Source organism: Ascaphus truei, chromosome 17 (assembly GCF_040206685.1).
Source record: "Ascaphus truei isolate aAscTru1 chromosome 17, aAscTru1.hap1, whole genome shotgun sequence".
Taxonomy (NCBI): Eukaryota; Metazoa; Chordata; class Amphibia; order Anura; family Ascaphidae; genus Ascaphus; species Ascaphus truei.
The window spans coordinates 4,925,571-4,997,659 of NC_134499.1; the positions used below are offsets into that span (position 1 = coordinate 4,925,571).

The following is a 72,089-nucleotide window of genomic DNA, read 5'->3' on the forward strand; positions in this document are numbered from 1 at the left end:
TGTTTGCCTTCCTCTGGATGAATAAGTAAGTATAGATATAGGATAAAGTATCTGTCGTCTAAATTTAGCATAAGTTGAACTTGATGGACGTTCGTCTTTTTTCAACCTCATCTACTATGTAACTATGTAACTATGTAACCGGCGCGGGTTAGAAAATCCGCCGCCCCATGGCACTTAGCTGTTGCGTCCGCCTCCTTGCTGCCGCCTCCCCCCCTCCTTCTGAACGCAGCGTCAAGTGACGCGGCGGACGTCACCAACGTGATGTCACGTGGCATGACGTTATAACGTTGTTGTATATGCCGCCCCAAAATTTTGCCTCACAGGCCTAATGGGAAATCCGCCACTGTATGTAACTATATACCTATGTAACTATGTACCTATGTACAGTACATGTGTAACTATGTACCTATATACTTGAGGTCACACTCTCAGTAGCACTCCCTTTTGACTCACATATATATGGTGTGGTGGGTTTGGGTTCCGCTCTTTAGGGGCTGTGTGTGTTTGTAAATACTGTATCAAGTCACAACGCTAAAATACGGGACAATTACGCGTCCCGACAGACCAACAAGTCAATGAAATAAGGGAGAATCCCAAATATATGGGATGTATGGAACCCTACACATTAACCATCCTTATATCACCTGTCATACCCATGACTTGCCTGCTCAGACGCGCACTCCTCTGTAACCGGAGCTTATTGGTGATCTGCGGACGGCTAAAAAGTCGCACAAATGGCGAACATTGGCAAATAAACCGGCGAGTGACAGGAGAAAAATATCCCCACCCCTGCTTTGTTATTATATCACACACCGCCGTACGCGGTGCGCTCCCCAAACCTGGACATCTGACACCGCCGTACGCGGTGCGCTCCCCAAACCTGGACATCTGACACCGCCGTACGCGGTGTGCTCCCCAAACCTGGACATCTGACACCGCCGTACGCGGTGTGCTCCCCAAACCTGGACATCTGACACCGCCGTACGCGGTGCGCGCCCCAAACCTGGACATCTGACACCGCCGTACGCGGTGCGCTCCCCAAACCTGGACATCTGACACCGCCGTACGCGGTGCGCTCCCCAAACCTGGACATCTGACACCGCCGTACGCGGTGCGCTCCCCAAACCTGGACATCTGACACCGCCGTACGCGGTGCGCGCCCCAAACCTGGACATCTGACACCGCCGTACGCGGTGCGCTCCCCAAACCTGGACATCTGACACCGCCGTACGCGGTGCGCTCCCCAAACCTGGACATCTGACACCGCCGTACGCGGTGCGCTCCCCAAACCTGGACATCTGACACCGCCGTACGCGGTGCGCGCCCCAAACCTGGACATCTGACACCGCCGTACGCGGTGCGCTCCCCAAACCTGGACATCTGACACCGCCGTACGCGGTGCGCTCCCCAAACCTGGACATCTGACACCGCCGTACGCGGTGCGCTCCCCAAACCTGGACATCTGACACCGCCGTACGCGGTGCGCTCCCCAAACCTGGACATCTGACACCGCCGTACGCGGTGCGCTCCCCAAACCTGGACATCTGACACCGCCGTACGCGGTGCGCTCCCCAAACCTGGACATCTGACACCGCCGTACGCGGTGCGCTCCCCAAACCTGGACATCTGACACCGCCGTACGCGGTGCGCTCCCCAAACCTGGACATCTGACACCGCCGTACGCGGTGCGCTCCCCAAACCTGGACATCTGACACCGCCGTACGCGGTGCGCTCCCCAAACCTGGACATCTGACACCGCCGTACGCGGTGCGCTCCCCAAACCTGGACATCTGACACCGCCGTACGCGGTGCGCTCCCCAAACCTGGACATCTGACACCGCCGTACGCGGTGCGCTCCCCAAACCTGGACATCTGACACCGCCGTACGCGGTGCGCTCCCCAAACCTGGACATCTGACACCGCCGTACGCGGTGCGCTCCCCAAACCTGGACATCTGACACCGCCGTACGCGGTGCGCTCCCCAAACCTGGACATCTGACACCGCCGTACGCGGTGCGCTCCCCAAACCTGGACATCTGACACCGCCGTACGCGGTGCGCTCCCCAAACCTGGACATCTGACACCGGCGTACGCGGTGCGCTCCCCAAACCTGGACATCTGACACCGCCGTACGCGGTGCGCTCCCCAAACCTGGACATCTGACACCGGCGTACGCGGTGCGCTCCCCAAACCTGGACATCTGACACCGCCGTACGTGGTGCGCTCCCCAAACCTGGACATCTGACACCGGCGTACGCGGTGCGCGCCCCAAACCTGGACATCTGACACCGCCGTACGCGGTGCGCTCCCCAAACCTGGACATCTGACACCGCCGTACGCGGTGCGCGCCCCAAACCTGGACATCTGACACCGCCGTACGCGGTGCACTCCCCAAACCTGGACATATGACACCGCCGTACGCGGTGCGCGCCCCAAACCTGGACATCTGACACCGCCGTACGCGGTGCACTCCCCAAACCTGGACATCTGACACCGCCGTACGCGGTGCGCGCCCCAAACCTGGACATCTGACACCGCCGTACGCGGTGCGCTCCCCAAACCTGGACATCTGACACCGCCGTACGCGGTGCGCTCCCCAAACCTGGACATCTGACACCGCCGTACGCGGTGCGCTCCCCAAACCTGGACATATGACACCGCCGTACGCGGTGCGCTCCCCAAACCTGGACATCTGACACCGCCGTACGCGGTGCGCGCCCCAAACCTGGACATCTGACACCGCCGTACGCGGTGCGCTCCCCAAACCTGGACATCTGACACCGCCGTACGCGGTGCACTCCCCAAACCTGGACATCTGACACCGCCGTACGCGGTGCGCTCCCCAAACCTGGACATCTGACACCGGCGTACGCGGTGCGCTCCCCAAACCTGGACATCTGACACCGCCGTACGCGGTGCGCTCCCCAAACCTGGACATATGACACCGCCGTACGCGGTGCGCGCCCCAAACCTGGACATCTGACACCGCCGTACGCGGTGCGCTCCCCAAACCTGGACATCTGACACCGCCGTACGCGGTGCGCTCCCCAAACCTGGACATCTGACACCGCCGTACGCGGTGCGCTCCCCAAACCTGGACATCTGACACCGGCGTACGCGGTGCGCTCCCCAAACCTGGACATCTGACACCGGCGTACGCGGTGCGCTCCCCAAACCTGGACATCTGACACCGCCGTACGCGGTGCGCTCCCCAAACCTGGACATCTGACACCGCCGTACGCGGTGCGCTCCCCAAACCTGGACATCTGACACCGGCGTACGCGGTGCGCTCCCCAAACCTGGACATCTGACACCGCCGTGCGCGGTGCGCTCCCCAAACCTGGACATCTGACACCGGCGTACGCGGTGCGCTCCCCAAACCTGGACATCTGACACCGCCGTACGCGGTGCGCTCCCCAAACCTGGACATCTGACACCGCCGTACGCGGTGCGCTCCCCAAACCTGGACATCTGACACCGCCGTACGCGGTGCGCTCCCCAAACCTGGACATCTGACACCGCCGTACGCGGTGCGCTCCCCAAACCTGGACATCTGACACCGCCGTATGCGGTGCGCTCCCCAAACCTGGACATCTGACACCGCCGTACGCGGTGCGCTCCCCAAACCTGGACATCTGACACCGCCGTACGCGGTGCGCTCCCCAAACCTGGACATCTGACACCGCCGTACGCGGTGCGCTCCCCAAACCTGGACATCTGACACCGCCGTACGCGGTGCGCTCCCCAAACCTGGACATCTGACACCGCCGTACGCGGTGCGCTCCCCAAACCTGGACATCTGACACCGCCGTACGCGGTGCGCTCCCCAAACCTGGACATCTGACACCGCCGTACGCGGTGCGCTCCCCAAACCTGGACATCTGACACCGCCGTACGCGGTGCGCGCCCCAAACCTGGACATCTGACACCGCCGTACGCGGTGCGCTCCCCAAACCTGGACATCTGACACCGCCGTACGCGGTGCGCTCCCCAAACCTGGACATCTGACACCGCCGTACGCGGTGCGCTCCCCAAACCTGTACATCTGACACCGCCGTACGCGGTGCGCTCCCCAAACCTGGACATCTGACACCGCCGTACGCGGTGCGCTCCCCAAACCTGGACATCTGACACCGCCGTACGCGGTGCGCTCCCCAAACCTGGACATCTGACACCGCCGTGCGCAGGATTGCGCGTGACATCTCTGCCCTGTGGAGCTCACTGTCTCATTTTGAGGCCCTAGGACACAAGAAGGTGACACTGGAATTGAAAACAGCTTCACCCACTTCAAAGACGGTAACCTTACCCCTAGACTGCTCCTGTATAACTTTCACTCGCTTTGGGTCCTTTTATCACATTTTTAAAAATAATAACATTGTAATGATAGTGCATACAGTGTACGCAGTGCTGTACATAACATTGTAATGATAGGGCATACAGTGTACGCAGTGCTGTACATAACATTGTAATGATAGGGCATACAGTGTACGCAGTGCTGTACATAACATTGTAATGATAGGGCATACAGTGTACGCAGTGCTGCACATAACATTGTAATGATAGTGCATACAGTGTACGCAGTGCTGTACATAACATTGTAATGATAGGGCATACAGTGTACGCAGTGCTGCACATAACATTGTAATGATAGGGCATACAGTGTACGCAGTGCTGTACATAACATTGTAATGATAGTGCATACAGTGTACGCAGTGCTGTACATAACATTGTAATGATAGGGCATACAGTGTACGCAGTGCTGTACATAACATTGTAATGATAGGGCATACAGTGTACGCAGTGCTGCACATAACATTGTAATGATAGTGCATACAGTGTACGCAGTGCTGTACATAACATTGTAATGATAGTGCATACAGTGTACGCAGTGCTGCACATAACATTGTAATGATAGTGCATACAGTGTACGCAGTGCTGTACATAACATTGTAATGATAGGGCATACAGTGTACGCAGTGCTGTACATAACATTGTAATGATAGGGCATACAATGTACGCAGTGCTGTAGATAACATTGTAATGATAGGGCATACAGTGTACGCAGTGCTGTACATAACATTGTAATGATAGGGCATACAGTGTACGCAGTGCTGTACATAACATTGTAATGATAGGGCATACAGTGTACGCAGTGCTGTACATAACATTGTAATGATAGGGCATACAGTGTACGCAGTGCTGTACATAACATTGTAATGATAGTGCATACAGTGTACGCAGTGCTGTACATAACATTGTAATGATAGGGCATACAGTGTACGCAGTGCTGTACATAACATTGTAATGATAGGGCATACAGTGTACGCAGTGCTGCACATAACATTGTAATGATAGTGCATACAGTGTACGCAGTGCTGTACATAACATTGTAATGATAGGGCATACAGTGTACGCAGTGCTGCACATAACATTGTAATGATAGGGCATACAGTGTACGCAGTGCTGTACATAACATTGTAATGATAGTGCATACAGTGTACGCAGTGCTGTACATAACATTGTAATGATAGGGCATACAGTGTACGCAGTGCTGTACATAACATTGTAATGATAGGGCATACAGTGTACGCAGTGCTGCACATAACATTGTAATGATAGTGCATACAGTGTACGCAGTGCTGTACATAACATTGTAATGATAGTGCATACAGTGTACGCAGTGCTGCACATAACATTGTAATGATAGTGCATACAGTGTACGCAGTGCTGTACATAACATTGTAATGATAGGGCATACAGTGTACGCAGTGCTGTACATAACATTGTAATGATAGGGCATACAATGTACGCAGTGCTGTAGATAACATTGTAATGATAGGGCATACAGTGTACGCAGTGCTGTACATAACATTGTAATGATAGGGCATACAGTGTACGCAGTGCTGTACATAACATTGTAATGATAGGGCATACAGTGTACGCAGTGCTGTACATAACATTGTAATGATAGGGCATACAGTGTACGCAGTGCTGTACATAACATTGTAATGATAGTGCATACAGTGTACGCAGTGCTGCACATAACATGGCAATGATAGGGCATACAGTGTATGCAGTGCTGTACATAACATTGTAATGATAGGGCATACAATGTACGCAGTGCTGTACATAACATTGTAATGATAGGGCATGCAGTGTATGCAGTGCTGTACATAACATTGTAATGATAGGGCATACAATGTACGCAGTGCTGTACATAACATTGTAATGATAGGGCATGCATTGTACGCAGTGCTGTACACAACATTGTAATGATAGGGCATACAATGTACGCAGTGCTGTACATAACATTGTAATGATAGGGCATACAGTGTACGCAGTGCTGTACATAACATTGTAATGATAGGGCATACAATGTACGCAGTGCTGTACATAACATTGTAATGATAGGGCATACAGTGTACGCAGTGCTGCACATAACATGGTAATGATAGGGCATGCAGTGTACGCAGTGTTGTACATAACATGGTAATGATAGGGCATGCAGTGTACGCAGTGCTGTACATAACATTGTAATGATAGGGCATACAGTGTACGCAGTGCTGTACATAACATTGTAATGATAGGGCATACAATGTACGCAGTGCTGTAGATAACATTGTAATGATAGGGCATACAGTGTACGCAGTGCTGTACATAACATTGTAATGATAGGGCATACAGTGTACGCAGTGCTGTACATAACATTGTAATGATAGGGCATACAGTGTACGCAGTGCTGTACATAACATTGTAATGATAGGGCATACAGTGTACGCAGTGCTGTACATAACATTGTAATGATAGTGCATACAGTGTACGCAGTGCTGCACATAACATGGCAATGATAGGGCATACAGTGTATGCAGTGCTGTACATAACATTGTAATGATAGGGCATACAATGTACGCAGTGCTGTACATAACATTGTAATGATAGGGCATGCAGTGTATGCAGTGCTGTACATAACATTGTAATGATAGGGCATACAGTGTACGCAGTGCTGTACATAACATTGTAATGATAGGGCATACAGTGTACGCAGTGCTGTACACAACATTGTAATGATAGGGCATACAATGTACGCAGTGCTGTACATAACATTGTAATGATAGGGCATGCATTGTACGCAGTGCTGTACACAACATTGTAATGATAGGGCATACAATGTACGCAGTGCTGTACATAACATTGTAATGATAGGGCATACAGTGTACGCAGTGCTGTACATAACATTGTAATGATAGGGCATACAATGTACGCAGTGCTGTACATAACATTGTAATGATAGGGCATACAGTGTACGCAGTGCTGCACATAACATGGCAATGATAGGGCATGCAGTGTACGCAGCAGTGTTGTACATAACATTGTAATGATAGGGCATGCAGTGTACGCAGTGCTGTACATAACATTGTAATGATAGGGCATACAGTGTACGCAGTGCTGTACATAACATTGTAATGATAGGGCATACAATGTATGCAGTGCTGTACATAATATTGTAATGATAGGGCATGCAGTGTACGCAGCAGTGCTGTACATAACATTGTAATGATAGGGCATGCAGTGTACGCAGTGCTGTACATAACATTGTAATGATAGTGCATACAGTGTACGCAGTGCTGTACATAACATTGTAATGATAGTGCATACAGTGTACGCAGTGCTGTACATAACATTGTAATGATAGGGCATACAGTGTACGTAGTGATGTACATAACATTGTAATGATCGGGCATACAATGTACGTAGTGATGTACATAACATTGTAATGATAGGGCATACAGTGTACGCAGTGATGTACATAACATTGTAATGATAGGGCATACAGTGTACGTAGTGATGTACATAACATTGTAATGATAGGGCATACAATGTACGCAGTGCTGTACATAACATTGTAATGATAGGGCATACAGTGTACGCAGTGCTGTACTTAACAATGTAATGATAGGGCATACAATGTACGCAGTGATGTACATAACATTGTAATGATAGGGCATACAGTGTACGCAGTGCTGTACATAACATTGTAATGATAGGGCATACAATGTACGCAGTGATGTACATAACATTGTAATGATAGGGCATACAATGTACGCAGTGCTGTACATAACATTGTAATGATAGGGCATACAGTGTACGCAGTGCTGTACTTAACAATGTAATGATAGGGCATACAATGTACGCAGTGATGTACATAACATTGTAATGATAGGGCATACAGTGTATGCAGTGCTGTACATAACATTGTAATGATAGGGCATACAGTGTACGCAGTGCTGTACATAACATTGTAATGATAGGGCATACAATGTACGCAGTGCTGTAGATAACATTGTAATGATAGGGCATACAATGTACGCAGTGCTGTAGATAACATTGTAATGATAGGGCATACAGTGTACGCAGTGCTGTACATAACATTGTAATGATAGGGCATACAGTGTATGCAGTGCTGTAGATAACATTGTAATGATAGTGCATACAGTGTACGCAGTGCTGTACATAACATTGTAATGATAGGGCATACAGTGTACGCAGTGATGTACATAACATTGTAATGATAGGGCATACAGTGTACGCAGTGCTGTACATAACATTGTAATGATAGGGCATACAATGTACGCAGTGCTGTACATAACATTGTAATGATAGGGCATACAGTGTACGCAGTGCTGTACATAACATTGTAATGATAGGGCATACAGTGTACGCAGTGCTGTACATAACATTGTAATGATAGTGCATACAGTGTACGCAGTGCTGTACATAACATTGTAATGATAGGGCATACAGTGTACGCAGTGCTGTAGATAACATTGTAATGATAGGGCATACAGTGTACGCAGTGCTGTAGATAACATTGTAATGATAGGGCATACAATGTACGCAGTGCTGTACATAACATTGTAATGATAGGGCATACAGTGTATGCAGTGCTGTACATAACATTGTAATGATAGGGCATACAGTGTACGCAGTGCTGTACATAACATTGTAATGATAGGGCATACAGTGTACGTAGTGCTGTAGATAACATTGTAATGATAGGGCATACAGTGTATGCAGTGCTGTACATAACTTTGTAATGATAGGGCATACAGTGTACGCAGTGCTGTAGATAACATTGTAATGATAGGGCATACAATGTACGTAGTGATGTACATAACATTGTAATGATAGGGCATACAATGTACGCAGTGCTGTACATAACATTGTAATGATAGGGCATACAATGTACGCAGTGCTGTAGATAACATTGTAATGATAGGGCATACAGTGTACGCAGTGCTGTACATAACATTGTAATGATAGGGCATACAGTGTACGCAGTGCTGTACATAACATTGTAATGATAGGGCATACAATGTACGCAGTGCTGTACATAACATTGTAATGATAGGGCATACAGTGTATGCAGTGCTGTACATAACATTGTAATGATAGGGCATACAGTGTACGCAGTGCTGTACATAACATTGTAATGATAGGGCATACAGTGTACGCAGTGCTGCACATAACATGGCAATGATAGGGCATGCAGTGTACGCAGCAGTGTTGTACATAACATTGTAATGATAGGGCATGCAGTGTACGCAGTGCTGTACATAACATTGTAATGATAGGGCATACAGTGTACGCAGTGCTGTACATAACATTGTAATGATAGGGCATACAGTGTACGCAGTGCTGTACATAACATTGTAATGATAGGGCATACAGTGTACGTAGTGCTTTACATAACATTGGACGGACACAATTAGTTTCTGAGAAGAAGAGCTTACACTCTTGTGTTGGTGCCTGAGGGAGTTACAATGCTTTTGTGTTAAGGAAGCAGGGAGCTGGCAAGGGGATTTGAACTGGAATCGCCCGCGGGAAAAGCTGTGACGCTACCAGTGAGCTACGGCTTTATTCCACTGACCAGGCCCTCCAGCCGCCTCTTCCACTTGTCAGACACACGACCTTTCTCAGTACAATGGCCCCCATTGATCCCCGCCATTAATGCCCAGTATGTCCCATGAACTCATACAGAGAGGGTGGCATTTTACGGAGAATGGCAGGGGGCAGAGAAGGGGGTGACATGCCGACTTTTCACAGGCTCGTCCATCTCTGTGATTAAAGGCGTTCCGCCTTCACGAAATAAACTCCCATCTAAAAAAAATGGGGCATAAAAGAGGCATATGGAATCCTTGACCCGAAGAGCTTACAATCTATTGTGTGATGGAGATATACGTGTGTGTTCGTCTCTGACACGAGGAGGTGGCTGTCACGGGAGGCCAGGAATTTACACTTTATACCGGGATCATTCATTGAGTAAAACCCAGAAGTAAAACAAATTGCGATTTATTCCTTAGAAACAGACGTACACACAGTGAATTACAATATGCAGAAGAAAACACACTTACTGGGGGTCTGGGCTACAAAACTAACGTTTCCTAGTGAAATAGCGCAGAAAATAGTCTTTCCAAAGTCCTTTAGATGACCGGGACTAAGCCCGGAAAGTCCTGGAACTGATCTCGGCGTGCAGCTCCTGCCGTCACCGCGCTTTCCTCTCTGGAGGTGCTGAAATCCCTTGACCGGGAGCGAGTACCAAACGTCCTGGCACTCTTTTCGGCTTGTAGTTCCAGCCGCGATCGCTATGTTCCCTTTCGAGAACATGGCCCCGAAATCTGGGACTTAGAAAATGTCTCGCTTTGAAATTTCTGAAGCCGGCTCGCGTCTATTTCTCGCAGAGCATCTTTTGGTCGGTTCAAATCTGCCGCTGCTGCCTTGGCGCTTAGAATCCCCTGAGCTGATTGGCTGCTAGGTTTCTTATAGGATTTCAGTCCCATTCACAGAATACCTCAACCAATCAGAGTGTGGGAATATTTCCTCCAGTTTATCAGCGATTTGCCGGTACTCTGAAGCTGGGCGGGCACGGATTTCAATTCTGCAAAGGTGCATGCGCCAACCTGGCACCTCTGCTACTTAATATATTGAACCCCCCGCTGGGCCAGGGCCAGGCTCCTCAGAGTCTGGGGATGGGCAAATGGTCGCCAAATAGCCTTTATTCATGCCAGGACGTGGGTACTCAAGCATAACTCCTTGGCATATCTGTGGCTTTCAAGTCCGGCACCCGGTCAGACTTAGTGGCACCAGCTTGGTAGCCAGCTGGTCTCTCGGAACCACGGACTTAGAAATCCCCATCTCATATACAGGGCATAAAACATATATACCCTTATACACCATATTAATAAAAATATCACACCATTCTTCTAAGTCCCTCGTCCCCTAGGATCTGCTGAAAAGACGCACACGTTCAGTTTCAGAGCTCCTGCACCTTCCTGTAAGAAGTTAGCTAAAAAGTTGCTTCAAATAACGCTTAGATTAAGTTTCAGAGATGCTTCTAAGGCCTCAGCCAGGCAGGGAGCGGACGCGCTGGTGCTCGTGCGCTGCGTCCTGCTCAGCCGGGTGATTCGTGGCCGGTTAGGCGCGTGCCTGGGGGCTCGGCCACGTCGTCACGGAGCTGGTTCGCCCTCATTGGGCGACTTGCTCATGTGACGCGCTTGCGAGCAGCAAAATCTAATTTGCTTCCTCTGAGCGCCGAGTGGGCGCAGGCGCTCGCTCACGCTGGCCACACACATTGCCGCAATGTGTTTCATCGCGGCCAGTGTGAGCGCGCCCGCCCAGCGTCACCCTGGCCGAGGCCTTATGCACCGAAGCTGGACTTAGAAATAATTTCACTCTCACAACCTCATGCATGGTTGGAGACACTCCGAACCCCTATACCGGTTCCGCGGTTCTGAGCATATACTGGTGGGGTCACTAAACTAGGGGCCCCTTAGTATACCGGGGATATCCGTATCCCTATGCCCCCTTTTACCTTTCTGGTCTGTGCTGAAGCAGGGCATCTTGGCGGTGAGCCGCGTAACTGCTTTCCAGGGAAGACTTTGTCCGGAGGTCTGTGTCCTTATGTACCCGGGAATCTGACTCGGTTCCCGGGTACATTTTTGGGGTGTCCAGCAACTCTGGTCCCCGGCTAGCAAGACACAATCCGGCAACACTTACCGGAAAGTCCACCCTGAAACTCATAGTCTGAGAATCTCCACTGGTTAGCACTCCTGGAAAGGCAAAAGACACATACATTCTTTATTGTTCCATATTTTCCATCTAATGCATGGCAGAACATATACAACAGTCAGGCCCAAGAGCTGACACTCTAGGGCCCCAAATCAAGGGTAACCAAGTGGGCTTGACCTTTATTAGTGAACCTGGTTACCCCGTCACCGTCACCGTGGCCATGTTCGATTTGTGATGCGGGAAGGATGCAGCGCGTGGAGATTCGGCTCGTAACGCCTCTCTGTCTTCTGCTTCTACACGAACAGCACAAACCTGCCTTCACCTTGCCAATCCGTGAGCTAAAACAAAGGACAGCAGGAGGAAGAGGGGCAGCTTTGTGATTCTCCTGGAAGCCTTGAAGTCTCTCTGCGATTCGGGGCCTGAAAATGAGGTCGCAAGCTCTGGGAGGCGGAGATTTATTATGCATCTAAGTTTCAATAATTACGGTCACAGATCATAAAATGTCACTTCAATGAAACTGGCCCCAAATTCAGGGTCTCAACTAATGACATCATCTCTACCTGACTACCCCTCCCATGTTTCCCACCACTTCAATTCCCCCCTTTTATCGCCTTTGCTGTTTGTCTTGGAGCCCACAAGATATGTATATTTAACACGTTCCCTTGAGCTGGAAACCCGCCCTTTGATGTGCCCGTGATGTGCCTTACCTCTGATGAAAGGTGGAAGCAAGAAATCCCTTAGATGTGAGATTTGCAGAAGATCAAACTCGCAACCGTTTGATCCCTCCCGACACTGGAGATCAACTTGGTGTAGGGAAATCCCCACACATTTCTAAGGAGGCAAATCCCTTCTTAGCCAACTGCGGCCCCCATAAAGGGTTTGTAATTAATAAGGGGAAATGTCTTAGATTTAGATAACAACTTTTCATCTCCAAAGAGTTAAGTTCTTCCCTAAATGTGTGATCTATAGCTATCTTTGATAATAATAATAATAATTGTTTTCATAAGTACAGCTGACAGTGTGCGCGGCGCCTGCACGTAGCATTTTGCAGGCGCGGTGACTGTTTCTGATCTAATTTTGGTGCCTACGGCTCAGCAAAATACAGTGACTTTCCCAAGGTCACAGCGGAAGGTCACACTGGGATTAGAGCTCCGGTGAGGTTACCAGCTTCAAAGGCAGCCAGTGGGATTGCCATGTGAGAGTTAAGCAGCCTGTCTATATATTGTGTATTCGACTACATAAATACCAATTCAATTCTGATATAGTGCAGGCAGTGCACTGCCAAATAAACCACAATACAGGGAATTATAATATATGCAACACATATAACAGCTGATAGGGAGAGAATCCCTGCCCGGATATCTTAGTATCTAACAAGTCATCTATCTATCTATCTATCTATCTATCTATCTATCTATCTATCTATCTATCTATCTATCTATCTATCTATCTATCTATCTATTATCTATCTATCTATTATCTATCTATCTATCTATTATCTATCTATCTATCTATCTATCTATTATCTATCTATCTATCTATCTATCTATCTATCTATCTATCTATCTATCTATCTATCTATCTATCTATTACCTATCTATCTATCATTTATCTATCTATCATTTATCTATCTATTATCTATCTATCTATTATCTATCTATCTATTATCTATCTATCTATTGTCTATCTATCTATTGTCTATCTATTATCTATCTATCTATCTATCTATCTATCTATCTATCTATCTATCTATCTATTATCTATCTATCTATCTATCTATTATCTATCTATCTATTATCTATCTATCTATTGTCTATCTATCTATTGTCTATCTATTATCTATCTACTGCAGGGCTGAGCAACTCCGGTCCTCCAGGGCCACCAACAGGTCAGGTTCTCAGGATATCCCAGCTTCCGCACAGGTGGCTCAGTCAATGGCTCAGTCAACAACTGCACTACCTGTGCTGAAGAAGGGATATCCTGAAAACCTGACCCGTTGGTGACCCTGGAGGACTGGAGTTGGCTGGCCCTGATCTACTCTATCTATCTATCTATCTATCTATCTATCTATCTATCTATCTATCTATCTATCTATCTATCTATCTATCTATCTATCTATCTATCGTATCTGCCTGTGTCTGTCTGTCTGCCTATCATCGATCTCATTAAAATATATATCTATTTACAAAACACTGTTCACAATCTAATGTTTCCGCTTAACGTGAACGATCCCAATTACTTTGAATTCATTTGAATTAATGGGAGACGGGAGTGCCTATGTTGCTTAAAGCCACAGTTCCATCTGGCGTCCTGCCTGAACATGCTCAATGCCCACACCGAATACAGGTTCCAGTTCAAATAACCTAATACATCGCAACCTTGCCCATCACATCTTCAGTGTTGCAACCAGCGTCCAATGGGATTCCCTCTCTATGAGAAATATCGCTCAGTGATCCACCAAGCGTCCAATGGGATTCCCTCTCTATGAGAAATATCGCTCAGTGATCCACCAAGCGTCCAATGGGATTCCCTCTCTATGAGAAATATCGCTCAGTGATCCACCAAGCGTCCAATGGGATTCCCTCTCTATGAGAAATATCGCTCAGTGATCCACCAAGCGTCCAATGGGATTCCCTCTCTATGAGAAATATCGCTCAGTGATCCACCAAGCGTCCAATGGGATTCCCTCTCTATGAGAAATATCGCTCAGTGATCCACCAAGCGTCCAATGGGATTCCCTCTCTATGAGAAATATTGCTGTGTTCCACCAAGCGTCCAATGGGATTCCCTCTCTATGAGAAATATCGCTCAGTGTTCCACCAAGCGTCCAATGGGATTCCCTCTCTATGAGAAATATTGCTCAGTGATCCACCAAGCGTCCAATGGGATTCCCTCTCTATGAGAAATATCGCTCAGTGTTCCACCAAGCGTCCAATGGGATTCCCTCTCTATGAGAAATATCGCTCAGTGTTCCACCAAGCGTCCAATGGGATTCCCTCTCTATGAGAAATATCGCTCAGTGATCCACCAAGCATCCAATGGGATTCCCTCTCTATGAGAAATATCGCTCAGTGATCCACCAAGCGTCCAATGGGATTCCCTCTCTATGAGAAATATCGCTCAGTGATCCACCAAGTGTCCAATGGGATTCCCTCTCTATGAGAAATATCGCTCAGTGATCCACCAAGCGTCCAATGGGATTCCCTCTCTATGAGAAATATCGCTCAGTGATCCACCAAGCGTCCAATGGGATTCCCTCTCTATGAGAAATATCGCTCAGTGATCCACCAAGCGTCCAATGGGATTCCCTCTCTATGAGAAATATCGCTCAGTGATCCACCAAGCGTCCAATGGGATTCCCTCTCTATGAGAAATATTGCTCAGTGATCCACCAAGCGTCCAATGGGATTCCCTCTCAATGAGAAATATTGCTGTGTTCCACCAAGCGTCCAATGGGATTCCCTCTCTATGAGAAATATCGCTCAGTGTTCCACCAAGCGTCCTATGGGATTCCCTCTCTATGAGAAATATTGCTCAGTGATCCACCAAGCGTCCAATGGGATTCCCTCTCTATGAGAAAAATTGCGGTGTTCCACCAAGCGTCCAATAGGAATTCCCTCTCTATGAGAAATATCGCTCAGTGTTCCACCAAGCGTCCAATGGGATTCCCTCTCTATGAGAAATAACGCTCAGTGTTCCACCAAGCGTCCAATGGGATTCCCTCTCTATGAGAAATATCGCTCAGTGATCCACCAAGCGTCCAATGGGATTCCCTCTCTATGAGAAATATCGCTCAGTGTTCCACCAAGCGTCCAATGGGATTCCCTCTCTATGAGAAATATTGCTCAGTGATCCACCAAGCGTCCAATGGGATTCCCTCTCTATGAGAAATATCGCTCAGTGTTCCACCAAGCGTCTAATGGGATTCCCTCTCTATAAGAAATATTGCTCAGTGTTCCACCAAGCGTCCAATGGGATTCCCTCTCTTTGAGAAATATCGCTCAGTGATCCACCAAGCATCCAATGGGATTCCCTCTCTATGAGAAATATCGCTCAGTGATCCACCAAGCATCCAATGGGATTCCCTCTCTATGAGAAATATCGCTCAGTGATCCACCAAGCGTCCAATGGGATTCCCTCTCTATGAGAAATATTGCTCAGTGATCCACCAAGCGTCCAATGGGATTCCCTCTCAATGAGAAATATTGCTGTGTTCCACCAAGCGTCCAATGGGATTCCCTCTCTATGAGAAATATTGCTCAGTGATCCACCAAGCGTCCAATGGGATTCCCTCTCAATGAGAAATATTGCTGTGTTCCACCAAGCATCCAATGGGATTCCCTCTCTATGAGAAATATCGCTCAGTGATCCACCAAGCGTCCAATGGGATTCCCTCTCTATGAGAAATATCGCTCAGTGATCCACCAAGCGTCCAATGGGATTCCCTCTCTATGAGAAATATCGCTCAGTGATCCACCAAGCGTCCAATGGGATTCCCTCTATGAGAAATATTGCTCAGTGTTCCACCAAGCGTCCAATTGGATTGTCAGAGCAAGAGTGAAACCACTTCTGAAAAAGCCGTGTAGACGGCGGTTTGGACATGCGGGAAGGGCTTACAGAATAGCGAAGCTTGCGGATCCCATCGGAACAGGTTCTTTAGAAGCGGTTTGACACACTTCGGAGCTATGAGAATAGGCCCCCAAGATTACTATAAAGTTTGAGTTCAAAATGTCCTCCTGCTGAACACACACTGTAAGACGAGAACGCCGCTGTCTGATTGCATCATCGATAACGCGCTGATCCTGCTGCTCCCGCTCCTGAATGATACGCTGTTTTACGAAGGAGTTTTCAGCCCTCCTAGCGTCCATCCCATTATCGGGATATATTTTATGTCAGCATTTTGGACCCTAATTCTTGCTCTGTCTCCCCCTCTTTATATCGCGCTTATCTTTTGCGCTACTGCGCTACACACCATGTTGTAACTGTGCACGTGATGAGGTCATCACGCCATCACCAACGCCAAAGAATATTTATTAGATTATCAAATAATTCTTAAGTGTAATAATCTCCTGTGACAGACCTATAATGGCTCAAATTGGCATGAAAATTGCGTGATTTTTCTGCAAAATATGGCGAAAAATAAAGGGTTCCCGTTATATCTGTGTATATGTGTCGGTTCACACACTGAAATAAACAGAACATGGCGTATAGTATATAGGGGACTGCATGCGCATTGGTAGAAAATAAAGGTATACTTCACCAAAAGCCGTAGGAACGCAGAAGAAGTCGCAACACCCCCAGGCAAGTGTTTAAAAAAACGTGCATTGGTCAAAGAACATAAGTCACGATTCCAACGCTTCGCTTCTGCGAAGGAAACTTCATCAGGGTTCTGCTATTCTAAACGATAGTAATAATATATATGTATTTAAGAATGAATGGAGCGTCCCTAGCACATCTCCATGGAGGAGGTCACGTGAGGGCGGTGCTGGCATTGAATTCTTTGCTTGTTGGTGACAGGAAAACCGATGTTTTCAGACAGACATACAGAGAATGAGAGAGACCGGCCTGTGTCAGACAACCATTAACCTCCCAACCCCAAGTCTCCACGCTGCTCTCCCCCATTGTATTTCGGAGAGGGCAGCGACAGGCGAAAAGAGGGACCACACGGGAAGCCGGTGACTCAGGACGGTTATTTATAACGCCCGGCACGGGTGTATGTGGAATTCTTCTATTGTGTGCCGGGAGAAAGGGCTGATGGTAGAAGAGGGGGGGCTCAGAGTGTCTCTGAGATATGGAGCTGGGGGTCATTGGCTGGGTCAGTACACCAGGGGTGGTCCTCTCTAGTTCTCAAGGGCCACCAACAGGCCAGGTCTTAAGGATATCCCTGCTTCAGCACAGGTGGCTCAGTCAGAATTTACTGCAACACCTGTGCTGAAGAAGGGATATCCCTAATACCTGGCCTGTTGGTGGCCCTTGAGGACTGGAGTTGGCCACTCCTGCAGTAGAACTGGGGTCTCAAAGTCAGTCCTCAAGGGCCACCAACAGGCCAAGTTTTAAGGAGATCCCTGCTTCAGGGCCACTGATTGAACCACCTGTGCTGAAGCAGGGATACCCATAAAACCTGGCTTGTTGGTGGCCCTTGAGGACTGAGCTTGAGACCCCTGCGAGTAGACTATGGACCTTTGTTATATAGAGTTATTACACTGTCCATCTATACCCCTTGACCTGTCTTGTTGCCCCTATCCCTTCAGTGATCTCACCTGTGTCACGCAGCCGACACAAGTAACCCGCTGCATTGTGACACAGGTAACCCGCTGCGCTGTGACACAGGTAACCCGCTGCGCTGTGACACACGTAACCCGCTGCGCTGTGACGCAGGTAACCCGCTGCACTGTGACACAGGTAACCCGCTGCATTGTGACGCAGGTAACCCGCTGCACTGTGACACAGGTTACCCGCTGCGCTGTGACACAGGTTACCCGCTGCGCTGTGACACAGGTAACCCGCTGCGCTGTGACACAGGTAACCCGCTGCATTGTGACGCAGGTAACCCGCTGCACTGTGACACAGGTTACCCGCTGCGCTGTGACACAGGTAACCCGCTGCGCTGTGACACAGGTAACCCGCTGCGCTGTGACACAGGTAACCCGCTGCGCTGTGACGCAGATAACCCGCTGCATTGTGACGCAGGTAACCCACTGCACACCCGCTGCACTGTGACACAGGTAACCCGCTGCACTGTGACGCAGGTAACCCGCTGCATTGTGACGCAGGTAACCCGCTGCATTGTGACGCAGGTAACCCGCTGCATTGTGACACAGGTAACCCGCTGCGCTGTGACGCAGGTAACCCGCTGCGCTGTGACACAGGTAACCCGCTGCACTGTGACACAGGTAACCCGCTGCACTGTGACGCAGGTAACCCGCTGCACACCCGCTGCGCTGTGACACAGGTAACCCGCTGCACTGTGACACATGTAACCTGCTGCATTGTGACGCAGGTAACCCGCTGCATTGTGACACAGGTAACCCGCTGCGCTGTGACACAGGTAACCCGCTGCACTGTGACGCAGGTAACCCGCTGCACTGTGACGCAGGTAACCCGCTGCACATGACGCAGGTAACCCGCTGCATTGTGACGCAGGTAACCCGCTGCATTGTGACACAGGTAACCCGCTGCACTGTGACGCAGGTAACCCGCTGCACTGTGACACAGGTAACCCGCTGCGCTGTGACGCAGGTAACCCGCTGCGCTGTGACACATGTAACCCGCTGCACTGTGACACAGGTAACCCGCTGCACTGTGACGCAGGTAACCCGCTGCACTGTGACGCAGGTGCCCGCTGCGCTGTAACGCAGGTAACCCGCTGCGCTGTGACACAGGTAACCCGCTGCACTGTGACACAGGTAACCCGCTGCACTGTGACGCAGGTAACCCGCTGCACTGTGACGCAGGTGCCCGCTGCACTGTGACACAGGTAACCCACTGCACTGTGACACAGGTAACCCGCTGCGCTGTGACACAGGTAACCCGCTGCGCTGTGACACAGGTAACCCGCTGCACAGTGACACAGATAACCCGCTGCACTGTGACACAGGTAACCCACTGCACAGTGACACAGGTAACCCGCTGCATTGTGACACAGGTAACCCGCTGCGCTGTGACGCAGGTAACCCGCTGCACACCCGCTGCACTGTGACACAGGTAACCCGCTGCACTGTGACACAGGTAACCCGCTGCACTGTGACACAGGTAACCCGCTGCATTGTGACACAGGTAACCCGCTGCACTGTGACACAGGTAACCCGCTGCATTGTGACACAGGTAACCCGCTGCGCTGTGACACAGGTAACCCGCTGCACTGTGACACAGGTAACCCGCTGCGCTGTGACACAGGTAACCCGCTGCACTGTGACGCAGGTAACCCGCTGCACTGTGACACAGGTAACCCGCTGCGCTGTGACACAGGTAACCCGCTGCACTGTGACACAGGTAACCCGCTGCGCTGTGACACAGGTAACCCGCTGCGCTGTGACACAGGTAACCCGCTGCGCTGTGACACAGGTAACCCGCTGCACTGTGACACAGGTAACCCGCTGCGCTGTGACACAGGTAACCCGCTGCACTGTGACACAGGTAACCCGCTGCGCTGTGACACAGGTAACCCGCTGTACTGTGACGCAGGTAACCCGCTGCACTGTGACACAGGTAACCCGCTGCACTGTGACGCAGGTAACCCGCTGCGCTGTGACGCAGGTAACCCGCTGCATTGTGACGCAGGTAACCCGCTGCGCTGTGACGCAGGTAACCCGCTGCACACCCGCTGCACTATGACACAGGTAACCCGTTGCACTGTGACACAGGTAACCCGCTGCACTGTGACACAGGTAACCCGCTGCACTGTGACGCAGGTAACCCGCTGCGCTGTGACACAGGTAACCCGCTGTACTGTGACGCAGGTAACCCGCTGCACTGTGACACAGGTAACCCGCTGCGCTGTGACACAGGTAACCCGCTGTACTGTGACGCAGGTAACCCGCTGCACGTTACATAGTGACAGTGAAACCTGGGACTGTCAATGTCTCTCCCATTTCCCCCCAAACCTACATCCTGTCCCACAAACCCTTGTGGTGAACAAGGGGTTAACACACAGTAGAAGACATTAAATTACCCGGAATGAGAGTCCATTGTTAACCGTGCGGGAACCCCCTACCCGCCTCCCCCCCTCCCCCCCTGCTTTCCACTATAGGGCGGGGGGCTTATAAACTCTCTCACTGCTACATGCTCCGGGTACGGTCTGTGTCTGACCTGCACTCCTCTGCGCTCTCTCTGCTATCCGAGCGCACTCTCGCCCGGGCCATGCTGCCGTCGCCCGCGGGGAAGCGTGGGCATCTGTGGCATCTCCCACATGAAGCGGGTGCATTTTTCGTGCATGCTAGATGCGCAGTGGGGGGCGTGTTGGGCGAACCGCTCACGTGACCTGCCCGTCGCGCAGAGAAATCAGTTTCAGCTGATTCCTCGTGCAACGCGCGCCCCCTCCTGCTGTCACGCCCGCCCCCTCCCGCTGCCGTCCACGCGGTCTATGGGCGCAATTAATGCTGTGAGGGAATGTGATCGCACCGCGCGCGGACGCCCCTGCACAGTCTGCGGCAGCATGGACTCACCTGCACTCTTCCGCGCTCTCTGTTGGACCACACTATCTCTCCCTGTCCTCCCTTTTTGAGTGTATGTATAGAGGCATAAACCGCATAGGTACATGATGGGGGGGGGGAGGGAATCCCAATGGGGGGGAATCCCAATGGGGGGGAATCCCTAGGGGGAGGGGGGATCCCTGCCGTGAAGAGCTTACAATTCCTCCCTCACATGCACTCTACTATCTCCACACCTTCTTCACTCTCTTTCCTGCCCTTACACTCTCTCCCTTCCCCTATTTCTCCCCCTCTTCCGTCCTTCTCTCTATCACCCCCTTTCTCGCTTCCCCTCTTTGACCCTCTCTGTTACCTGCCCTTCCTTTCTCTCCTTCTCTTCTCTCTCTCCCCTCTTCTCTCTTCCCCTCTCTTCTCTCTCTCCCCCATTCTATCCCCTTCCCCATCTCTCCCTCTTTCTCTCCCCAACTCTTCTCTCTCCCCCTTTCTTCTCTCTCTCCACATTCTCTTCCCCTCTCTCTCCCCCTCTTCCGTCCTTCCCTCTATCACCTCCTTTCTCACTCCCCCTCTTTGACCCTCTCTGTTACCTGCCCTCCCTTTCTCTCCTTCTCTTCTCTCTCTCCCCTCTTCTCTCTTCCCCTCTATTCTCTCTCTCCCCCATTCTATCCCCTTCCCCATCTCTCCCTCTTTCTCTCCCCAACTCTTCTCTCTCCCCCTTTCTTCTCTCTCTCCACATTCTCTCCCTCTCTCCCCCTCCCCCATCTCTCCCTCTCCCCCATATCTTCTCTCTCTTCCCTGCTCCCTTTCTCACCCCCTGTCTCTCCCCCTCTCTCCCCCCTTTCCCCCTCTCTCCCCCCCTTTCCCCTCTTCTCTCTCCCCCCTTCTCTCTCTCCCCCTCCCCTCCTTCCTCTCTCTCCCCCCACTCCCTCTCTCTCCACCCCTCTCTCTCCTTCCTCTCTCCCCCCCTTCCTCCTCCCCTCTCTCCCCCCTCTCTCCTTCCTCTCTCTCCCCCCTTCCTCCTCCGCTCTCTCCCCTCCTCTCTGTCCCCTCCTCTCTGTCCCCACCTCCTCTTTCTCTCTCCCCCTCTTCTCTCTCTGCCCCTCTGTCCCCCCTCCTCCCCTCTCTCCCCCCTCCTCCCCTCTCTCCCCCCTCCTCCCCTCTTTCCCCCCTCCTCCCCTCTCTCCCCCTTTCTCTCCCCTCCCCCTCTCCCCCTTTCTCTCCCCCTCTATCCCCCTCTCTCCTCCCTCTCCCCCTCTATTCCCCCTAATCTCTCTCTCCCCCTCTTCTCTCTCCCCCTCTTCCCCTTTTCTCTCTCCCCCTATCTCTCCCCTCTCCCCCCACTCTCTCACCCCTCTCTCCCCTCTCTACCCCCCTCTTCTCCCTACCCTCTCCCCCCTCTTTCCCCTCTCTCTCCCCTCCTTCCCCCCTCTCTCCCCCTCCTTCCCCCCCTCCCACTATACCCCCCCACCACCACTCTCTCCCCACCTCTTTCCCCCTCATCTCTCTCTCCCCCTCACACCCCCTCTCTCCCCCCCCCCTCTCTCTCCCCCCCTCTCTCTCCCCCCCTCTCTCTCTCCCCCCCTCTCTCCCCCCCCCTCCTCTCTCCCCACCCTCTCTCTCTCCCCCCCCCTCTCTCTCTCCCCCCCCTCTCTCTCCCCCCCCTCTCTCTCCCCCCCTCTCTCTCCCCCCTCTCTCTCTCCCACCCCCTCTCTCCCTGTGTTACACACTCTGACCTACCCTCTGCCCTCCAGCCCTGTTAATGTCTGACTGCTCTTCCCTATTAATCAGTGTCTGGGACTTCTCCAACTATCCCAAGTATGCAGCAGCAGCAGCATGAGCCCAGAACCCCCCCAGCCCCCAGGCACAGGGGCAGCACACGCGGTGGGGGGTCTAAATTCCCAGGGCATGTCATAATAATGTCACCTGGAACGTCACAGGACCCCCAGGAGTTGGGTTACCTCCAGGGACAGACTCAGACAGTCCTGGTTTCATATTTCCCACCCCAATAGAATTTTCCTAACGGGAATTTGCACTGATTTTAATAGGGGAAATACAGCACTGCCCTGATCATAATCTAATGCTAATCACCCCCCACCCCCCACCCCCCGCCACCTTTTTGTGTGAAACATATGTTATTGGATTATATTTTTGGGGACAGAATTGTTCTGTTGTGGGATGTTTCAAAGGTTATAAAATATATATATCCTTTTACAAGGATATTTAAAAAAAAATGATAATAATTCGGTGGGATTTTTAAATGGATTTTTAAGAAAAAAGAAACGTATTATTATTATTATTGTTTTTAAGTTGAACCTTTAAAGGGGTTAACTATTTAGAAGACAGGCCATACGATGGTTAACTATCTATGTCTCCGTCCTGAGTGGGAGTGGAGTGGCCTGTTTCAGGGACATGAGTGTGTTGGGAAGTTCCAGTGTATAAATAGCCTGTGTTAAACCTGCCCGGGACATGAAGCTGGAATTAAAGGGACAGAGCCCCCTCAGCAATGCATTGCAATGCCCACTGGCAGTGAAGGGGTTAATCGGAAGCCTTAACAATAACGGATAGCCTTACACAGCCAGTCTACAATAGTGTGTGTTTGTGTGCTTCACCTGTTTTGTTTGCGAACTATATTTTTTGCTGGGCCTTTTAAAGATGGCCGTCATTGGGATTTTAGTAACTCGCCCCCTGCCGCGTTGGAACTTCAATTTCTGATCCTAACCCTATGTGTCTACCATTTCCACATCTAATATAATGTAATGTGAAAAAAAGAATAAAACAAGATTATATGTGCGTGCGTGCGTGCGTGCGTGCGTGCGTGTGTGCGTGCGTGCGTGTGTGTGTGTGTAACATCGCCGGAAGAAGAGATCAATGTATCTCGAAAGCTCGCACAAATAAAAGCATTTAGTTAGCCACAGAACGGTATCATCTATTTATTGTTATTATATAAAAGACATGCAAATGAACATACAGTAATATTTACAGTTGCTTTATATATATATAAAATATATATATATATACTGTATATATATATATATACTGTATATATATATATATATATCTTTACATTACAGTAAACTACAGTGGACGTTTAATGCACGCCCCCTCCCTTTCTGAATCCCAGTTTGAAAAAGGTACAGGATCACGATGAGATAGGGCGGAAACAAAGGGCAATAAAGCCCGCCCTACATTTATTTTTGTACATGACAATGTTTACACACAGTTAAACTTTTCAAACACACCACCAGGCGCATACAGCACAGCACACCTTACACAAGGTGCCCTCCCTCTTCCTCCTCTCTGTCCTCTCTCTTCTCCCCCCACACGCCCCTTCTGCTTGTACAGTAAAAAAAGAAAACCACAGCACGCTTTTAACTTGAGCCAGTGACACTGGGATCTCTCTGTGAGTCTGGTCTGCAAGGGATACCTATACGGACGCCAGCCTTATAACTCTATCCTACAATATTTTTTTTGGGGGGGGTGTGGTGGTCACACTCACCTTGCATCTCATTGGGAATGTCCTCACCTATGTCACCTTTCGCCTGTCGTTTTCCAAGCTCTCATCCCCAGCTGCAACCCTTCTCCGTTATCCCACTGATGTGCCCCCCCAAGAAGTTGGAATAAGGGGTTTTTGTTTGGGGGGGAGGAGATCCCCTTTTTGGAAGGGTGTGTGCCTCCCTTCCTTCTATTTACCATCTGCACAGAGCTGACAGCTACTTTATTCATGAACCACAAACCCTCCTGTGGTTTTCTTCAGGATGAATTTCAGGGGTCTACTGCTGTCGGTTTGGTTCCTGCATCTCGTCCGTGCTGAGGTAAGGATTTGGGGGGGATCTACCTAGGGTCTTCCACCCCCATGATCTGCTTTTTTTCATTGAGGTTCTGCAACTGTTCTCTCTACTGTAACAGGCTGTTTACACCCTACAAGGCTGGCACACGTTGTTTCTCAATAACAGGCGTAGCGAAAGAAGCGTTAGGAACATAAGGATGTCCCTTTTGCCCTAAGAGCTTACGATCTAAGTGTTACTTTTAGGGAAAAGAGCAATAGTACTTCCTATTATTATTATTAAATATACATGTATGTATGTATCATTTTATTTATATAATGCCCGCAGTGTACTCAGCGCTTTTCAAAATTACTATACAGGGTAAATAAAAGACAACAGGTACAAGACAACATAAGTCAAAGGAAGACCTTGCCCGGAAGAGCTTACAATCTAAGTGGTATGTCGGGAGGCTTAGACACTGTATGAGTAAAAGTGCCTTATTAATAGTGCAGGAAATGACAGTCGTGTTATCTTCCATGCAGTGGGACGAGGGAGAAAGTAGAAAAAAGGATCTGGTGAATGGGAACGTGCCTGGTTATTAGGGACAGGGGGGGTGGGCGGGTGGTGACAGACTGAAGGCTGGTATCAGCACTAAGTGTGACGACCTGTGTGCCTTGTCCCATTCCACCTGCCACGGGCTGGGAGTGTATGCGGAAGTGTGTGAGCTGCCTGGGGACTTGGACGCTGTGAATGTGCAGCCTCAGGGAGAGTGCAAGGAGACTGCCTGGGGAGGGCAGGTTACATTACAGCACGCACACACGCCTCGGAGGCGTGGAGGAGAGGGGGAGAGAAAACTGGGAGAAGAGAGAGAGAGAAGCAGGGAGGAAAGCTGCAGGGGAAGAGAGAGAGAGAGCGAGAGAGAGCATGGGAAGAGAGAGAGAGTAAAAGAGAATGGGAAGAGACAGAGAGTAAAAGAGAATGGGAAGAGACAGAGAGTAAAAGAGAATGGGAAGAGAGAGAGAGTAAAAGAGAATGGGAAGAGACAGTAAAAGAGAATGGGAAGAGACAGAGAGTAAAAGAGAATGGGAAGAGACAGAGAGTAAAAGAGAATGGGAAGAGACAGAGAGTAAAAGAGAATGGGAAGAGACAGAGAGTAAAAGAGAATGGGAAGAGACAGAGAGTAAAAGAGAATGGGAAGAGACAGAGAGAGAAAATGGGAAATAAAATGGGAATAAAGAGAATGGGAAGATAAAGAATTGAAAAGAGAGAGAGAGTTGAAAAGAGAGCATCATTAAACTGCAAGATTTGCAAAGTGTGTGTGTATATGTCTATATATATATATATATATATATATATATATATATATGCGGTATATCATTAGAATAAACAAGGCATTCACATACAGAATACAGCACGTGTCTTGGGTGTTGAAAAAAGTATGTTAACGTCCCGAAAACAACGTTTCGGTCCTGCACAGGGGACCTTCTTCAGGTATATATGTGAGGCGGCCCTGAAAATAAAACATTAGCTGAGGTAGCTGTAAAGTACAGAATCTCCCTTACCCCATGCACCATGCTGGCGATAACGTACAGAACCTCCCTTACCCCATGCACCATGCTGGCGATAACGTACAGAACCTCCCTTACCCCATGCACCATGCTGGCGATAACGTACAGAACCTCCCTTACCCCATGCACCATGCTGGCGATAACGTACAGAACCTCCCTTACCCCATGCACCATGCTGGCGATAACGTACAGAGCCTCCCTCACCCCATGCACCATGCTGGCGATAACGTACAGAACCTCCCTTACCCCATGCACCATGCTGGCGATAACGTACAGAACCTCCCTTACCCCATGCACCATGCTGGCGATAACGTACAGAACCTCCCTTACCCCATGCACCATGCTGGCGATAACGTACAGAACCTCCCTTACCCCATGCACCATGCTGGCGATAACGTACAGAACCTCCCTTACCCCATGCACCATGCTGGCGATAACGTACAGAACCTCCCTTACCCCATGCACCATGCTGGCGATAACGTACAGAGCCTCCCTCACCCCATGCACCATGCTGGCGATAACGTACAGAACCTCCCTTACCCCATGCACCATGCTGGCGATAACGTACAGAACCTCCCTTACCCCATGCACCATGCTGGCGATAACGTACAGAACCTCCCTTACCCCATGCACCATGCTGGCGATAACGTACAGAACCTCCCTTACCCCATGCACCATGCTGGCGATAACGTACTGTACAGAGCCTCCCTCACCCCATGCACCATGCTGGCGATAACGTACAGAACCTCCCTTACCCCATGCACCATGCTGGCGATAACGTACAGAACCTCCCTTACCCCATGCACCATGCTGGCGATAACGTACAGAACCTCCCTTACCCCATGCGCCATGCTGGCGATAACGTACAGAACCTCCCTTACCCCATGCACCATGCTGGCGATAACGTACAGAACCTCCCTTACCCCATGCACCATGCTGGCGATAACGTACAGAACCTCCCTTACCCCATGCACCATGCTGGCGATAACGTACAGAACCTCCCTTACCCCATGCACCATGCTGGCGATAACGTACAGAGCCTCCCTCACCCCATGCACCATGCTGGCGATAACGTACAGAACCTCCCTTACCCCATGCGCCATGCTGGCGATAACGTACAGAACCTCCCTCAACCCCATGCACCATGCCGGCGATAACGTACAGAACCTCCCTTACCCCATGCACCATGCCGGCGATAACGTACAGAACCTCCCTTACCCCATGCACCATGCTGGCGATAACGTACAGAACCTCCCTTACCCCATGCACCATGCTGGCGATAACGTACAGAACCTCCCTTACCCCATGCACCATGCTGGCGATAACGTACAGAACCTCCCTTACCCCATGCACCATGCTGGCGATAACGTACAGAACCTCCCTTACCCCATGCACCATGCCGGCGATAACGTACAGAACCTCCCTTACCCCATGCACCATGCTGGCGATAACGTACAGAATCTCCCTTACCCCATGCACCATGCTGGCGATAACGTACAGAATCTCCCTTACCCCATGCACCATGCTGGCGATAACGTACAGATCCTCCCTTACCCCATGCACCATGCTGGCGATAACGTACAGAACCTCCCTTACCCCATGCGCCATGCTGGCGATAACGTACAGAACCTCCCTTACCCCATGCACCATGCTGGCGATAACGTACAGAACCTCCCTTACCCCATGCACCATGCTGGCGATAACGTACAGAACCTCCCTTACCCCATGCGCCATGCTGGCGATAACGTACAGAACCTCCCTTACCCCATGCGCCATGCTGGCGATAACGTACAGAACCTCCCTTACCCCATGCGCCATGCTGGCGATAACGTACAGAACCTCCCTCACCCCATGCGCCATGCTGGCGATAACGTACAGAACCTCCCTCACCCCATGCACCATGCTGGCGATAACGTACAGAGCCTCCCTCACCCCATGCACCATGCTGGCGATAACGTACAGAACCTCCCTTACCCCATGCACCATGCTGGCGATAACGTACAGAACCTCCCTTACCCCATGCACCATGCTGGCGATAACGTACAGAACCTCCCTTACCCCATGCGCCATGCTGGCGATAACGTACAGAACCTCCCTTACCCCATGCGCCATGCTGGCGATAACGTACAGAACCTCCCTCACCCCATGCACCATGCTGGCGATAACGTACAGAGCCTCCCTCACCCCATGCACCATGCTGGCGATAACGTACAGAACCTCCCTTACCCCATGCGCCATGCTGGCGATAACGTACAGAACCTCCCTCACCCCATGCACCAGTCAGGGAGCGGGCGCGGTGGCGCTGCGCCCTACTCGGCCGGGCGATTCGTGGCCGGCTAGGTGCGCGCTCGTCTGGGGGCGTGGCACGACATCACGGAGCTGGTTCGCCCTTATTGGGTGAACTGCTCACGTGACGCGCTTGCGAGCGGCACAATCAAATTTGCTTGCTCTGCCAGCACCTAAGCGCCGAGCATGCACAGGCGCTCGCTCACGCTGGCCACACACGTTGCCTCAATGTGTTACAGAGCGGCCAGCGTGAGCCCGCCCCGCGCCACCCTGGCTGAGGCCTAATACAGGAGGGGCCAACTCAGACCTCAAGGGCCACCAACAGGTCTGGTCCTCAGGATGTCCCTGCGTCAGCACAGGTGGCTCAATCAGTGGCTCAGTCGACTGCAACTACCTGTGCTGAAGCAGGGACTGATTGCACCACCTGTGCTGAAGCAGGGATATCCTGACATCCTGACCTGTTGGTGGCCCTTGAGGACTGGAGTTGGCCGCCCCTGGTCTAATTATTTACACTAAAATGTTGGTAGTAATAGTAATAATAATGACAAATGCATTTAACCCCTGTGCTGCCGGAGGGGCCTGCCACGCATGTTGCTTGATGCTGAGAGTGCCACTGATTTTTAATGACCGCAAAGGACATAGAGTTTACCTGGTTTGTATGGGATTTTGACCCTTGCCAGTGGTGAATAGGGTCAAAACATTCGGAGGGGATCTCCTAAAGAATGTGCTGCAATATACAGCCGTGTGGAGTATGACCACTCCATTCCAGCAGCATCACGTTCCTCCTGATTAGTAACTGTCTCTGCTCCCACTCAGGTGTTACAGAGTGCGCAGAACGCTCTCCTCCCCCACCGCTGTCTCTATCCTTAGTTCCTTTCCCTGATCCACTCTCCTTTTCCAGCACTCCCTTTACACCTGTGTCTTCTGCCCAAGTTTTTTGCTTCCTCCTTCTGTTCCCTTCTTTCTCTCCAGTTCGGGACAGGGTGCCCTTATTTACACTGGCACCTCACCTACCTGGCACGTCACCTACCTGGCACCTCACCTACCTGGCACCTCACCTACCTGGCACCGATCACACTTCTCTTTCTCGCTTTGCTTTTCTTTAATATTTATTTCCTTGGTTATTTCTCTCTTTCTCTTTCTTCTTCTCTCTCCTTCTCTCCCTCTCCCTCTCCTTCCCCTTCTCTTTTCTCTCCTTCCCTCTCCTCTCCCCCCTTATTTTCTCTCTCCTTTGCTCCATCTTTCACTCTACCACCCCTCTCTATCCTTCCCTCTCCTTTTTTCTCTCCTTCCCACTCCCTCTCCTTATCCTTTTCCCTCTACCTCCCTTCTTTCCCTCTCCTCTTCCTCTCTCTCTCTCTCCCCCTTCTCTTTTCTCTCCTTCCATCTCCTCTCTCCCCTTCTTCTCTCTCTTTCCTTCTCTCCATCTTTCACTCTACCTCCCCTCTCTCTCCTTCCTCTCCTTCCCACTCCCTCTCCTTATCCTTCTCGCTCCCTTTCCCTCTACCTCCCTTCTCTCCTTCTCCTCTCCTTCTCTCCCTCTCCCGTCCCCCTCTCACTCCTTTCCTCTCCCTCTCATACACACACACAACTTTTATTTTCTATTTTCTCCTTTCTCTCCTTTCTCTATGTTCAGTCTTTTTCTATATTCTTTTCTTCTCTCTTCCTCTATATTTTCTTATTCTTTCCCTTTCCGAGCTTGATCTTTAACTTGCCCTCTTTTCGTGTACCTTTCTCTCCGCCCCTCCCCTGTTGCGTTTTCACGTTCTTCCTTCTCCCCTCTCTGTTCTTTTTTATTTACTCTTCCCTGGTTTCTCCTTGTGGGGAACAGCCTCTCCTTAGAACAATAACTGGCACCTCTCCCCTTGCTTCTACTATTTCTTCCTAGAAAGGCCGACTGCCAAATACCTTTTTTAGTTATAGCTCTATTCTGCTCCAATCTCCCCTCGGGCTGGACTTTATGTATGGGAGATTGGAGCTCTAAGACGTGATGGGGAAGGGGACCATTGGGACATATTAGGGCAGGGGTGGCCAACTCCAGTCCTCAAGGCCCACCAACTGTCCAGGTATTCGGGATATCCCTGCTTCAGCACAAGTGACTCAATCAGTGGCTCAGTCATTATGGCTGAGCCACCTGTGCAGAAGCAGGGATAACCTGGCCTGTTGGGGGCCCGTGAGGACTGGAGTTGGCCACCTCTGTCTTAGCAGATCAGTCTTGTACCCCATTGCAGCCGGAGGAGCCACCAACGAATTGGAAGAGTTAATGGAAATGACTCCACCATCCCCATGACTGATATGGAAATGGTGAGGTTATCGTATCACTTGACCTGTCAGCTGAGTGCTAGGGGCATCAGAGATATTGATGTCATCTACAATACATTGTCATGAGAGCCTGATCCAGTCTCCTTTGTTTTACACCATAGCACTTGTCCTGCATCTCTTATGGGATATGGGGTTCAGGTAGCTGTGCTGGTCCGGGAAACTTGTGGAGTGGTTGTAGGATGTCATACCTTTCAGTGGCCCAAGAGTTCATCATATGTGTAATATTGCGTATGGACCTCTTCAGATCTCTACTCTGGGAAACTGAGGAAGAGACACGAGGTTTGCAAATGCTCTGTTCATAAGGTTGCATCCACAAAGAACTATCTTGTTGGTCCATTAAAAGGTTTAAGAATCTATGGGGCCTATTCTGTAAGATGGAATAAGCGCAGTTGACATGCTATCGCAGGAAAAGCCCTGTTCAAGTCAATGGGGCATTCATGCGATAGCACGTCATCTGCGCTTATCCCACCTTACAGAATAAGGGCCTATGACTTGGTTGGCTCGCTTTGAGCTACATCACATGATGATGCAGAGCTGGCTTAGCTGATCTGGAGTTAATACTAAAGCAATATGTTGATGTGAAGGAGTGGGTTACATCATTTCACATATCTCCTGGTCATGACCTCATGACATCACACGGTCAGGTAGCCGGGCAAGAGTTGGTGACTTCAGAAAAAACACAGTTGCTGGGAATAACTTGGTGACATCCCATCTCCAGGTTGTTGCTAAGAAGTCTGTGACATCATAACACTCGGGCATAACTCGGTGACATCACATCTACAAGGGGTTGGGAAGGTTTGGTGACATTATTAGACAGGTCTGTGAGAAATAAAGACTACACGGATTGGAAAAAAAGACCATTGAATTCGGCATTGTGTTTAATGCTAAACTGGGTGAGATATAAATATTAACTCCCAAGAAAGGACAATGAAATAAAATCACTCCAGCATTTGCCAATTATGTTTCACAAGGGAAAATAATTCTTCCTATCCTGTCTCCAGTAAATCAAAACTCCCCAGACCAGTAAACCTGTAAATGTTTCCCCTGTGTTGCTGGGCGAAGAGATGTTAATGGGATGTACTAAAAAATGATATTTCTGTGCTCCCCAAAAAAGAGTAAGTGTGTGAAAATCATTGGCCAAGTTCATCTTGGCATGGGCCCTAAAAAGACTCTTAATAGTGTTAGCGCAGAATTACATTGCTTTGTATCAACAATAAATGTAATTTGACGCAATGCGGATGTTTCATTATATAGGTTAACTAAATGTATTATTTTCACGGTATTGCTATTATGAATAATATTACACTAATCATTGATATTTACTAATACTAGTTAGAAATTAAAAAAATACAGTGAATTCTGTAATAATTGAAATTGTAGCATTCAGGTATTCTCCATGACGCAACGCGTCAAAATTAATTTCAAACATCGGACTATGCATAATCTGGATAAAGTCCCGTAACGACCTTCATACGTACGACACACATTGTATGAGGGTTTGTGCTGCTCTTTGCACTGAAATGTCGATGCACAATAAAAACTCAAATACGATCTTTGTATATAATGTAGGCCCCTAAATCTTGCTCTAAACTTGTGCTGTAACAACCAATTCCATATATTGATTTTAGAATATATACAGAGGATGCATTTAATTCCTCGATTGAAAATCCCTGATAAGTCTGTGTTGGGCTGGCTTGGCCCGCAGTGTGTTGGAAGACTCTTCCAATCTGCTGTTGACTTTAATGGCCGGCTCGGCCACGACGGCGCGGACCGCGGTTTGATGACTTTATGTGGCTACAGACACAGTGTAGATGGGAACATGTTAACCTATATTTCTCTTTCCACAGGGAGACCCTATTCCAGAGGAAATGTACGAGAAGATCGCAGGGGGAGCTGTGAGCTCCATCTCAGACCTACGGAGGTTGCTTCAGATAGATTCCGTAGGTAAATCTCTTCAGATTGCCGTCCTCACACTGTCCCTTCATAACGTACTGGCCTCTCCACACACTGAGACTTCCTCATTCTGTCACTGTCCTTAGGCCATATATTAAGTTACAAGGCAATTAAGTTTGCACTTCCAGAAAATGTTTACAATATATATATATATATAAAAGTATACATTACCGCATAGCAGCAAAAAGGGAGACAGCACTCAGGTGAATGAAAATAAATGTATTAAATACAGCACATAACTCCACCCTGAGGAAGATCCCCCTGTGGGATCGAAACGTTGGAGTTATGTGCTATATTTAATACATTTATTTTCATTCACCTGAGTGCTGTCTCCCTTTTTGCTGCTATGCGGTAATGTATACTTTTATTATTTATATGGGACATGCACCTATTCATTATTGAATTTCTATTGGAGTGCCAGTGATTTTTTATCACATATATATATATATATATATATATACTTATGGTAACCAGGGGGATCCTGATGACCAAAGAAGACAGCACACCGCAAAGATGATACAAAATAGTGTATTGCCCTGAGGAAGATCCCTCTACGAGGACCGAAACGTTGGCGGCCCTGTGTTTCACAATACACTATTTTGTATCATCTTTGTGGTGTGCTGTCTTCTTTGGTCATCAGGATCCCCCTGGTTACCATACGTCTATATGTTGCATATGGGACAAGCATCTGCCTTCCAACCAAAACGTGAGTGCAAATCTCCATACCATGACTATATATATATATATATAATATAAAGGTTTATTAACTACATGTAGTTATATATTATTTAAAGTAACTTGTGAGTGCCAAGTATAACTTATTTTAGAGTGTGTGAGCAAAGTTTATTGAAATGTGGGGTCAAGTTTTCTAAAGGTTTGGCTAGTAAAAAGGATGTCGGGTCTAAGTTAACTTTGGTATCTTGGTGTGACTCAATCAAAATATGAATCATGACCATGAGTCTAATAACCTTTTAGCAAGACCACCAAATATGAGTCCTATCTCCAGATGGACATCCATATGGAGAAATGTTTCTTCAACATTTATCTGAGGATCCCAGGTATATGGTACTTCATTTTTTAGGGGTCAGGTATCACCTAAACACAATGCTATAAGCATTTTGCTTAATGGTGGTACAGATCGATGTCTTGGCTGCAAATTCCCAAATGTCCTCCCCGTCCTCACGTGGAATCTCCACCTGGAGATCCTCCTCCCACCTTGTCATATAACCATGAGCCGGGAAATCTCCATATGGAACCCACTCCTCATTTAAAGGTGATACCAGACTCTTTGAAACTCTAGGTAAAAGAAACATAACACTGAAAGTTCCTGATTTGCAAGTAATAAATAATAAAGATGGTTGTATTTCACATGTGGCCATGATTACTTCAGAATCAAGCATCTTCCCTTTACTATGAGATATCCCACAGCCAACTCTTCCAATATTCAAAAGTCCTGCTAGACATACCTGGCTCAAAGTTAGGAGTACCAAATAGTGGGGTTCATTTTGAGGGCAAAAAGAGAGGAGTTCCTAGCCAGATTCATTATATCTAGTGTACATTTTATAGTCGGGAAGGGGATAGAGTATATCGAAAGTAGTTTCTCTGACATCCGGATCCGAGCAGCTAAAGAAACTGGGTTAGATAAAGTCTTCTCCGTGTCTACCCATCTGAAACATTTTGGATTCGATGCCAATAAATGACTTGTCTTACTGTATATGAGTTGCTAGGAAGTATCTTCTGAAATCAGTCACTGCAGGACCACACAGCTTGCACTGCATGTTCTCTCTGCCTCCCTGTTGGAGGAAGAAGTCTCGCAATAGACAGTGGTCATCACCGGCAGGGGCGCAATCAGAAAATCTCATTCGGGGGCGCCGTCATGTGGTGATGTGCTGCCATGGCAACCCACCATCACGTGACCCAACGTCACATGGTGGCGCGTTGTCATGGCAACACGTCACCATGTGACATTGCTGGGTCACCTGACGGCGCGTTGTTAGGGCATCGCGTCACCATGTGACGTTGCTGGGTCACCTGACGGCGTGTTGTCTTGGCAACGCGTCGCCATGATGACGGCGCAATACAGATATAGGAGGGCTGCTCTCTCCCATGGCAATCAGTTCCATGGCTGTGCGGAGGAGTGCAGGACGTCTGTAAGCGCGGTAGCAATTCTTGGGGGTGCACATGCACCCTCTCTTGGTTGTGCTACTGATCACAGATATATATCAGGACCTGCCAATTAAAGTGGGTGGGTGAGCTTAACACTAACACACACACACACACACACACACACACACACACACACACACACACACACACACACACACACACACACACACACACACACACACACACACACACACACACACACACACTACAAGCTCAGAACGTGGTATCGAGGATTAAAGTGCTATGGCCAAAGGATAGACTAGTGACCCTTACTTATGAGAAGAATAACAGATCATTTGTCACATTGGATGCAGCATTGGGGCTTTTTTGTCTTTTGTTGTAGGCACTGTGTGCTCATTACCCAGAATCCCTTGCTGCAGTGGAAGCACTGTTTGCTAAGCGATAATGGGGAAAGACAGGGTTGCAAACCTGTATGAGACATGCAAATGCACCACAAGGGGTATTTTCATTTGTTGTATACAGTAGGCCACTACCCAGTAGCACTAATATATATATATATATATATATATATATATATATATATATACATACACACACACACACACACACACACACACACACACACACACACACACACACACACACACACACACACACACACACACACACACACACACACACATATATTTATAATTTTCAGGCTCTCTTGGCAGTAAAGGGTTAATTGGAGTCATACACAGAGACGAGCCACGTGTAGAGCGACCCACGCCAGGAGCGCAGTGTTTGGAGTGCGTCAGGGCTCGCTCTGTTCTCTTGCGACCTCCCTCTTTGCTATTGTGTCCCCTCGCACGTCAGACCCCTGAACCCTGCTATCTGTGCCGGACACGACTTCCCCTCTTTGTCTGCAATGCCAGCCCCCAGCTCTGGCTTGTGCATGAAAAGAATTCCCCCCACCCACCTTCTCTCTGCTCTTCCAAGCTCAGTGCAGCTGTTACAGCTGTGTGACTCATTAATACCCAGCTAGTCTCAGGCACACCTCTCGTCAGTGCACAGAATGGCAGCTCCAGCGCCTATCACTGGCTAATCCTGGTAAATGATGGTGGTCGTACTGGTCATTAAAGGGCAGTCATACTGTTTACCATTTTATACCAGGGCCGTTTATACATTACACTAGTGCACGCCTGAATTTCCATGGGGGTGAAATTCAGGCGTGAGGGGGGGAGACACCCCTCACCTCCGCCGGGTCTGCAGGTGATGTATAACATAGGTCGCGATTACAGACGGAGCGTGAAACATGAACTTTGCGATTGCGATGAAGCGCGCGACGGGGAGGCGTGGCCATGACATCATATCACGGCATGACGTCGCCAGTTTGCGCACCCCGGCTTTAACTGATCTATTTGTTTAGCGTCTTTGAGTGAAGACGCTCACAGCTGATCAAATAGTGTCATGTGCTCTGATTGTACATCTGAAGGCCACTTTCCATGCGCCCCAAGGAGCTACCTGTGCATCTCCCTCTGTACTGTACATGCCAGAATTGGAGGCTTGAAGTGGGGGGGGAGGGGGGGGGCATGTCGTTATCACTAACGACCATTTTTGTTAATGCTGTGCTCTTTACGGGAGAGAACTCTATCTGTCTTCGACTGAGCCACTGATTGAGCCACCTGTGCTGAAGCAGGGACCGATTGGGCGACCTGTGCTTAAGCAGGGACTGATTGAGCCATCTGTGCTGAAGCAGGGATATCTTTAACATTTGACCTGTTGGCCCTTGAGGACTTGGGTTGAGAACCCCCGACGTAAAGTTATTAACCTTTGACGACACACGGTTAGTCTTAACATGACGGTAACTTAAGGTTAATGTCACGTCAGCTCACGGAGCTGTGTGGATCTGGAGCTGAAACACGCCAGAGAAGGTGTTACGTGGCTGAGTGCTTCCGCTTTATTTCTATAAACGATGGTACTGCAGTGCTGCGCCTGTTCCCATTCAGTGTTTGTGTCCTTGGTCTGGGCTCGGTTACAGACAGGGTGGGGTGACCGGCTGCCTTGGAAACATTTGCTTCTGTACAGTACCTTAAAATATGAATAATAACCATTGTCTCAATGTATTCCTTTCCCAGAAGGTCGCATTAAAACGCCTGCCCCAACACTGAAAGGTTCAGTCCCCGGCCAAACCAAAATAAATGAACAATTAACAGTGTCAGAGGGCTCTCTAGAAACATTGAATCTCCCTTTCTGTAACGGCTGTAGTTATTTATAACAGGCGAAAAATGAATATGTTTCCCCTTTCTCCGGGGTTTGCGGGATTTCAGCTCGACAGATACTGTACCTGTTTGACTTAGGCTGCGTCCATAGACACAGCAGCCATGCGGAGGAGTGCGCAGGCGCGCGGAGGAGTGCGCAGGCTGAGGGAAAGCGGGTGCTTTCCCTGGCCTTTGTTCGTGCGCCATCCGGGGGCGTGTCTATGGGCGGGCCAGTGACGTCATTGGGCAAACCGCTCACGTGACCGCCCGATCGCGCGAAAAATCAGTTTTGACTGATTTCACGCTCATCGCGCGCCCCCTCCCGCTTCTGAGCGCATGCGCCCGCACGCTGTATAGACGCGATCACTGCCTTAGGCAGTCTGATCGTGCAGCGTGCGGACGCATCAGCGCGGTCTGCCCTTCTATGGACGCAGCCTAAGAATGGCTTCCCAGTGACTAACAAACAAAGGACTAAACAAAAGCGTATCTGCCGTTTTGGGGGCTGAAGAAACAGCCCAAAACATTAGATAAAGATTGTAAAAAAAAAAAAACCGTTAAAGCTCGTAATTACCGTGGAGATGTTAAAAGGATAAAAAAAAAATAAAAAAAATATACAGTAGTGGAAGTCTGATTGTAAAAATTAAAAAGTAGTGGTACTCTGGGTATGAAAATGACCCCATACTCCCTAGTACTTTCACACTTTGGCTAGGGATATTTGTAACTTTTATTCACTCTAAACTTAAATGCAATGTTCCTTTTCTTTCACGCTGATAGAGAATTGCTGTTCTGTAGCTATAGGTTCGTGACCTTATAGAGTCTAAACGTCCATGTATTCCTCCCCTGACAGGACAGGCGCTGGATGAGCCCTATCACTCCAGGAATGAAACAAGAAGCTTGCCATGGGGCAATGCCAGTCACGCCCGGGTGATTCGCAGTTTAGGTAAGAGAATGATCCATGTCGATGACCATTCATGAATGACAGAGACGCAAGACTGGAAGTGACATCATAAATCCAGTCAATGAGGTTAACCAATCAGAATGATCCTTTCAACAAAGCTCACGCACTCAGATATTACCCTACTCCTATTTCATGAATGGAGCTTTCGGATATGGAGCACTCTGATTGGTTCAAGAGGTTGTTATGGATACATTTTATGGATACATCTCCCCACTCAGATGTACAAACAACTATGGCATGTTCCATTTATCCACAATTCATGGGGGAGTTCATCTTGCACTTTAAAGCCAAATGCACACATTTTGTCCTTCAATTATTTAAAAATGTGTAACCTTTTTTTTAAATTTACGACGGATAATGAAGCCAACTTAGTATAAAGGGGGGTCCCAGTTATTGGAATTCCATTTTGCCCTACCCATACCCAAAAATCTGGTGCCGGGACACCCTCATGACATACAAATTTTGTTCCACTAACCCTATTCAATGTAAATAAATAGAGAGTAAAATGTGTTCACTCTTATTAATAATAATAATAATAAAAATAATAAGCAATAAAAAAAAACAATAATGTATACATAGTAGATGAGGTTGAAAAAAGACATGATATAGAGAAAGAAATTGTAAGTATGCACAGAACTTTACCTAATGAGATGCAACACACAATATCAATACAGGAGTAGGTGCACCAGACATATGGAAACAGTGTTAAAAGAGCTTGCAATGTAATCTGTTCTGAAGAGCTTGCAATCTAGTATTGGGGGCATCACACTCTTCCCCTATGAGAGGAAATTGCATTGGGGACACACCACATTGCTCTCTTTTCCCCAGATGTGGAGCCGGCCGTGATCGCAGAGTGCAAGACGCGGGCGGAGGTGTTTGAGATCACCCGGAAGCTGGTGGACCCCACCAACGCTAACTTCTTGGTGTGGCCCCCGTGCGTGGAGGTTCAACGATGCTCCGGGTGCTGCAACACAAAGCACATGAGATGTGCTCCGTCTCGTATCCATATCCGGATTGTGCAGGTACCACACAAGAGTCTCAACCTTTCCATCCTTGTGTGTCCCATCTCCACCCTACTGACACATGCCCATCTAATACCTCATCTAGGAGTGGCATCGTGCAGGACTAAGCCGCTGTGCCCCATCTCTGTCTCATGACCTCATGCCATCCAGATGTGGCACTAAGGTGGGCTGCCATCCTCAGGTGACTCACCTGTGTCCCTATCAAGCATCAAATATAGAGTTTTTGCTAAGGTTGATTGTCATCTTTTTAAGTTCCACCTCTGCCTCATTGCTTCATGTTCATCTTGCGTCTCATGAAGAGTTGATGGTAATCAGTAGTGGTTTATAACCATGAATTTGTTCACCCATTTCTTAACCATGCAATGCCTCATTAAGTGGGATTGACACTGCTCAAGAACCAGGGGGTTCCCACTTTTAAAAAATAGGAGCAGGGAACTTTTAACATACAAACTAGCCGAATATGTCCTTATTACAGCAGGTGGAGTGTTCACCCATGGATGGTAGAACAAAACAGCTCCAGGAGACTTGGTTGAACTAAAGTGGAAAATATTTATTGTAGATGATGAGCGATGTTTCGATCCACAACTTGGACTTTATCAAGATACTAAAAATAGTGAAATATGCGGCTTAAATAGATTTGAGAGTGGGCGAGCTCACGTGAGTTAAACGTGCAATGTGTATTTAATGGCACTATAGTGGAAATGTGTGATTGCCAAGCAGCCACACATCAACAACAATAACAAGCATCGGAAAAATGCAGTGTCGTATAATGTTCAAACAAGTGTCTAATTCAAGTGCTTAGAACACCTATGTGTGACAAAAATAGACAAACTGACACAAAGCTAACTAGCGGACAGTGTAACAAAGACTCAACCTACTTAATATATCAATAGAGAACAGACACAAGATAGTGTAATGTAACTACTAAACTGAATGTCGGAATGTAATACAGAAGCGTAAGTGATATACTATTACACGGCAATGCATTTTCCCGATGTGGGTTTTATTATGCTTGATGTGTGGCTGCTTAGCAATCATGCAATTCAACTTATGCGCCTTTTAGTACGCAATCCCGGTTTAATTCACGTGAATACGCCCATTCTCAAATCTATCTAAGCCGTATATTTCACTATTTTTAGTATCTTGATAAAGGTCCAAGTTGTGAATCGAAAAACGTCGCTTGTCATCTACAATAAATGTTTTCCACTTTTATTGAACCAAGTCCTCTGGAGCCGCCTTGCTCTACCATCCATGGGTGACCAGCCTGAAGCATTGGCGACACCGGTTCAGGTGCAGGGCATCCACCGAGGCGTTACTTGTGAGAGTCGCGGGAGAGCTTCTTTTCTCTCTCTGCTTATTCAGAGGGCGACATCGGCCACTTCAAACTTCTCCATCTCCCACTGTCATCTCAAAAGCGGTGGTAACTTAAGATGTGGTTCTCATTTCACTTTGGATAAGGGCTTTACCACAAGGCCTTGTGAAATGTGCATCAACACCTGTACCTTCACCGATCTGCCTGGCTCCCCCTTCCAATTCCTCGTATTCTATTACATGTCCTCACATACACAGCGCACTAATGCATCAATCTACCAGACGGGATGTCCTGGGATTAAGTAGAAATGATAAGAATCACTTAAATCCCCATTGGTTTGACCCAACATGCATTGGAGCGCAGTATGGAAAGTGGTTATAGGGTTATAGAGTAACTGGACACGTATGATAATGGGGATATCAATTTCAGTGCATAACTGATTTATAGTGACGGGCAAATCATTCCATTCCATTCGCGGCAAATTCGGGATAATGGCAGTTGGCGAGGAAAGAGGAGGAGCCAAGCGTGAATATCTTACCCAGGAAGCAATTTTACCCAAAGTTTGATACTATCTAGGGGATTTTGTTGTTGAGAAAAGTAACACATTTCGTGTTATTTAGACAAAATCCCTTTTTTTCACCTCAATAAGCAGCAAATTTTCATAGGCTCAAGTGAGTATAAACACTAGTTCTGATAACAATGACACTGAGTCTGCAGCAGCGGATCCTGGTTCAACCCCCGGTGTCAGCTGCTTGTGACCTTGGGCAAGTCACTTTATCTCCCTGTGCCTCAGCCACCAACTACATAGATTGTAAGCTCTGCGCAGGAACTTGTACCTCCACAAATGCTATGTACAGCCAGACTTCTAAAAACACGATGGGACTAATTCACAGATCTCATGCGTTAAGTTACACCAGGAGCTCGGAGATAGTCTGCCCAAGAGTTTTCCACCAAATGTATGAAACGTGGAAAAAAGGATCTAATATTCCTTTTTTTTTTTTTGACCCAGACGTTTAAGGACAGACAGTGTAATCACAGAGACAGACGGCATACGTTACAGGTTAGCTTGACCCACAATTCACACCAGTGACACAGACCCATGTAACTACTCAAATAAGAGAATTCTTTATGATCTGTTTCCTGAGGAGGGGACAGCTCACCCCCCCCCCTCTCTCACCGCCGAGGTAGGGGGGGTGGGGGGGGGGTTAATTTCCAGGAAATTCCTCTGCTTTGGAAAGTTGGATTTGCCGAAATGTTGTTTTATGGAAAATTCCTAGCTGGGTATTTTGTTTGATGGAATCGCAGCCTGCGGAAGGGGGCGATGGAAAGATGACGAGAGGAGTTCAGAGACAGAGTATCACTGCTTTTAAAGCAAATAAATAATAATATGACAGCGACTTTTTTTTAAAATAAATTAAATATGCTTTTTATTAATAAAATTATCAGCGGTTCTACTGCTAAAAAAAACAAATAAATAAATAAAAAGTCATGCTTTACTACTGATTTGTAAATAGGGGGTGATCCTGATTTTTATTCTAAAAGATAAGTACTACTTGTGGTCTGCTAATGAAGGAAAGTAATGATGCGCAGCGTGAGCTGTTAATAAGGAAACCCGTGCTATTCATTGTTAAAGAGGCAATCCAGAGGACTTCATTGTCATTTGTTTTTACACGGGGTTGAAGCAGAGGGTCTCTGGCGCTGAACCCCCTTTATTTGAGCGCCGGGGACCCCCTGCTTCCAGAGATAGGGGGCGCTGGTAGGCGTTCCGCTTGGCCAGCAGGGATAATGTAATGGCGGAGTTTCAAAGCTCCCGCACCCAATAGGAAGCCGTGATGTCATCAGGTTTGGCTTCCTATTGGCCTGCGTGACGCGGGCGCTTTAAACGTTAAAGCCCAGCTACCTCAAACAGAGCGGCTGCCGGCACCCCCTATGGAGGTAAATATCTCCGGAAGCAGGGGGCCCCTGGAACTGAAATTAAAGGGGTTCGGCCCCTGCTTTAAACATGTTAACCCTTTAATGCAATAGAATACAATAGAAAGTAGTGGTACTCCTGCTGTTTCATTTGAAGTTTACATGGACTGGTTCTGATTGGCTGACTCTCCCCACCTCCAGGTGAACAAGATCTTCCCAACGCGACCGAAAAACATGTTTCAGAAGGTGCTGGTCCCCCTAGAAGACCACGTGGAGTGCAAGTGTGAGGCCAGTATCCCCCCCGCTCCGAGGAGCCACCATACTCACCATGAGATGAGGGCGGCAGCAGGTAACTGAGCTGTGGGGTCACTAACACTCTCTGGCCCTTGTTCAATAAGTTGTGAAGCGGTCTCCCTGTGCTGGGGAAGACTTTAGACCCATTTATTTGAATACAGCGGAGTTCTTCTCTAGCACAGGAAGTGGCTGCACTGCGTGTTGAATAAGGGTCTTTGTTACACTTTCATTTGTATTCCTTCCCCTTTCTCTCTTCTCAGTCTCCTTCCTTTCTCAGTATTATCTTTACTTCCCTCTCTCTCACTTTTATTTTTACTTAGATTTTCTCTTCCATTCTTGCCTCCCCTCCCCTCCTCTCTCTCCTCTATCCCCCCTTCTCTCTCTCCTCTTTCTGCTATCCTTCCCCCTCATCACTCCTCTCTATCTCGCTCTCCCGCCTCTCTCTCTCTCTCTCTCTCTCTTCTTCTCTCTCTCTGTCTCCCTTATTCTCTCTCTGGGGGGTTATTCATTAAACTGCAATAGTGCCAATCTGGGACACCATCTCACGGAAACACACGACTACAGTTGAATGGAAACTCTTCTCTGTCTCTCCCTCTCTTTCTCCGTCTCACCCTCTCTCTGTTTCTGTCTCCCCCTCCCTTTCTCTCTCTCTCTCTGTTTCTTTGTCTCTCCCTTTTTCTCTGTCACTCTATCTCTCTGTTTCTGTCTCTCTCCCTCTCTCTCCTTCTCTATTTCTCCCCAATGCTCTATGAATTCCAACCCTCACCATATGGGATAACCAAGCCCTTGTTGACTGACTGGCCTTTAATAATCCTCCCTCCTCACAGTCTTACCTGTAACCACCGTGCCCCCCGCACCTGCGCCCCGAAGAGAGGAGTCCCACCTCCGACACTCCAAGAGGAAGAATCGAAAATTCAAGCACATTCCCAGCAAGAAGGAGCAGAGGGAGCTCCTGGTTACGTAGTGACGACGGGACAACGTACAGGGTTCTTCATATGTGTTACTGAGCAGGTGAGGAAGGTTACAAACCCCATCTTCCAATGCACATCCCATCAAGCCTTTCTCCTCAATCCAGAATCCATGTTTTACCAAACCGTATATTATCAATTCAGGGCTACGGGCCACTTACAACTAGAGATAGGTGAATTTTGGGGCAGGATCTGGATCCGCCGCAGATCGATCTATTCCTTGGGTCTGCAGATTTCCGCGGATCAATCTCAAAAAGGGCGATTCGCCTTTTCCGGATTTTTATTTTTTATCATTGGCAATCAAATCCGCTGGTGGATTTTAAGAATCCAATCTGCAGATTCAGCGATCTGCGGATCGTATCTAATGGCGGTTTTTGATGAATCCGCACGGATTGAAATGCGCATGATCCATTGCCGTACTATATACACGATCCATTGCCGTACTATATACACGACCCATTGCCGTACTATATACCCGACCCATTGCCGTACTATATACACGACCCATTGCCGTACTATACACGGCGGGACGGATTTTGAATGAAACACTCGGGATTTCCGCGGAACTTATTGTGACCGTTTCTCCCATCTCCACTTACATATTTACATACATACTTCTCCCATCTCCACTTACATATTTACATACATACTTCTATATTTTCTTTTTCTTTGGGGCTGAGAAAATCCCACTGAATGCACAGAATTGTTTTTCTTTGATCAGTTTGAACCAATTTGTTCTGCCCCAGTTTCTCACCACGACATTCATAGAACCCAGTGTGATTGTTAATGCCCTAAACCAGGGTGACCAACTCCAGTCCTTAAGGGCCACCAACAGGTCACATTTTACTAATAGACCATGTGACTGCGTAATGCTAAAGACCCCAACAGTAGGATGAATGAATGAATGACCAGATACTTGTAGGGGGGCCCCTAATCATAAACTTGATAGAAGACAGGTACTGGGTTGCGGTCCCGGATGGTAAGCTCACTAATAAGTGACCCTGTTGTTAACAATAACACCAGGAAGATTGAGCATAATAACACCCTATAACGTACCAATTGTCTAAAAGTCCTGAACGGGAAAACATGTAGCAAGCGATTGACTCACTCTGAGTGCTGCACAGTCCATGCGATCAAAAGGTGAGGGGTCCCCAGGTGTGCTTCCATCCAAAGGTGAGGGGTCCCAGGTGTGCTTCCGTCCAAAGGTAGGCTAGTAGAGAAGGAAAAAAACTGGAAGAGCACTACTGTAGGTATCAAAAAAGTAGAAAGGAGGGTGCGTATCCCATAAAGAGATTATTTATTGGTCATGGAAAAACAGGGCAATGGAGAGCCCTACCAACGTTTCACGCTTCACAGAGCGCTTTCTCAGGGTATACATATCACAACTTTATTAATATATATATAGACACAAACTGACATAACCAGCCAATACTCACAGCTCACATGCGATCCACCCACTTTGATTGCTCATGGTCTTCTTTTGTGTATACACCTAATCAGTATATTCAGACACAGAGACGACAGTGACTAACTCAGCCCCCAACTACCAATCCGGAGACATGCGTGGTCTAGCAACCCCCAGTAGTACGCGCGTGCGCAGTAACCAACTGAGGGAGAGTCCTCAATGTCAATGGAGGCCGTGGGGCGTGGGGAGAGCACGTCATCAAATGCCCTGACTGTATACCTCACTGGGACTCTAAGTGCGCGTGCAACTGCGCTCTGCAAGACACTAGTCCCTCGCCGCAGTGGGAGCAGACACAGTGAGCTCCGGACCATCGGCGGAGTGCGCTCGCGCAATACCAACCGTCGCGTCAGAGGCTCACAGAATACCCCAAGTGTGGGGTGGGACAATGAAAAGCCAGAGCGCAGAATTATGCGCAGCACAGAGGGTGAACACATAGTGTGCTGTGAAATACAAACACATAACAATATTAAAATCAATATACTTAAAATATATATTAACAAAGAAAACATATATGTAGAACCCCCCTGTCTTACTCTCTTCTAAATGATGTTAATCGACCAGAAGGGGTAAATAAAAACTATCACTTGACATATGTATAGTCAAACCGACATCCTGATTTGTTTAGGGAGCTGATGATGGTGAGTAAATAGAGTGGATATAGAATGGCAACCACTCTATTTATTCACCATCATCAGCTCCCTAAACAAATCAGGATGTCGGTTTGACTATACATATGTCAAGTGATAGTTTTTATTTACCCCTTCTGGTCGATTAACATCATTTAGAAGAGAGTAAGACAGGGGGTTCTACATATATGTTTTCTTTGTTAATATATATTTTAAGTTTATTGATTTTAATAATGTTATGTGTTTGTATTTCACAGCACACTATGGTGGTTATGCACTAAGCAGTGATAAGTGCTTTTAAGTGAGATAAAAGCCATTATAGCGTGATACTGCCTGTTGTGAGATTCACAAAGCAGTGATAAGTGCTTTTAAGTGGGAAAAATGCCATTATATTACAATACTGCACTGTTATCACTGCTTCGTGAATCTCACAACAGGCAGTATCACGCTATAAAGGCAGTTATATCACTTAAAAGCACTTATCACTGCTTTGTGCATAGCACCCAGAAAACCCACTTATCACTGCTTTGTGCATAGCACCCAGAAAACCCACTTATCACTGCTTTGTGCACAGCACCCAGAAAACCCACTTATCACTGCTTAGTGCATGACCCCCAATGTGTTCCCCCTCTGTGCTGCACATAATTCTGCGCTCTGGCTTTTCATTGTCCCACCCCGCACTTGGGGTATTCTGTGAGCCTCTGACGCGACGGTTGGTATTGCGCGAGCGCACTCCGCCGATGGTCCGAAGCTCACTGTGTCTGCTCCCACTGCGGGGAGGGACTAGTGTCTTGCAGAGCGCAGTTGCGCGCGCACTTAGAGTCCCAGTGAGGTATACAGTCAGGGCCATTTGATGCCGCGCTCTCCCCACGCCCTCCATTGACATTGAGGACTCTCCCTCAGTTGGTTACTGCGCAAGCGCGTACTACTGGGGGTTGCTAGACCACGCATGTCTCCGGATTGGTAGTTGGGGGCGGAGTTAGTCACTGTCGTCTCTGTGTCTGAATATACTGATTAGGTGTATACACAAAAAAAGACCATTAGCAATCAAAGTGGGTGGATCCCATGTGAGCTGTGAGTATTGGCTGGTTATGTCAGTTTGTGTCTATATATATATGTTAATAAAGTTGTGATATGTATACTTTGAGAAAGCGCCCTGTGAAGCGGGAAACGTTGGTAGGGCTCTCCTGTGCCCCGTTTTTCCATGACCAATAAATAATCTTTTTATGGGATACGCACCCTCCTTTCTACTTTTTTGATACCTACAGTAGTGCTCTTCCAGTTTTTCTCCTTCTCCACATTTTACTAATAGCCCTGCTTCAGCACAAGTGGTGCAGTCATTGACTGAGTCACTGATTGAGCCACCTGTGCTGAGGCATAGATACCCTTGGAAGCCTTTGATGACCAGAGTTGGCACCTCCTGCTCTAGATGAGACAATCTAATAATTCTGTTATCTTTCCTTTCAGTGATGGACAAATTGGCCCCCATGGGGTCCTCGATGCTCATTTATGGCCGTCTGCTTCAAATGCCTGAGCCGGCGCTGGTGCTTTATGGGGGTAACCAAAAAAAGACTAGTTCTCAGCCTCCCCGTTCCTGTCCAGCTCCCACTGCACGTGCCCCTTGAGGAGAAACATGAGTGGGTTTCCATGGCCGCAATCCAAAACCACTAAACACCTACTTCCATGCAACTCTAACTGACGTCTTCGGGGGCGGACGCCAAGAATCCCTTTGAACTCACTGGATGTATTTTACCGCCTTATTTAATTGCCGTTATATATATATAGATATATATATACACATATTTTTGTACAAAGTGTTTTTCTTTTGCTGAGGTTGCACGAGAAAGGACAGAGTCTGTGATGAGAGGATTGGGGCGTCCCATTTGCCGGCATGGAAGACGTTAGGCCCATATTTACTAAATGGTTTTCCAATAGACATCTTCTGGCGCTGGAAGCTTACAATTCAACTTACAATTCATTCAAGTCAATGGGTTCTTCCAGCACCAATGAAAAGGTGTCTTCCAGTCGCAGGTGTCGCCCAGCGCTGGATGCTGTAGTATGGCAGACGACTGCTACTGGACATACTGTAGTGCCGATGGTTATTCTAACACAAACCAGTGGCAATCGCCAAAAAGACCCAGGTACATGCTGGGGCTAGTTTAAGGCAAGTTTAAGGCATATCTGCATTGACTAATGGCCCATCAGATTAACAGCGGGGGTCCCTGGCAGTCCCATTCAAACTGAATGGGACTGCCAGGGACCCCTGCTGTGTTAATCCGATGGGTCATTAGTCAATGCAGAAATGCCTTAAACTTGCCTTAAACTAGCCAGGTTACACCCAGCACATACCCAGAATGTAACCGGGCTAGTTTAAGGCAAGCCTTAGAATACTCGTGGTCTCGTCTGTATCCCTAAATCTTTCCTTCTCTCCCTGTCATTAACACTCTCTTTCTTTCCTTCTCTCTCTTTCTCTCCGCTCGCTCCCTTTACACAGCTCTGTCCATTTCTAAAAACTCAGAATATGTTTGTCTGTTTTTGTATGTAAAGTAATTTATATTCAGTATTTAAATTGTACAAAAAAAAAAAAAAAAGAACCAAACCGCCTTTTAATTTGTATTAAAAAAAAAAAAAAGTAAATCAAAATGTTGTTTTCCTATCTTGGTTTCAAGTGACGCAAATAAGAATCGCACGTGTGAGCACATTCACGTGTCTCACAGGTGTGCCACCCTGCCCTTCCCCGTTATCTCTTAACATACAGTGCTTCCACTGCTGCCAGGGATTCTGGGTAATTACATGCAAATGAGCACGCTGTGTCACCTTTTGCGTCATGCTCTTTTTAACATGGATCCCTATAAGCATACGCCTGCCTTCTAGGGAAGGAAACGTTTAACACATTTTGCTTGTAAGTCTGAAGCACGCCTCCGAACGTATAAATAACTCTGGCGTTTGTTTAGTAAAATGTCAGGTAACGTGCCGGCGCTGGAGAAGAGATTAGCTTCTTTAAGATAAATGACCTAATCTTCTCACGAGGTGCTCTACAGGGCCTTACAGGCCTCTCTGGCATTGCAGGGGCTAACAAAAGACTCTGCGAGGGGTCATTAACCAAAGTCTTCTGGCAATAGTGGTTAGAATGCGCGGGGGCAGCCATATTTGCAGTCTGCTATCAGCTATGCGTTCGTAGGCCCAGATCCTGAGCGCTCCGATAACACCGGGCTCTTGTTGTTTTCCCTGAGTTAACGCATAATTATATACAGCGCCTGTTGTATATCTGATTAGCGTAGGCTTGACGCCATGTTCAGCTAGCACTGCCTCACGTTAACTGCAAATAAAATGGCGCTGGCGAAAAGCGGCGTTCTTCCCATCCAGACCCTGAAATAAGCACAACCCATATCTTAGGGTCTGGATGGGAGTAACGCCGCCTTTAGTTTTAACTCCTCGTTAAATCCCTGCGTTAAGTTTAACGGAGCTCTGTGGTTATGCGTTGATAGGGGGCAGTCGGTGTCACTGCCCCGGCCACGTGGTTACAGAGGTCCCGCGCTCTTCCCCACCATGGTTAAATTGATTGCTGAGGGGGAGCGCGGGACCTCTGTAACTCTCTCACCTTCTCCTTGGCGATGTCTTCCTGCAGGGTCCCTCATCATGTCGATGTGACGTCAAATGGCGTTGCATTGCCATGTCAACATGGTGTCAGGTGACGCCGTGCATCATATGGCATGACAATGGGATGCCCTGTGGTGCCGCATTGCGTGACGCTGCATGACATCACAAGGTCACGTTATGTCCCGTTGTCATGGCAACGTGTCCCCATTTGACGTTGTGGTGCCATGATGAGGCACACTGCAGGAAGAGACGGCGGAGGAGAAGGTAAGAGGCCCGCGCCAGTTCTCTGCACCGGAGCCCCGTAATATTCCCAGCCGGCCCTGTGGGGGAACACCTCATTTACATATCAGCACTAACGGCCATTATACGTAACACAATGCCCTTAACGGACGGAAATAGGACGTAACCTGGTTTTGAGATTTGAAATAACACATTAACGCTTAACATGCATCGTCAGGTCAGTAATGGCCCTCTGTGAGTCTGACCCTCTGTGAGTCTGACCCTCTGTGGGTCTGACCCTCTGTGAGTCTGACCCTCTGTGAGTCTGACCCTCTGTGGGTCTGACACTCTGTGAGTCTGACCCTCTGTGGGTCTGACCCTCTGTGGGTCTGACCCTCTGTGAGTCTGACCCTCTGTGAGTCTGACCCTCTGTGAGTCTGACCCTCTGTGAGTCTGACCCTCTGTGAGTCTGACCCTCTGTTTATTTATAAAATATTTTACCAGGAAGTAATACATTGAGAGTTACCTCTCGTTTTCAAGTATGTCCTGGACACAGAGTAAAACAAATAATACATGGTTACAAGTACAGTTACATAAATGAACAGGGTATACATTATATACAAGACATTGCGTGCACAGTTAAAGAAAATATATATTATGAGCGTATGAAACAGTTACAGACCAGATTAAAGTGTGAGACAGCCTTAGATTTGAAAGAACTTAAACTGGTGCTGGATGTGAGAGTCTCTGGTAGGTTGTTCCAGTTTTGGGGTGCACGGAAGGAGAAGGAGGAACGTCCGGATACTTTGTTGAGCCTTGGGACCATGAACAGTCTTTTGGAGTCTGATCTCAGGTGATAAGTGCTGCAAGTGGTAGGGGGTGAGGAGCTTGTTCAGGTAGCTGGGTAGCTTGCCCATGAAGAATTTAAAGGCAAGACAGGAAAGGTGAACTTTGCGCCTAGACTCTAGTGTTGACCAATCTAGTTCTTTGAGCATTTTGCAGTGATGTGTGTTGTAGTTGCATTGGAGAACAAAACGACAAATTGAATTGTAGAGGGTGTCAAGTTTGCTAAGGTGGGTTTGAGGAGCCGAGCCATACACTATGTCTCCATAGTCAATAATTGACATTAGCATCTGCTATGCGATACGCTTTCTGACCAGGAGACTTAGGGAGGATTTGTTCCTGTAAAGTACCCCTAGTTTGGCATAGGTCTTGGTTGTCAGGGTATCAATGTGCATCCCGAATGTTAAGTGGGAGTCAAACCATAAGCCCAGGTATTTAAAACTAGTGACAGGTGTTAGGGTGGTGTTAGCGTTGGTTCTAATCAGGAGCTCAGTCACTGGAAGCTTTACAAATTTAGTCTTGGTCCCAAATACCATTGTTACAGTCTTGTCAGTGTTTAAAAACAGTTTGTTTTGGGAAATCCAGTGTTCGAGTCTCAAAAAGTCAGACTGAAGTATGTGTTGAAGGTCAGAGAGGCTATGGCTGTGTGCATATAGGATTGTGTCATCTGCATACTGTACATGTGTATTGAGGCTTCCTTACAAGCTGTGGGAAGATCATTAATGAACACTGAGAAGAGTAGGGGCCCCAGAACAGAGCCTTGCGGGACACCACAGGTGATATCCAGGGGGTTGGAGTTAGAGCCTGAGATGGACACATGTTGGGATCTTCCTGATAGGTAGGACTGAAACCAGTTTAAAGCATGTTTCCCTATTCCAGAGCTCGGGAGTTTGTTAAGCAGGATAACATGATCAACTGTGTCAAACGCCTTTGCAAAATCTAGGAATACTGCACCAGTGAGTTGTCCCCGTTCCATTTCACACTGGATTTCATTGCAAACTTTTAGCAGGGTAGTTACGGTGGAGTGTTTGGGACGAAACCCAGATTGGAATTGGCTAGGGAAATTTGTCTTGGTGTAGAAATCGCTTAATTGGGAGTGGACACATTTTTCCATGACTTTGGATAGAATTGGGAGAAGTGAGATTGGCCTGTAGTTTGAGACAGTGTTTTTGTCCCCACTTTTGAAGATTGGGACAACTCTGGTAGTTTTCCAGGTCTTAGGGACATGGCCTGCAGACAGGATAGAGTTGACTATGGACGCAATTGGTTTGGCAATGGCTGGGGCACCAAGTCGTAGGAACCTAGATTGTAGTAAGTCGGGTCCACATTGGCTGCTTAGTTTTAGTTTGAGGAGCGCTTGTGTAATCTCCTCTTCAGATACTGGGCTAAATTGAAAATTGTGGGCAGTGTTGGGAGGGGGTGGGACTGTAGGGATACTCCCAGGATGAGATTCATGTTTGGGGTTTGTGCTGCGTTTCGCTAATAAATTAGTGGCACACCCCACAAAGTAATCATTGAATGCATTTGCAATGTCAGTGGGGTTTGTCAGAGTAATATCCCCCTTAGTGATATTACTTGGTTGTTGATGGTTAGGAGGCTGGAATATATTGTTGATAACTTTCCAGAAGTTAGCTGGGTTTGATGTATTCTGGTGGAGATTGTCAGAGTAATATTGTGCTTTTGCGTGTCTTGTTTGCCTTGTGCACACGTTCCGCAGGCATCTGTAGTGATTGAGATCCTTGGTAGTGCCAGTTACTTTGTAGCTATTCCACAAGGCATCCCTGAACTGGTAGAGTGCTATAAGGTGAGGTGTAACCCATGGAAGGTGGGCCCCCCCGTACCCTTATTTTGCGTAGTGGAGCATGGGTATCGCAGAGTTTTAAGAACTCGGATTGGAAATAGTCGAGCGCAGAATCGGTGTCGGGAATTAAATCGATTCTGTGCCATGGGCAGTTGGTAAGGTCATGCAGAAACTGTTGTGGGTTAAAGTTTTTAAATGTTCTAGTGAGGAGAACTTTAGGGCTTGAATGGGGCGGTTTAATTTTCCTTACACAGTACACTATTGCATGGTCACTGAAAATATCAGGAAGGATGCCAGAGGATTGGATTCTGCTGGGGTTTGAGGAGAGAATCCAGTCTAGCAAGGAATGGTTATGCGATTTCAGGTTTATCCGTGTGAGTTGGGAAATGAGTTGTGATAGGTTAAGTGACTTGAGTTGTATCTGGATTTTGTGGTTTTTAGGGTCAAGCCAATTGAAGTTGAAATCCCCAAGAACTAGCAGCTCACTCTTTAAATTCAGAGAGGAAATGGAGCCAAGAAACTGGGTGATATCAGTCAGGGATTGTAGAGGGGCTTTAGGGGGGCGGTAGATGCCAGCAAGCAAGATGGGCTTAGAAAAGGGGAGGCAGATTTTGCCAACTAGGATTTCAAAAGAGGGTGGACTTGGTGGGCAATTTAACAGTGTAAATTGTAATGTGTCTGCAATATAAAATAAAACCCCTCTGTGAGTCTGACCCTCTGTGGGTCTGACCCTCTGTGGGTCTGACCCTCACCCTCTGTGGTTCTGACCCTCACCCTGTGGTTCTGACCCTCTGTGAGTCTGGCCCTCTGTGAGTCTGACCCTCTGTGAGTCTGACCCTCTGTGAGTCTAACCCTCTGTGAGTCTAACCTTCTGTGAGTCTGACCCTCACCCGCTGTGGTTCTGACCCTTGGTGGGTCTGACCCTCTGTGAGTCTGGCCCTCTGTGAGTCTGGCCCTCTGTGGGTCTAACCCTCTGTGGGCCTGGTCCTCTGTGGATCAGAACCTCTGTGAATCTGGCCCTATGTGGGTCTGGCCCTCTGTGAATCTGGCCCTATGTGGCTCTTACCCACTGTGCCTCTGACACTCTGTGGGTCTGCCCCCGTGGATCTAAACCTTTGTGGATCTGAACCTCTGTGGGTCTGACCCTCTGTGAGTCTGACCCTCTGTGAGTCTGACCCTCTGTGAGTCTGACCCTCTGTGAGTCTGACCCTCTGTGGGTCTGACCCTCTGTGGGTCTGACCCTCTGTGGATCTGACCCTCTGCGGTTCTGGCCCTCTGCGGATCTGGCCCTCTGCGGATCTGACCCTCTGCGGATCTGACCCTCTGCGGATCTGACCCTCTGTGGATCTGGCTCTCAGTACTTCAATTTGTGGGAAGTTCAGAGATGCGGTTGGGTTACTGGATCTATACATGTATATCCTCATTTACATAGAGCTCACAGTGTAACAGCGCTTTGCAAAAGAGGCCGTACAATACAGGGAATTATAATATCACCAGAACTAGCTTTTGTGCTTGTCTTCGCCCGAGGAATTTAATATTAAATACTTCTCCCGCCCCCTCCCCCCCGCTGCCGGCATTTCTCCCCGCCCCCTCCCCCCCGCTGCCGGCACTTCTCCCCGCCCCCTCCCCCCCGCTGCCGGCACTTCTCCCCGCCCCCTCCCCCCCGCTGCCGGCACTTCTCCCCGCCGGCACTTCTCCCCGCCCCCCTCCCCCCCGCTGCCGGCACTTCTCCCTGCCCCCCTCCCCCCCGCTGCCGGCACTTCTCCCTGCCCCCCTCCCCCCCGCTGCCGGCACATCTCCCTGCCCCCCTCCCCCCCGCTGCCGGCACTTCTCCCTGCCCCCCTCCCCCCCGCTGCCGGCACTTCTCCCTGCCCCCTTCCCCCCCGCTGCCGGCACTTCTCCCCGCCCCCCTCCCCCCCGCTGCCGGCACATCTCCCCGCCCCCCTCCCCCCCGCTGCCGGCACATCTCCCCGCCCCCCGCCCCCCCCGCTGCCGGCACTTCACCCTGCCCCCTTCCCCCCCGCTGCCGGCACTTCTCCCCGCCCCCCTCCCCCCCGCTGCCGGCACATCTCCCCGCCCCCCTCCCCCCGCTGCCGGCACATCTCCCTGCACCCCCCCCCCTCTGGATGTAGTTCGGGGTGAGATTTGTCTCTGTGTGTGTGTGTGTGTCTGTCTGTGTGTGTGTCTCGACACGTTGCCGGACCATGTTTAGCAACCAGTTCTCTCACCTTACCGCCCTTTCATAGTGACAAATCAATCTGAGATCTCCCCCAGTCCCTCTCACACCTCCCCCAGCCCCTCTCACACCTCCCCCAGGCCCTCTCACACCTCCCCCGGCCCCTCTCACATCTCCCCCAGCCCCTCTCACATCTCCCCCAGCCCCTCTCACATCTCCCCCAGCCCCTCTCACATCTCCCCCAGCCCCTCTCACACCTCCCCCAGCCCCTCACACCTCTCCCAGCCCCTCACACATCTCCCCCAGCCCCTCTCACACCTCCCCCAGCCCCTCTCACACCTCCCCCAGTCCCTCTCACACCTCCCCCAGCCCCTCTCACATCTCCCCCAGCCGCCCTCTCACATCTCCCCCAGCCCCTCTCACATCTCCCCCAGCCCCTCTCACACCTCCCCCAGCCCCTCTCACACCTCCCCCAGCCCCTCACACACCTCCCCCAGCCCCTCTCACACCTCCCCCAGCCCCTCACACATCTCCCCCAGCCCCTCTCACACCTCCCCCAGCCCCTCTCACACCTCCCCCAGTCCCTCTCACACCTCCCCCAGCCCCTCTCGCATCTCCCCCAGCCCCTCTCGCACCTCCCCCAGCCCCTCTCGCACCTCCCCCAGCCCCTCTCGCACCTCCCCCAGCCCCTCTCGCACCTCCCCCAGCCCCTCTCGCACCTCCCCCAGCCCCTCTCGCACCTCCCCCAGCCCCTCTCGCACCTCCCCCGGCCCCTCTCGCACCTCCCCCGGCCCCTCTCACACCTCCCCCGGCCCCTCTCACACCTCCCCCGGTCCCTCTCACACCTCCCCCGGCCCCTCTCGCACCTCCCCCGGCCCCTCTCGCACCTCCCCCGGCCCCTCTCGCATCTCCCCCAGCCCCTCTCGCATCTCCCCCAGCCCCTCTCGCATCTCCCCCAGCCCCTCTCGCATCTCCCCCAGCCCCTCTCGCATCTCCCCCAGCCCCTCTCGCACCTCCCCCAGCCCCTCTCGCACCTCCCCCAGCCCCTCACACATCTCCCCCAGCCCCTCACATCTCCCCAGCCCCTCTCACATCTCCCCCAGCCCCTCTCACATCTCCCCCAGCCCCTCTCACATCTCCCCCAGCCCCTCACACATCTCCCCCAGCCCCTCTCACACCTCCCCCAGCCCCTCTCACACCTCCCCCAGCCCCTCTCACATCTCTCCCAGCCCCTCTCACATCTCCCCCAGCCCCTCTCACATCTCCCCCAGCCCCTCTCACATCTCCCCCAGCCCCTCTCACATCTCCCCCAGCCCCTCACACATCTCCCCCAGCCCCTCTCACACCTCCCCCAGCCCCTCTCACACCTCCCCCAGCCCCTCTCACATCTCCCCCAGCCCCTCTCGCACCTCCCCCAGCCCCTCTCGCACCTCCCCCAGCCCCTCACACATCTCCCCCAGCCCCTCACATCTCCCCCAGCCCCTCTCACATCTCCCCCAGCCCCTCTCACATCTCCCCCAGCCCCTCACACATCTCCCCCAGCCCCTCTCACACCTCCCCCAGCCCCTCTCACACCTCCCCCAGCCCCTCTCACACCTCCCCCAGTCATTCTCACATCTCCCCCGGCCCCTCTCACACCTCCCCCGGCCCCTCTCACATCTCCCCCAGCCCCTCTCACATCTCCCCCAGCCCCTCTCACATCTCCCCCAGCCCCTCTCACACCTCCCCCAGCCCCCCTCACATCTCCCCCAGCCCCTTTCACATCTCCCCCAGCCCCTCTCACATCTCCCCCAGCCCCTCTCACATCTCCCCCAGCCCCTCTCACATCTCCCCCAGCCCCTCTCACATCTCCCCCAGCCCCTCACATCTCCCCCGGCCCCTCTCGCACCTCCCCCGGCCCCTCTCGCACCTCCCCCGGCCCCTCTCGCACCTCCCCCAGCCCCTCTCACACCTCCCCCGGCCCCTCTCGCACCTCCCCCGGCCCCTCTCGCACCTCCCCCGGCCCCTCTCGCATCTCCCCCAGCCCCTCTCGCATCTCCCCCAGCCCCTCTCACACCTCCCCCAGCCCCCCTCACACCTCCCCCAGCCCCTCTCACATCTCCCCCAGCCCCTCTCACATCTCCCCCAGCCCCTCTCACACCTCCCCCGGCCCCTCTCACACCTCCCCCGGCCCCTCTCGCACCTCCCCCGGTCCCTCTCGCACCTCCCCCGGCCCCTCTCGCACCTCCCCCGGCCCCTCTCGCATCTCCCCCAGCCCCTCTCGCACCTCCCCCAGCCCCTCTCGCACCTCCCCCAGCCCCTCTCGCACCTCCCCCAGCCCCTCTCGCACCTCCCCCAGCCCCTCACACATCTCCCCCAGCCCCTCTCACATCTCCCCCAGCCCCTCTCACATCTCCCCCAGCCCCTCTCACACCTCCCCCAGCCCCTCACACACCTCCCCCAGCCCCTCTCACACCTCCCCCAGCCCCTCTCACACCTCCCCCAGCCCCTCTCACACCTCCCCCAGCCCCTCTCACACCTCCCCCGGCCCCTCTCACACCTCCCCCAGTCATTCTCACATCTCCCCCGGCCCCTCTCACACCTCCCCCGGCCCCTCTCACATCTCCCCCGGCCCCTCTCACATCTCCCCCGGCCCCTCTCACACCTCCCCCAGCCCCTCTCACACCTCCCCCGGCCCCTCTCACATCTCCCCCGGCCCCTCTCACATCTCCCCCGGCCCCTCTCACACCTCCCCCGCCCCCTCTCACATCTCCCCCGGCCCCTCTCACACCTCCCCCGGCCCCTCTCACATCTCCCCCGGCCCCTCTCACACCTCCCCCGGCCCCTCTCACACCTCCCCCGGCCCCTCTCACACCTCCCCCGGCCCCTCTCACACCTCCCCCGGCCCCTCTCACATCTCCCCCGGCCCCTCTCACATCTCCCCCGGCCCCTCACATCTCCCCCGGCCCCTCTCACACCTCCCCCGGCCCCTCTCACACCTCCCCCGGCCCCTCTCGCACCTCCCCCGGCCCCTCTCGCATCTCCCCCAGCCCCTCTCGCATCTCCCCCAGCCCCTCTCGCATCTCCCCCAGCCCCTCTCGCACCTCCCCCAGCCCCTCTCGCATCTCCCCCAGCCCCTCTCGCACCTCCCCCAGCCCCTCTCGCACCTCCCCCAGCCCCTCTCGCACCTCCCCCAGCCCCTCTCGCACCTCCCCCAGCCCCTCTCGCACCTCCCCCAGCCCCTCTCGCACCTCCCCCAGCCCCTCTCGCACCTCCCCCAGTCCCTCTCGCACCTCCCCCAGCCCCTCTCGCACCTCCCCCAGCCCCTCTCGCACCTCCCCCAGCCCCTCTCGCACCTCCCCCAGCCCCTCTCGCACCTCCCCCAGCCCCTCTCGCATCTCCCCCAGCCCCTCTCGCATCTCCCCCAGCCCCTCTCGCATCTCCCCCAGCCCCTCTCGCACCTCCCCCAGTCCCTCTCCCTCTCACATCTCCCCCGGCCCCTCTCACACCTCCCCCGGCCCCTCTCACACCTCCCCCGGCCCCTCTCACATCTCCCCCGGCCCCTATCACATCTCCCCCAGCCCCTCTCACATCTCCCCCAGCCCCTCTCACGCCTCCCCCAGCCCCTCTCACATCTCCCCCAGCCCCTCACACATCTCCCCCAGCCCCTCTCACACCTCCCCCAGCCCCTCTCACATCTCCCCCAGCCCCTCTCACGCCTCCCCCAGCCCCTCTCACACCTCCCCCAGGCCCTCTCACACCTCCCCCCCGCCTCCCTGGCTGGACACGGGCAGGGGGAGATGGTATGCAGCGGTAGCGGGCCCTGTAGAAGAATCTCTTGGGGCAGAGCACACGGTGAGGAGCTCTAGCTGCAGACACCGGAATGAGCGGCCAGGATCGCACCTGAGCGCAATGCCTGCTCCAGACTCTCCCCCGAGGGAAGCGTCGGGGAAGGACTGAAGTGCGCAGTGAATGCTGTGCGCGGGCTTAGACCAGGCCACGTGGGGGGGGGGGGGGGACTGAAGTGCGCAGTGAATGCTGTGCGCGGGCTTAGACCAGGCCACGTGGGGGGGGGGGGGGACTGAAGTGCGCAGTGAATGCTGCGCGCGGGCTTAGACCAGGCCACGTGGGGGGGGGGGGACTGAAGTGCGCAGTGAATGCTGCACGCGGGCTTAGACCAGGCCACGTGGGGGGGGGGTCGCTGAGAATCAACTGCCGAGCCCCAACGCGAAGCAGCGCGAACCCAGGTCATGGGACCACCGCACCCGTCTCCCCCAAACACCACCCCCCCCCCCCCGCTCAAACAGCCACCTGCAGGCGGCAGCGGTAACCGGGGAGGGGGTGGAGCACCGGGAGAGAACCGCACATGCCGCACGCATACCGCTCAGCCTCATTGAACACACCTCCCACCCTGCTCAACCGCCCTCCCGCCGATGCCAGTGGTAACCAGGAGGGGGGGGGTGTCCGGGGTAGAACCTTGTGTGGTAGGCTTCCTCTCCCAGAGCTGCTACAACTCCTCCATCACTTTCTCGCGTCCCCCGTGGCCACCACCATGAATGTGCAACCACAGGAACCGGGGGTGGGAGAGTGATAGAGTCAAAAAGCTAGCGGGAGCAAACAGGTGCTCCCCCCCCGCCCTCCGCTGGCACATCTCTCCCCCCCCCCCCGCTGGCACATCTCCCCCCCCCCCCGCACACACACACAGAGACACAGAGACACACACACAGCCCCGATCCATGCAAGGACACACACCCTCCCTTAGTAGCCACACCCCCCACTCCTGCTCTAACAGATTTGCTGGACAGCCGATGGAAACTAAGAATGTCCATAATTTGGGAGATGAGTCACATTGGAAGCTCAAACTAGTTGCGTTGACCTACAAATCCGCAGCAGAATGTCTAGTGAAAGTTTCGTTGTGCTATGTGGTGCCGTTTCTGAGATTTTGATGCTTCGGACATACAAACAAACGGAATCCAACTTAGAATTATAGTATAGATAAGTGTAACAAACAAAATCAGACAAGGGGAAAGAAATGCCTGGCCCGCAGAGCTTACAATCGAAGTGGTTGTAATGACATTACACCGCAGGCTGCAGTGGTCTGTGTATCAGGGTTAAATTATTGAGCTTAGCTAGCAAAGAAAGGTGTTTCCACCCCGCGTCTCCCAGCGTCACAATATCAAAGGTAGTTCGCTCCTGTTAACGTGTATTAACCCCTTGCCTTCCAGGTGGTCCATCCATGCATTGCTATCCCCATGCAGTATGTATATGTATGCAAATGGGAGTATACAAATATTGCCTTGCAGTGGCTTCCAGGCCTCTCTGGTGCTCCAGGGGTTAAAGGTTTAGGTGAAGTCCTGTAGCTCCAGGATGGTCAGTGTACAATGCGTGACCTATGTGACACATTGGTGACTTCTGACCCCTGTCATTTAGCACCTTCCTTGTCTTCCAGGTGGGAGATTTCACAGTTAGTGTCTGAATACCATCCCCTAGGAAATCTCTCAACTAGGGTATTACTATGATAATTAAGGACTTCTACACTGTCTATACCAACATGATGGAGCTACTAAGGAGGACCTCTTCTATCTGTATATAGGATATGAGAGTGACCTCTTCTATCTCTATATATAAGAGATGAGAGAACCTCTTCTATCTGTACATAGGAGATGAGATGACCTCTTCTATTTGTATATAGGAAATGTGGGGACCTGTTCTATCTGTATATAGGAGATGAGGAGACCTCTTCTATCTGTATAAAGGAGATGAGAGAACCTCTTCTATCTTTATATAGGAGATGAGAAGGACATCTTCTATCTGTATATAGGAGATGAGGAGACCTCTTCTATCTTTATATAGGAGTTTAGTGAACCTCTGCTATCTGTATATACAGTAGGAGATGAGAGGACCGTTTCTATCTATGTATAGAAGACAAGTGGACCTCTTCTATATGTATATAGAAGATGAGAGGACCTGTTCTATCTGTATATAGAAGATGAAAATACCTGTTCTATCTGTACTTTATATAGAAGATGAGAGGACCTGTTCTATCTGTATATAGATACTGAGAGGACCTCTTCTATCTGTATATTGAAGCTGAGAGGACCTCTTCTATCTGTATATAGAAGCTGGGAGGACCTCTTCTATCTGCATATAGAAGATGAAAGAACCTGTTCTATCTGTAGATAGACAATGAAAGAACTTCTTCTATCTGTATATAGAAGATCAGAGGACCTCTTCAATCTTTATATAGACAATGAAATAACCTGTTCTATCAGTATATAGAAGATGAGAGGACCTCTTCTATCTGTATATAGAATATGTGAGGACCTCTTCTATCTGTATATTGAAGCTGAGAGGACCACTTCAATCTGTATATAGAAGATGTGAGGACCTCTTCTATCTGTATATAGAAGATGTGAGGACCTCTTCTATCTGTGTATTGAAGCTGGGAGGACCTCTTCTATCTGTATATAGACAATGAAATAACTTCTTCTATCTGTATATAGAAGATCATAGGACCTCTTCAATCTTTATATAGACAATGAAATAACCTGTTCTATCAGTATATAGAAGATGAGAGGACCTCTTCTATCTGTATATAGACAATGAAAGGACCTATTCTATCTGTATATAGAAGATGAGAGGGACGTCTTCTATCTGTATATAGGAGACAAGAGAACCTCTTTTATCTGTATATAGGAGATGAGGGACCTCTTGTATCTGTATATCAGAGAGGAGAGAACCACTTCTATCTGTATATAGGAGAGGAGAGGGACCTCTTCTATCTGTATATAAGAGATGACAGGGACCTCTTCTATCTGTATATAGGAGATGAGTGGACAACTTCTATCTGTATATAGGAGATGAGGAGACCCCTTCAATCTGTATATAGGAGATGGGAGAACCTCTTCTGTCTATATATAGGAGGTTAAAGGACCTCTTCTATCTGTATATAGGAGTTTAGTGGAACTCTTCTATCTGTATATAGGAGCTGATAGGACATTTTCTATCTGTATATAGAAGACAAGTGGACCCCTTCTATATGTATATAGAAGATGAGAGGACCTGTTCTACTGTATCTGTATTTAGAAGATGAAAAGACCTGTTCTAGCTGTACCTTATATAGAAGATGAGAGGACCTCTTCTATCTGTATATTGAAGCTGAGAGAACCACTTCAATTTGTATATAGAAGATGTGAGGACCTCTTCTATCTGTATATAGAAACTGGGAGGACCTCTTCTATCTGCATATAGAAGATGAAAGAACCTGTTCTATCTGTAGATAGACAATGAAAGAACTTCTTCTATCTGTATATAGAAGATCAGAGGACCTCTTCAATCTTTATATAGACAATGAAATAACCTGTTCTATCAGTATATAGAAGATGAGAGGACCTCTTCTATCTGTATATAGACAATGAAAGGACCTATTCTATCTGTATATAGAAGATGAGAGGGATGTCTTCTATCTGTATATAGGAGACAAGAGAACCTCTTTTATCTGTATATAGGAGATGAGGGACCTCTTGTATCTGTATATCAGAGAGGAGAGAACCACTTCTATCTGTATATATGAGATGACAGGGACCTCTTCTATCTGTATATAGGAGATGAGTGGACCTCTTCTATCTGTATATAGGAGATGAGACCTCTTCTATCTGTATATAGGAGATGGGAGAACCTCTTCTGTCTATATATAGGAGGTTAAAGGACCTCTTCTATCTGTATATAGGAGTTTAGTGGAACTCTTCTATCTGTATATAGGAACTGAGAGGACCTTTTCTATCTGTATATAGAAGACAAGTGGACCCCTTCTATATGTATATAGAAGATGAGAGGACCTGTTCTATCTGTATTTAGAAGATGAAAAGACCTGTTCTAGCTGTACCTTATATAGAAGATGAGAGGACCTCTTCTATCTGTATATTGAAGCTGAGAGGACCTCTTCTATCTGCATATAGAAAATGAAAGAACCTGTTTTATCTGTATATTGAAAATGAGAGGACCTCTTCTAACTGTATATAGACAATGAAAGGACCTATTCTATCTGTATATAGAAGATGAGAGGGACCTCTTCTATCTCTTTTTTAGGAGATGAGAGGGACCTCTTGTATCTGTATATAGGCGATAAGGGCTCGTTCAGGCTGCCAGCTGAGGACTCGGAGGGAGGGCGGGAGGCAGGCAGTGCTGGGAGTTTGCTGGGCGACATGTGATTATCCCCCAGCAAACTTTTCAGCATTGGGGAGGGGGCAGGGCTACAGACGCAGGGTAAAGTATCCAAGCTGCAGTCATGAAATCATTCTGAAGAATGATTTCATTGGCTGCCTTGGTCCCTGTGACGCTGCTTCAGCTCCAAGAAACGAAATTTTCGTTTACTGAAGCTGTCGTCAGCAGCAACTCCTGGCTTCGGAGGCAGGCCAGTAGCTACCCTGACAACAAGTATTCAAATTGAATACTTTGTTGCTCACGGCAGCACGCACGTCAGCACGCCCTGCCCCCGAAGCCAGCACCCTGAACGAGGCCTAAGAGGGACCTCTTGCATCTGTATATCAGAGAGGATAGAATCTCTTCTATCTGTATATAGGAGATGAGAGGATCTCTTCTATCTGTATATAGATGAGAGGACCTCTTCTATCTGTATAAAGAAGCTGAAAGGACCTTTTCTATCTGTATATAGAAGACAAGTGGACCTCTTATATCTGTATATAGAAGATGAGAGGACCTGTTATATCTGTATATAGAAATTGAAAAGACCTGTTCTATCTGTACCTTATATAGAAGATGAGAGGACCTCTTCTATCTGTATATTGAATCTGAGAGGACCGCTTCAATCTGTATATAAAAGATGTGAGGACCTCTTCAATCTGTATATAGGAGATGAGAGGGACCTCTTGTATCTGTATATAGGAGATAAGAGGGACCTCTTGCATCTGTATATCAGAGAGGAGAGAACCTCTTCTATCTGTATATAGTAGATGAGAGGGACCTGTTCTATCTGTATATAGGAGATGAGAGGACCTCTTATATCTGTATATAGGAGATGAGAGGACCTTTTCTATCTGTACATACGAGATGAGAGGACCTCTTCTATCTGTATATAGGAGATGAGAGGACCTCTTCTATCTGTATATAGATGATGAGGGGACCTCTTCTATCTGTATATAGAAGATGAGAGGACCTCTTCTATCTGTATATAGGAGATGAGAGAACCTCTTCTATCTGCATATAGGAGATGAGAGGACCTCTTCTATCTGTATGAAGGAGATGAGAGGACCTTTTCTATCTGTATATAGGAGATGAGAGGACCTCTTCTATCTGTATTTAGAAGATGAGAGGACCTCTTCTATCTGTATATTGAAGCTGAGAGGACCACTTCAATTTGTATATAGAAGATGTGAGGACCTCTTCTATCTGTATATAGAAACTGGGAGGACCTCTTCTATCTGCATATAGAAGATGAAAGAACCTGTTCTATCTGTAGATAGACAATGAAAGAACTTCTTCTATCTGTATATAGAAGATCAGAGGACCTCTTCAATCTTTATATAGACAATGAAATAACCTGTTCTATCAGTATATAGAAGATGAGAGGACCTCTTCTATCTGTATATAGACAATGAAAGGACCTATTCTATCTGTATATAGAAGATGAGAGGGATGTCTTCTATCTGTATATAGGAGACAAGAGAACCTCTTTTATCTGTATATAGGAGATGAGGGACCTCTTGTATCTGTATATCAGAGAGGAGAGAACCACTTCTATCTGTATATATGAGATGACAGGGACCTCTTCTATCTGTATATAGGAGATGAGTGGACCTCTTCTATCTGTATATAGGAGATGAGACCTCTTCTATCTGTATATAGGAGATGGGAGAACCTCTTCTGTCTATATATAGGAGGTTAAAGGACCTCTTCTATCTGTATATAGGAGTTTAGTGGAACTCTTCTATCTGTATATAGGAACTGAGAGGACCTTTTCTATCTGTATATAGAAGACAAGTGGACCCCTTCTATATGTATATAGAAGATGAGAGGACCTGTTCTATCTGTATTTAGAAGATGAAAAGACCTGTTCTAGCTGTACCTTATATAGAAGATGAGAGGACCTCTTCTATCTGTATATTGAAGCTGAGAGGACCTCTTCTATCTGCATATAGAAAATGAAAGAACCTGTTTTATCTGTATATTGAAAATGAGAGGACCTCTTCTAACTGTATATAGACAATGAAAGGACCTATTCTATCTGTATATAGAAGATGAGAGGGACCTCTTCTATCTCTTTTTTAGGAGATGAGAGGGACCTCTTGTATCTGTATATAGGCGATAAGGGCTCGTTCAGGCTGCCAGCTGAGGACTCGGAGGGAGGGCGGGAGGCAGGCAGTGCTGGGAGTTTGCTGGGCGACATGTGATTATCCCCCAGCAAACTTTTCAGCGTTGGGGAGGGGGCAGGGCTACAGACGCAGGGTAAAGTATCCAAGCTGCAGTCATGAAATCATTCTGAAGAATGATTTCATTGGCTGCCTTGGTCCCTGTGACGCTGCTTCAGCTCCAAGAAACGAAATTTTCGTTTACTGAAGCTGTCGTCAGCAGCAACTCCTGGCTTCGGAGGCAGGCCAGTAGCTACCCTGACAACAAGTATTCAAATTGAATACTTTGTTGCTCACGGCAGCACGCACGTCAGCACGCCCTGCCCCCAAAGCCAGCACCCTGAACGAGGCCTAAGAGGGACCTCTTGCATCTGTATATCAGAGAGGATAGAATCTCTTCTATCTGTATATAGGAGATGAGAGGATCTCTTCTATCTGTATATAGATGAGAGGACCTCTTCTATCTGTATAAAGAAGCTGAAAGGACCTTTTCTATCTGTATATAGAAGACAAGTGGACCTCTTATATCTGTATATAGAAGATGAGAGGACCTGTTATATCTGTATATAGAAATTGAAAAGACCTGTTCTATCTGTACCTTATATAGAAGATGAGAGGACCTCTTCTATCTGTATATTGAATCTGAGAGGACCGCTTCAATCTGTATATAAAAGATGTGAGGACCTCTTCAATCTGTATATAGGAGATGAGAGGGACCTCTTGTATCTGTATATAGGAGATAAGAGGGACCTCTTGCATCTGTATATCAGAGAGGAGAGAACCTCTTCTATCTGTATATAGTAGATGAGAGGGACCTGTCCTATCTGTATATAGGAGATGAGAGGACCTCTTCTATCTGTATATAGGAGATGAGAGGACCTCTTCTATCTGTATATAGATGATGAGGGGACCTCTTCTATCTGTATATAGAAGATGAGAGGACCTCTTCTATCTGTATATAGGAGATGAGAGAACCTCTTCTATCTGCATATAGGAGATGAGAGGACCTCTTCTATCTGTATGAAGGAGATGAGAGGACCTTTTCTATCTGTATATAGGAGATGAGAGGACCTCTTCTATCTGTATTTAGGAGATGAGAGGACCTCTTCTATCTGTATATAGGAGATGAGAGGACCTCTTCTATCTGTATATAGAAGATGAGAGGACCTCTTTTATCTGTATATAGGAGATGAGAGGGCTGCTTCAATCTGTATATAGAAGATGAAAGAACCTCTTCTATCTGTAGATAGACAATGAAATGACCTGTTCTATCTGTATAGAGAAGATGAGTGGACCTGTTATATCTGTATATAGAAGATGAAAGGACCTGTTATATCTGTATAAAGAAGATGAGTGGACCGGTTATATCTGTACATAGAAGATGAGAGGACCTCTTCTATCTGTATATAGAAGATGAGTGGACCTCTTCTATCTGTATATAGGAGATGAGGGGACCTGTTAAATCTGTATATAAGAGATGAGAGGGACATCTTCTATCTGCATATAGGAGTTGAGAATGATCTCTTCTATCTGTATATAGGAGATGAGGAGACCTCTTCTATCTGTATATAGGAGTTGAGGAGACATCTTCTATCTGTATATAAGAGATGAGAGAACCTCTTCTATCTGTATATAGGAGATAGAAGAGGTTCTCTTATCTGTATATAGGAGATGGGGGAACCTCCTCTATCTGTATGTACAAGATGAGAGTACCTCTTCTTTTTGTGTATAAGAGATGAGAGGGACATTTTCTATCTGTATATAGGAGATGAGATGAACCCCTTCTATCTGTATATAGGAGATGAGGGGACCTCTTCTATCTGTATATAGGAGATGAGAGGACCTTTTCTATCTGTATGAAGGAGATGAGAGGGACCTCTTCTATCTGTATATAAGAGATGAGAGAACCTTTTCTATCTATATATATAGGAGACTAGCTGAGAGCCCCGGCGTTGCCCGGGATGTTTGTGGTGTGGGTGTGGCATTTGGGTGGGGAGTGGTCCACGCGGCCCATGTGCGGTGGTAGTGCTGCTGTGGCTGTACTGATGGTGATTGTATTGGTGTGCTGATTTGGGAGGGTTTGGTGCTGATGTGGGGGTGCGGATGTGGGTGTGCCGATGGGGGAGGTGCAAAGGTGGCGATGTGTGGGTGCTGATGGTGTTGATGGGGGCTGGGAATGGTGGGGAGCCGAGAATGCCAGTGTGCTGGGGGGGCATGGGATACCGGTGTGCTGATGTGGTGGTGCTGGGGTGTGTGTGTGTATACATGTTTGTGTGTATACATTGTATGTGTGTGTGTGTATACATGTGTGTGTGTGTGTGTATGTGTACGTGTGTGTGTATACACGTGTGTGTGTGTATGTGTATACACGTGTGTGTGTATACACGTGTGTGTGTATACACGTATGTGTGTGTATACACATGTGTGTGTGTATACACGTGTGTGTGTGTGAATACACGTGTGTGTGTATACACGTGTGTGTGTATACACGTGTGTGTGTATACACGTGTGTGTATACACATGTGTGTGTGTATACATTGTGTGTATGTATATATTGTGTGTGTGTATACGTGTGTGTGTGTGTATACACATGTGTGTATACACGTGTATACATGTTTGTGTGTGTGTATACATGTTTGTGTGTATACATTGTATGTGTGTGTGTGTGTGTGTGTACATTTGTGTGTGTGTACACATGTTTGTGTGTGTATACACATGTGTGTGTATACACATGTGTGTGTGTATACGTGTGTGTGTGTATACATGTGTGTGTGTGTATACATGTGTATGTGTGTATACATGTGTGTGTATATACATGTGTGTGTATACACATGTGTGTGTACACATGTGTGTGTGTGTACACATGTGTGTGTGTACACATGTGTGTGTATACACATGTGTGTGTATACACATGTGTGTGTGTATACACATGTGTGTGTGTATACACATGTGTGTGTGTATACACATGTGTGTGTGTATACATGTGTGTGTGTGTGTGTATACATGTGTGTGTGTATACATGTGTGTGTGTGTATACATGTGTGTGTGTATACATGTGTGTGTATACATGTGTGTGTGTGTATACATTATGTGTATGTATACCTGTGTGTATACGTGTGTGAGTGTATACGTGTGTGTGTGTGTGTACATGTGTGTGTGTATGTCTCCATGTGTGTGTGTGTGTATGTCTCCATGTGTGTGTGTGTATGTCTCCATGTGTGTGTGTGTATGTCTCCATGTGTGTGTGTGTATGTCTCCATGTGTGTGTGTACGTGTACATGTGTGTGAGTATACGTGTCTACGTGTACATGTGTGTGTGTGTACGTGTCTACGTGTACATGTGTGTGTGTGTGTGTACGTGTCTACGTGTACATGTGTGTGTGTGTCTACGTGTACATGTGTGTGTGTCTACGTGTACGTGTGTGTGTCTACGTGCGTGTGTGTACGTGTGTGTGTGTGTGTACGTGTGTGTGTGTGTGTATGTGTGTGTGTGTCTACGTGTGTGTGTTTGTGTATACGTGTGTGTGTTTGTGTCTACGTGTGTGTGTTTGTGTATACGTGTGTGTGTGTATACGTGTGTGTATACACACGTGTGTGTGTACACGTGTGTGTGTGTACACGTGTGTGTGTATACACATGTGTGTGTATACACATGTGTGTGTGTATACACGTGTGTGTGTGTGTATACACGTGTGTGTGTGTATACATGTGTGTGTGTGTATACATGTGTGTGTGTGTATACATGTGTGTGTGTGTGTATACATGTGTGTGTATACATGTGTGTGTGTGTATACATGTGTATACATGTGTGTGTGTGTGGGGGGTGGGGGAGGTGGGAAGGGGGGTGGAGGTGGTGAGGAGGTGGTGGGAGGTTGTAAGAGGGGAGTGAAGGGAAGGTGAAGGGGGGGTGAAGGTGGGGGTGGAGGGGAGGTGAAGGGTGGGGGTGGAGGGGAGGTGTGAAGGGGGGGGGTGGAGGGGAGGTGAAGGGTGGGGGTGGAGGGGAGGTGAAGGGGGGGGTGGAGGGGAGGTGAAGGGGGGGGGGGTGGAGGGGAGGTGAAGGGGAGGTGAAGGGGGGGGTGGAGGGGAGGTGAAGGGGGGGGTGGAGGGGAGGTGAGGGGGGGGGGTGGAGGGGAGGTGAAGGGGGGGGGGGGGTGGAGGGGAGGTGAAGGGGGGGGTGGAGGGGAGGTGAAGGGGGGGTGGAGGGGAGGTGAAGGGGGGGTGGAGGGGAGGTGAAGGGGGGGGTGGAGGGGAGGTGAAGGGGGGGTGAGGAGGGTGAAGGGGAGGTGGGGGGTGAAGGGGAGGTGGGGGGGTGAAGGGGAGGTGGGGAGGGGGGTGAAGGGGAGGGGGGGGGGGCGTGAAGGGGGGTGGAGGGGAGGTGAAGGGGGGGTGGAGGGGAGGTGAAGGGGGGGTGGAGGGAGGTGGAAGGGAAGTGGAGTGAGGGGAGGTGAGGGGTGGGTGAGGGGAGGTGAGGTGAAGGGGGGTGAGGGGAGGTGAAGGGGGGTGAGGGGAGGTGAAGGGGGGTGAGGGGAGGTGAAGGCCGCTCCCTCACCCGTCCGGCCGCTCACTCATACGTCCGGCAGCTCCCTCACCCGTCCGGCCGCTCCCACGTGTATCTGAGGCGGGAGGCAGCTTGTTGTGGCCGCTCCCCCGCTGTGTCCCGGGCGTTCGCTCGCTCCGCTGACTGTAGCGGCGCCGGGGGGGGGGGGGGGGGGGTTGGAGGGGAGGTGATTTGAAGGGGGGTGAGGGGTGGGTGAAGGCCGCTCACTCACCCGTCCGGCCGCTCCCACGTGGAACTGAGGCGGGAGGCAGCTTGTTGTGGCCGCTCCCCCGCTGTGTCCCAGGCACTCGCTCCTCCGCTGACTGTAGCGGCGCCGGGGGGGGGTTGGGGGTGGGTTTGAAAGCGCGGGAGACACGGGGAGAGGAGGAGGTGCGCCCGGGTGTGGAGGCTGATTTCGGGGAGGAAGAGGCGGAGGCTCCGGCGGGTATGTGAGCCCCCCCCCCCCGGGTTATACATGCTGCTGCTGCTGTGTGTGTGTGTGTGTGTGTGTGTGTGTGTGTGTGTCCCTGTGTGTGTCCCTGTGTGTGTGTGTGTCCCTGTGTGTGTCCCTGTGTGTGTCCCTGTGTGTGTGTTTGTGTCCCTGTGTGTCCTTTGGGCCGTCACTCCGCCTCAGGCCAATGAGAGGTGTGCGGGGGCGGCCCAAGGGACCAATGAGATTTCCCCTAGGGACACCGGACATCCAGCAGGCAGGCAGGCTGGCATGCATGCATGCAGGCAGGCAAACATACAGTGCTTTCACTAATATAGTATAAGATGAGGGGACCTCTTCTATCTATATATAAGAGATAAGAGGACCTCTTCTATCTGTATATCTGTATATAGAAGATGAAAGAACCGGTTCTATCAATAGATAAACAATGATATGACCTCTTCTATCTGTCTATAGCTGAGAGGACCTCTTCTGTCTACAGAAGCTGAGAAGACCTCTTCAATCTGTATATAGACAATGAACGAACCTGTTCTATCTGTATATAGAAGATGAGATGACCTCTTCTATCTGTATATTGAAGAAGAAAGGACCTATTCTATCTGTATATGGAAGATCAAATGACCTTTCTATCTGTATATAGATGATGAAGGGACCTCTTCTATCTGTATAACGGAGATGAGAGGACCTCTTCAATCTGTATATAGAAGATGAAAGAACCTGTTCTATCTGTATATAGACAATGAAAGGACCTCTTCTATTTGTATATAGAAGCTGAGCAGACCTCTTCTATCTGTATATAGGAGATGAGAGATCCTCTTCTATCTGTATATAGGAGATGAGAGGACCTCTTCTATCTGTATATTGAAGCTTAGAGGACTGCTTCAATCTGTATATAGAAGATGAAATAATCTGTTCTATCTGTATATAGAAGATGAGTGGACCTCTTCTATCTGTATATAGAAGATTAAAGGATCTGTTCTATCTGTATATAAAAGATGAAAGGACTTGTTATATCTGTATATAGAAGATAAGAGGACCTATTCTATCTATATATAGGAGATGAGAGGACCTCTTCAATCTGTATATAGAAGATGAAAGAACCTGTTCTATCTGTATATAGACAATGAAAGGACCTCTTCTATTTGTATATAGAAGCTGAGCAGACCTCTTCTATCTGAATATAGAAGATGAAAGGACCTGTTCTATGTGTATGTAGAAGATTAAAATTCCTGTTCTATCTTAACCTTATATAGAAGATGCGAGGACCTCTTCTACAGTATCTGTATATAGAAGCTGAGAGGACCTCTTCTATCTGTATATTGAAGAAGAAAGGACCTATTCTATCTGTATATGGAAGATCAAATGACCTTTCTATCTGTATATAGATGATGAAGGGACCTCTTCTATCTGTATAACGGAGATGAGAGGACCTCTTCTATCTGTATATAGGAGATTAGTGGACCTCTTCTATCTGTATTTGGAAGCTGAGTGGACCTCTTCTATCTGTATATAAGAGCTGAGAGGACCTCTTCAATCTGTATATAGAAGATGAAAGAACCTGTTCTATCTGTATATAGACAGTGAAAGGACCTCTTCTATTTGCATATAGAAGCTGAGCAGACCTCTTCTATCTGTATATAGAAGATGAGATTACCTGTTTTATCTGTATATAGAAGATGAGGGGACCTATTCGATTTGTATATAGGAGTTGAGAGAACCTCTTCTATCTATATATAGGAGGTGAGAGGACCTCTTCTATCTATATATACTGTAGGAGATTAGTGGACCTCTTCAATTTTTATATAGAAGCTGAGAATACCTCTTCTAACTGTATATAGAAGATTAGTGGACCTATTCTGTCTGTATATAGGAGATGAGAGGACGTCACCTCTTCTATCTATATATAGAAGATGATAGGATCTCTTCTATCTATATATAGGAGATTAGTGGACCTCTTCAATTTTTATATAGAAGCTGAGAATACCTCTTCTATCTGTATATAGGAGATGAGAGATCCTCTTCTATCTGTATATAGGAGATGAGAGGACCTCTTCTATCTGTATATTGAAGTTTAGAGGACTGCTTCAA

At 49.1% G+C, this 72,089-nt stretch overlaps 1 protein-coding gene across 1 annotated transcript; it reads left to right on the plus strand.

Annotated features, from left to right (window-relative positions):
* The first annotated feature begins 24,476 nt into the window (after nucleotides 1–24,476).
* On the plus strand, nucleotides 24,477–48,224 carry PDGFB (platelet derived growth factor subunit B). The gene is made up of 7 exons (XM_075573756.1): nucleotides 24,477–25,024; nucleotides 33,000–33,096; nucleotides 38,320–38,412; nucleotides 39,259–39,452; nucleotides 42,877–43,024; nucleotides 43,797–43,980; nucleotides 47,496–48,224. Exons 1-6 carry the CDS (start codon nucleotides 24,968–24,970, stop codon nucleotides 43,931–43,933), a joined length of 726 nt encoding a protein of 241 aa, XP_075429871.1. The 5' UTR covers nucleotides 24,477–24,967; the 3' UTR covers nucleotides 43,934–43,980; nucleotides 47,496–48,224.
* Nucleotides 48,225–72,089: the final 23,865 nt, after the last annotated feature.

Bases quoted from the DNA above. Each gene is read 5' to 3' on its own strand.
- PDGFB (XM_075573756.1), top strand. From the start codon at position 24,968: ATGAATTTCAGGGGTCTACTGCTGTCGGTTTGGTTCCTGCATCTCGTC. The intron at 39,453-42,876 runs GTACCACACAAG...CCCCACCTCCAG, and splicing joins TCCATATCCGGATTGTGCAG to GTGAACAAGATCTTCCCAAC. The intron at 43,025-43,796 runs GTAACTGAGCTG...CCCTCCTCACAG, and splicing joins TGAGATGAGGGCGGCAGCAG to TCTTACCTGTAACCACCGTG.